General features: G+C 46.4%; 3 protein-coding genes across 3 annotated transcripts; all 3 read right to left on the bottom strand.

Annotated features, from left to right (window-relative positions):
* Positions 1-13183: 13183 nt before the first annotated feature.
* Positions 13184-49950, bottom strand: uacab (uveal autoantigen with coiled-coil domains and ankyrin repeats b). The gene is made up of 19 exons (XM_076995890.1): positions 49743-49950; positions 29274-29404; positions 25858-25946; positions 25338-25402; positions 23734-23791; positions 23293-23363; positions 22917-23023; positions 22621-22802; positions 21219-21256; positions 20384-20437; positions 20119-20226; positions 19917-19949; positions 19715-19807; positions 19565-19595; positions 19387-19436; positions 16081-18777; positions 15626-15778; positions 14851-14916; positions 13184-14737 (listed from the first exon to the last, which is right to left on the bottom strand). Exons 1-19 carry the CDS (start codon positions 49788-49790, stop codon positions 14666-14668), a joined length of 4146 nt encoding a protein of 1381 aa, XP_076852005.1. The 5' UTR covers positions 49791-49950; the 3' UTR covers positions 13184-14665.
* A 4415-nt stretch (positions 49951-54365) lies between these two features.
* Positions 54366-56391, bottom strand: rxfp3.3a1 (relaxin family peptide receptor 3.3a1). The gene has a single exon (XM_076995892.1). It carries the CDS (start codon positions 56281-56283, stop codon positions 55297-55299), a length of 987 nt encoding a protein of 328 aa, XP_076852007.1. The 5' UTR covers positions 56284-56391; the 3' UTR covers positions 54366-55296.
* Positions 56392-57384: 993 nt separating this feature from the next.
* Positions 57385-70065, bottom strand: LOC143504342 (E3 SUMO-protein ligase PIAS1-like). The gene is made up of 12 exons (XM_076995891.1): positions 69911-70065; positions 69240-69287; positions 69027-69117; positions 68732-68866; positions 66396-66501; positions 64054-64127; positions 63462-63622; positions 62666-62796; positions 61635-61818; positions 61365-61504; positions 61163-61203; positions 57385-61051 (listed from the first exon to the last, which is right to left on the bottom strand). Coding segments are annotated over exons 1-12 (1452 nt in total). The 5' UTR covers positions 69913-70065; the 3' UTR covers positions 57385-60712.
* Between the last annotated feature and the right edge of the window lie 2024 nt (positions 70066-72089).

The raw sequence follows: 72089 nt of genomic DNA, 5'->3' as shown, positions 1-72089 counted from the left end.
AGCCCAGGGGTGACCCCCCATATAGAACACAGCACAGGGGTGACCCCTGCAGTCTACTGATGCCCTGAAGAACATGCAGGCAGTGCTAGTGTCACACAGCTAGACTCTGGAGTGGGGTTATTTGGATGAAGCTCTGCTCCTGCTGCCGTCTAAACTGGAGAAGGAAGGTGTGTGATGAACCATAGCGCCTGGTACCCGTGTCACTTGCTGTGGGAAAAAGTGTCAACAATGCTTTGTACAAATAGAGAGGAGTATTTTGCTGTCGAACTTGCAGTTAATTCAAGCGCCTGACCATAACACAACAAGTACAGCTGCTACAGAACCCGTTTAGTTCAGTTTAAAGCATCACACGTATCCTGTGTCACTGGAGGTGCCGTCATGTTTTGGTAGACCACAGTAAATGAAGCTTCAGCTTTCATGGCTGAATGATGGAGGGATGTATGGAAGACACGTGAGCTGTCTGTGGGAATGATGACACGTGAGCTGTCTGTGGGAATGATGGCACGTGAGCTGTCTGTGGGAATGATGGCACGTGAGCTGTCTGTGGGAATGATGGCACGTGAGCTGTCTGTGGGAATGATGGCACGTGAGCTGTCTGTGGGAATGATGACACGTGAGCTGTCTGTGGGAATGATGACACGTGAGCTGTCTGTGGGAATGATGACACGTGAGCGGAAGATAGAAAAGTAACATGCATCACCAGCACGATGACGTCTCAAATGTGGGCCAGCACCCATCACAACCTCCTTATGATGAGAATGAGTCAAACTGCATGGCTGATGCCCACTTATTTATCCTGTGTTTGTGTGATACACACAATAACATACAAATGCAAAACCCATGTCTAGAAAGGAACTGCCTGTGCAGAGTAAGGCTGTCCTTCAGCTCAGCATACACTAATTATGAATATAAAATACTTTAAAACACCAATGCAGTGATAGTTCTTAAATTAGCTAAAGGCAAGGTTTCTGTTCTCCCTCTAATTGCCATTAGTGGAATGAACAGTACTACTATAGCAATAATGAATAATAAGTTAATAGTATTGAGATATCTGAACTAATGTTTGACCAGATCAGCATGGGTAACACAAGCTAATGATTATTTCACTAATAGCCCTTAATGGGGTAGATTCCATAATAATTCCCCCCCTTCCCCCCTCCAGAGTGCTGACTGACGGATTACATTTTAATGCAAAGTAGCCTTACTACAATCTCCTTTCACGGCGGCAAGCAATGTTGAGCCATTTTTCTCCGATACTGTCCAATATCCACACTTATTACAGTGACAAATCTCTTTCATTAAACGTGGTCGGAGACAGATAGGATCTCGGTGTAATCTCGAGGCTTGGCCTAAGCCCAAGTGAAATTGTTTCTTGATAATTCCTCTGTGTTGACATCAAAAGCACTGCCACTGGTCCTGTTTTTATTGCTCCCCGGTCTCCCATCTCACGGAGACATGCACATCAAAACAGCCCTCTCCACACTGGAATATTGCAGCAGGAGTCACCCTACAGCTACATGTTCGTACGGTTGTATAGTCTAGAGCGAAGGTCCTGGTTCATCTCTATTCAAAGCCATGGGAACAGAAGCAATCTGTTGGAGGAATGGGAAATGAAGGACCCAGCCTTCCTGTTTTTCTTGTCTCACTCTTTTTTTCTCATTCCAGTGAGGATCTTATGATGGGAGGATTGTGGCTGGGGAGGCGGGGCGGGGCATGTTAAAAGAATATCTCCCACATAAACCCAGTCTCTGAGGCTTTACACACACACACACACACACACACACACACACACACACACACACACAATCCCTTTCTCTTTCTTTTATATACCAAACATACATAGTCTTTTTCTCCTCTCTCTTACACACACGCACACACACACGCAGAGACACACACACGCAGAGACACACACACACACACATTTCCTCTTTGTACTAGCCACCCTCAGGGGAAAGGGGCTGAGATGGGGGTCAGTCTAATCGTCTGCCTGCTCAGACCAGTCGGCCCGAGGACTCCCACACCAGCCATTACATTAAATCAGACGGTGAGCACCACAGGGGCCCGTCTTTAACCGGCTCCACTCCTTACACACCCATATGCTCGCAGGCACACACACACACACAAACGTGCATGTACCCACGCATACACACACACATACACACAGACACACACAGTGATGCCTACTACCTACCAACCACACAATAAACAAGTAATTTCAGCTATGCACTGTGCCCTTTAATGCAGCAACACTAGAGCCTCACTGACAGTTGATTACTTTACAGGGCATCGATTCCTGGAAACGGCACGGCCACAGAAAGCCACACGGCACCCTCCACAAAACGGCCCCCGCGCGGTTTAAGGGAGCGCCGAGTCTCGGCCATGGCGTTAAGTGCAGCAGAGAGAGCAATGATCGCCGCGGCATTCGGCCCAAGGGAAATGAAGCTGGCGCAATTAGTGTGGCTGTTGCGGCAATCCCGCCCAGGACTACTGACCGGGTGGGGGTGGGGCGCGCGTTTCAGAGACAGGCAGGAAGGAGGATGTCCGTTAATGGACAGGAGGGAACAGACGTCGTGGTCTCAGTAAGGCCTCAGAATGCGTGAGGCTCCACTCACTGTGGTCTCGGAGACGTTAGAGCTGAAGGGAGAATCACACTCTCACTAACCACAGGAGTGACAGCTCTGAAAAATATGGGCCAGTACAAGGAGCACTGGGTTCCTGGGTTCACGGTGTCGAGACACTCCAGCACCGCTCTGAACAAAGCAAACGGACTGCGTTTTAACACCATTTGGGGGGGGGGAAGCTCGTTTAAAGCGGCTATGATGGTCAAGGAAAAGTATGGTGTGGTTATGAGGAAACCTCAGTAATCTCTTTAAAAAATAAACAAACATATTTTAAAATGGCCCCCTAATCTCCAGCAGAGATCTCACAGCGAACATGTTCATGTGAATCTCATCCACCCTTCTACGTCCCTGTAGGAACTCCATACAGTTTGTGTTTCCTGACTTGTCAACCCATTTCCAGGCCAATAATCCTTCCAGTACTCAAAGCTTCTTCCTCCCTATGGCACACAGGGTAATGAGTCCCTCAGGCATCAGTCCTTTAATGCTTTATGGTAAAGCATTAATAATGTTTGTGTTGTATTAGACTACAGCATCATATTAAAACATCTGGTTGTTTTTCCATACAAATACATTTAAAACATTGTGCAAACCACAATCCTAGATGAGGAGGATATGGGTGTGGCCCTGGTATTCCAGAGGACTGGATCAGCAACCCAAAGTCACAATCACATCCTGCTATACTATACTATACTATACTATAACTACAAAGCCATCATTCTACTACTGTAAACGAGATGGAAGGTGAGATATTCTGATAAAAACAAAACATTTATATTTATTTACTGAACTCTAGAACATATTCATAGGACACATTTTGCATATATATATATCCTCAGAGAGAGAGAGAGAGACCCGGTCCCGGGGTTCAGTGGGGGGTGACAAACTGCTGTCATGTCATCCTGTGGAACTGGTCAGTTGGGTCTGTCAGCAGGTCACGGTGGCAGTGGTCCAGAGTGCACGGTAACATTTAGTCACCCCCCCCCCTCCCCAGGAGGAACCTAAGAGAGGGGATGTAGCCAACAGAAAGCACACTAGGAACAACAGATTTATTTTTGAAAGACCATTTCATGCAATGGAAGCATGATATACCATCATTCTCGATGGATTTTAAATTATTCAGTAGGCGCATGTCTCAGATTTGTCTGTCAGCATTATCTGATTGTCAGATGTGTCCTTTGAAATGTGATTCATTTTTGCTTTACACTTCTACAGGTCACAAGTGCTCTCCACTTTTTGTGATTGTCCCTAAACAATTTAAAGAATTTAAAGCTAACCGATAACGCTTACACTTACCTTTATTATTTGTTATTGTTCACAAAAGAGAACTTTAAAACCAACCTATAACAATGGGTATAAAATCCTAGTCTTACTAATCTTTGTAACTTTGTTACTGTGATTAATTAAAAAAAGGGTGTAAAACAGCATTAGGGGAAAAGCAGCCAATAAACCCTCTTTACAGGCCACAAAAACTGCCATCAGCATCAATACGAGCGAGATATATGATTAATAACACTGGCTTGTGTTCTTGCACATCGACTACCTTTAATTTTGTTTATCGCCCTGGTGCGAGGTTTTGCTGAAAGAACCTGGCTGTGTAAGAGTTTCAGGCCTCACAGAACGCTAATTAATCACACATCAGCATTTTCAAAATCTATAAATTCTCATCTCTCTGTCACACTCACACACACATACTCACACACACATACACACAAACCTCTCTCTGAGTCATGTTCAAAGTCCCTCAGGGAAGGAATCAGACTCCTGACAGAAGGGGGGAAATAGTGCCAGGATTGGGAAGGAGCTGAACAACTCTGTCTGCGCTAGTGGGTCGGCCACAGTCCAACTGTGAGAGCACTCTGTGTGTTCATGGTTTGCTAGAACAAATCACACACTGCATTCCCCACAGCGCAGTTGGATTTAACGGTCAGAATATGGGTGTAAACGTTGGTGTTATTATATAACACCAACCAATCACAATACGGCAAATAACTATTGTTATTTAATAACTGTTACATTTTTTTTTATTTAAACCATCATCAAAAAAATAATAATAAATCACCAGCAAATAATTCGTGTGATCTGCGCAGCCAGAGCCAAGTTCTGTGAAGGCGATAAAGCTGTTCGCATGAACCGATGTGGAAACCTGAAAAGGGCGAGGAATGGGAAGAGGGCCGAGTCACGTGACTGGCCCGCATGCCTGCTGCTCTGGTCACCGTTCTGGGCTACTGACAGAGGACGTCTCCGCCAGCTCGCGGCTCCCTCCGATGACTCACACCACTGACAAACAGTGCAGTCTTTCACCCATCACCACAGGGGCCACGTTACTGAGAAGTACACTGTACACTACACACACTCTTCCCACTCAGACGATCCTCAGTAACACACATTGTAAGGAATGTATTCTGAACCATGAACACAGTTGCTTGGTATTTTTAAAGGAACTGGTTAAGAATTCTGGCGGGGTGTCGCTACAAGAGAATTACATCATTTTGAAAGCAATGGGGGAAAAAAAGAGAATTAGTCTTTTCTTGAGTAACGAACAAGGCACAATTTTTTTTAAGCTCCTCGTGTAGCAAGGGCCCCAGTGTGCACTACCATGAAAGCAGACACTATGAAACCCTAAGCACTTGACATGGGTGGCGGATGGTTGGTCGATTCAAGCCCAGAGCATGGAAAAGGCAGACGGGTATAGCTCCAACAACCACACGGGATCCATTTCAGGCTCCATTATGGTTGGGGGCGTTTACTCTTTTCCCAGTCCTTTGAGCCTCTGAAAGGGTGCGAGAGAGCCGAGATCACGTAGCTGCCAAGGCTGCTAACCCACGGGCATTTGTAAAGTTGAGCTGGAGTTGCTTTACTAGCGAAGTGAAATGATCTCTACCAAAGTGGCCGAGACGACGACAGATACGGATTTACGGCCGCTATAAATCCGCCAGGAATCGCGGCTCCTCTAGCGTGCATCATGAAAACTAATAAGTTGTGGGACATGCAGCCAATGGCTCTAATTCATGCAGATTTCGATCGCAGAGCATCTGCCAGAGACAAAAAAAATTTATATCCCACTTTGCACAAAAGGGCCTGGGTGCCTTTTGATACTCACACTCATTCTGCTCAGGGAAAAAAGGCCCGGGCCTCTGGAGCATTTCAGCGCCGGGAACTCAACCTGTCAGACAGGAGTCCCAAGGCATGAGAGCAGGGGCTTCAAACGGGGCCTGATCAGAGGTGCGCAGAGGCCTCCAGCGCTCTCTCCATCCCTTTAATGCACGCTTTCTCCTGGCCTGCTTCTAAGTGCACCCCTGTGGGCCGTGATCAGGCCAGCGGTTCCATTCCTGTTAGAGCTCAGTGTTGGCCATGTGGAGAATGGATGAAGCAAGAATGGAGAATACAAGTTATGCATCTTTTTACAGTAGTTTTACCAAACATTCCAATTATGTTAAATGCAAAATTAAACTGTTTAATTTGATTTTCCTTGATGCAACAAGGATGATCCATCAAGTTAGTAAAGGAGTTCTGAAATAAGTTGAAATAAACGGCTTGAAATCTGCCTGGGTAGGACATTTTGTAACAGAAGAGAGATGATCAAACATCCTGTGGGTGAATCACTTCTTTTACTGCTAACACTACTCCCCAACAGGCAGTTTATAAATCCTTAATGCCCTTTACCCATTTGTGCGCATGCACGCGCGCACACACACACACACACACACACACACACACACACACACACACACACACACACAACTTCCTCCATTGTGAGTTTTTAGTAAATAACTAAATGGTTTGAATAGTATATAAGCATGCACATGAAGCACACACACACACACACACACACACACACACACACACTGCTTTCTTCATTCTAAAATAACCCAGCGTCCCAAAGTCCCAGTGCAATCTCATTGGTCCAGGAGCTTTCCTCAGGAAGAAAGATTGTGCTACGATTGGTTCCGACATCTAAGGGCGACTCCACCCAGCAGCCGCAGTCATACCTAGCCATGTTTACCCTTATAATCAGGTATGGCAGCTGGCCCCGACCACAAACCCCAGCAGAGGACCTGCCACAGTCGTTTCAACAGATGTCACGGCTGCAGTGGCTGGGTAAATAACTGTAGAGGAATTACAGAGAGTTTAAGTCCTGCTGCCCGACTTGGGCAAAATGGGTGCCAGAGAAGCTCCACAGCATTCTGACAATCACCTGGCAATGCCACCGCCAATGAAAACACGCCACTAAATCACACTAAGATCTGACAATAGTCTACTTCAGCTGAGCAAACAAAGACGCCGGGCCAAAACATTCTCTGTTGAGAGAGCTGAACCTGAATCTTCTGCCGAGGTTGCTGAGATTTATCCCAGAGCCGTTTTTAGGGCCTCGGTTAGATAAGAGCCAAGAGCACATTGACATTAGCTGAACTTGTAAGGTTTTCTTAACTGTGACATGTATAATCAGTTGCACATGCTGGGGATATTACACATGTCCCAGAACGATCAGAAAATAAAGAGAGACTGTTGAGAACTTTACTGAGGAAGTAAGAAGTAAGAACAACAACTTACCATATGTGCAGTGGAGGATGAGAGAGAGAGAGAGAGAGAGAGAGAGATGCTTGAAGCAAACAGTAAAAAACGAATTAAAAAAGCAGTGTAAAAACAGTTTAAGTAAGCAACATTTATCTTCCCAGCCATTATTATCATTACTATAGAACTACCTCAGCACCAGACCTTTACAGATGTGCACAGTACAAGTAAAATGCTCGCAATATTAAAAGTAGCAAAAGATTTTTGCTGATCCGTCTTAAGAGGGGATTCTTACCATCCTTTTTGGCACACTACAAGCATCACTGCCTGGTATGAAACCCATTCGCGGTATGGTTATGAAAATATCACAATGCAAGTCTGCCCTCTGCAGGGTGTGAACGAAACTACACCAGAGCCCAACTTCATCAAAAAACATACCAATGCCTCTGCAGTTTGGGCCCTTCAATAGCAGATATTAAAAAACAGGAGGTCGCGCTTATCTCCAATCAAATCTATTCAGACAGAAGTGCCCCAGGCAGTACTTAGGCTTGCGTATGCAGATTACAGTCCATTTCCCTGGCATCTCTTTAGCTATTAGCCTGCAGAAGCTAATGAGGCGTTAGATGGTGAATATCTAATGGAGTGTGTTAGCATGGCAATTAGGAGGGTCTAGCGTCCATGCGGAGGGGCTGTGGAGCATTACAGCCTGTGTGGTTACCCATTTACCTGACTTCTGAGCTGGAACATCTCCCAAGAAGGTGATGTTTATCAAACGGTTAGGTTGTATAGGAGGTTGTCATACGCACTAACATACCCGATTAAACTTGTATTGTGTGCATGCCTATAGGCTTGCTAAATAGCAGCCAGTAGACAAACGCTGAATGTCAGGAATGATAAGTTTGCACATGCAAATCCTAAATCTGACATATTTTGACCAATATCTTCGCATGAATTACTTCTCTTCTCATTTTGCACCGCTTGTACAGGGATGGGTTTGCAGACCTGAACAGATTATGGAACATATCTTGTGCATCAGTAGACATTGCAGCAGCATCACCTGGATTCTGATGTTGAGGTTCTGAGGGCGATTGGCTATTTGTTATGCAGTTGACCTATAAATATTTCTTTTTGCCATTTATAGGAGCCGGGTTTAAAATGTATTGACCGAGGTGCATCTCTGAAATCGAGAGATGAAACCGCGAAACAGCTGGGTTGCCCTGGGGATCTACGGCTCAGCTGCGAAAGCAAGTCAAGATTGTGTAGCCGGGCGCGATCGCACGCCGCTCCCAGTAGGAGACCACCATCTCGCGCAGAGCCAACCGGAAGCGCCTAATCAGGGCATTTGCATTCCGATTCAAAGACAAGTTTAAACTTAAAGGAACAATCAAAGGCAGACAGCGCTCGCAATCACAGGCATGATAACCGGCGACAGCAGCGGATGAAAGAAGCGAGATTAGAGAGATTTAAAGTGACATTAGAAAGAGTGAATCCACTGCGTTGACTAATGAGAGGGGAAAGAGAACGAAATTTAATTAAAATTCAACACAGAAAACTGTGACCTAGGCGTTTTTGTACTGCAGACATATCAAAAGCTGCACTCTGTTGAAGGATAAGGCCCCCCCCCCTCCTAAAAATTGTGCTTCTTTAGACTCTTCATAAGATTTAGTATGACTTTTATGTTTGACTAAATGGTTATTTTTTAAAGTGAAAATAAATATATTTGTAATGTGTGTGAGTGTGTATGTATATATTATAATTTATATATATTATATTTATATATAATTATGGTTTTATAAAACCTCAAACCTCAAAAGGAATTCAGATAGCAAGTGCAACGTACCAGAACTCTGTTCGTCTACACTCAGAAATGTAGATTTACATTTACAAAGTCCCTGGGCGATACTCTTATAATAAAGTCATGTTCAAACCCTTCAGGGCATGTGGTATGTTTTAATCTTTCCTTTAGTCTAAAGTGGTCTTGATTATATGAATGTTTGCTAAAGATTACCAAATGTGGTTGCATTTCACGCAAGAAAAATGAACACAGATGTAGTTTCTCCAGTTTATAACCTGTTTACATCTTACAAGTTCATTCCCAAGAGGAGAAGGGAGCTTTTCATGTCTGTAGTGGGATTGTGGGACTATGTCTATGTATAACAAATGCTCTCTCTCAATGCTAATGACCAGAGGTCACAGCAGTCCAAATGCACCTAAAGCACTTCGCTAAGAACCAGAGGAGTAATGAGTAAACCAATACCGTCAGCCTAGGAGGAGAACGGTCAGGAACACTAAACATCTCCCAGAAACCCTCACTGCTGCCTCCTAGCTCTGATTCTGGCCTCTTGCTGGAAGTATTATTAACAGGAGTTAAAGCCGAGGGTCATGCACAGGGGAAGGGGGATATGACGAGAGAAGAATATGCATGTGAAAAGAACTGCTTGGCTGGGAAGTAGAGGTGATGTGTGTGCTTAAACGCCTTCGAGAATGTCAAAACACCAATAAAGAAGGAGAAACATTTAAGTGAATCTGACAGAGGAGTTACTATGTAACTGAGGGCGGGAAGTTTTTGTTAGGCGTCTGCTACAGCTCCTGTGAACGCTCTTGGTGATTTTGGAATAAGGGAGCTTATGTTTCTCGTAGTGAAAACACAGCAAGACCGTAAACAGGTGTTAAAATGTGACCGGTATCTGCTGTGGTTTGAGAAGTTTCCATTTCTTGAGTTTTATGCCCATTTTGTTGGCAGAACTGTTTGGAACTATTATGGCCAACGACTTCTTACTCGACGAGGCCAGTCACGAATCACGTACGTGTCTTTCAGGTACACTTCAAAAAGAAAATAACCGCAGTTTTTAAATAGTATGAATATAGCATAGTGTAACAAGGCAGCAGTAAGTAGCGCAGCGTGTGAAGGAAGTGTGAGATTAGCACAAAGGCCCGCGCTGATGCTACATTCACAGATATCAGGCGCAGACATGAGCAGGATCGCGCTGGAAAGGTCACGGTGTTGGAGAGCGAGTGACGGATCCGCTGTGCTCCCAACCTTTTCCCTCGCGGTTCCCCCTCTTAACAAGTCCGTAAAGAACCACAAGTCTTTTCCACAGAGCTGAAAACCAGACCGAAGACCATCTCTTTATGGCGATGAAAAACCGACACTGCTCTTCGGCAGCGTTCCCAAGCAACCGGTCAGCGATTCAGCAGGCTTACAACACAAAACCGCGGACACGGCCCCGTGTGTCAGCCTCACGCAGCCGCGGGAAACGCCAGCCATTTTCCGTCCTGGCTCGAGAATTATTGAGAGTTGGGCTCGGAGGGAAGGCTGCCCCATATGGTTTTGCTAAGTCCTTGAGCGGAGAAGAAGGTGGTGGAGGAAGAAAAAATCAAGTACATACACTAGGCATTAGTGGTTAACCAAGAACTAATGAGGGAAGAAGAAAAACACCGGGCTCAGATGAAACCGTTTAGCATGAAGCATATAACGTCCTTATTGCGTTTCAGAAAAGTTCGTGCGCCATTTTAACCTCCCCTAGCGTAATTGTCGTGCGGTTTAAAGGTCTGTTTCGAATCAGCGTCAGCAGATACAGATTGTTTGAACCCCCTTGTCCTAATCAAAGAGCGAGCTCCAAAAATGTGCGGGTTAAGTTTATATAAGCACGTGTTCCAGTTGCTTATTGGGGCAATTTAAAGTGCAAGTTATAAGGGCAGATCTGGGATAGTTTAAAACAACAAACAGTTTTCGCGGGACGCGGCAGTGGTGAAGCGAACACAGATTCGTGGTCTTTGCTGGCACGTAAAAGCAGATCTCCTGATAGAAGGCTGAGGGCTTGGCTTCAGTAATGGACCTTTCCCATGGCCAGCCAATAAATCTTTGCAAATGAAAGGGCCTCTCTGTCTCTCCCTCTCTCTTTAGCCATTTCTCCATCTTCCCCTCCTCCTCACTCCCTCCCTCTTCCCAGGTGTTGGACTGGTGGGGTCAGGCCTGGATCAGAGAGGATCAGAGTGGGAGACATGTTGAATCCATCCAGCCCAAATCAGGTCCATGTGTCCTGAGCCCCATTATCCTGCAAATGAACTTTATTGAGGCAACAGCGTGTTGGGAAGTCTGCAAAAACATTAAAGGGAGCATGCAGAGAGCACCCCTCTCACTCAGGGGAGGGGTCCTTCACCTAGAGGGAGGGGCCCATACGAGAGAGCAGGCTGCTGCTATTGCACAGAAATGACTCCCTGTGCAATAGTCCATTACCACCAGAGACATGTTCAACACAAGCCCAAGCAGCAAGTAGAAACTACAACAGCTTCTTAATTAACCAACCATACTTCACCAAAGGAGTTGGGGGGAGGGGCAGGGGGGGATGGGGTAAGGAGAAAGATTTTTAAAAGGCATTTTTTTCCCTCTCATTAAAACTGTAAACCAAATAAACCCCTATTATAACACCGCACAAAGAAGGGGGGGGGGGGGGGGGTACATTAAAAGAAAATGAACAAACCGAAAGATGAAGAGATTGACGGGAGATTGAAAAGCAGAACAGAATAGCAAGGCAGGGTTAGAGGGCCCAAAAGAGAAAACATTAGAGAGCAAGTGGGCAGAGTCCCAAGAAAGCACCAACAATTTGTACGATGTGGATCAATCCACAGCCGTGGTGAGCCTAATCACGAGCAGGCCTGCTATGAAATGTCGCGCACACACACACACACGCACTGAGGAAACAAAGTGTTCCAGAGCAGTATGAACAGGACCCCCACGCCCACATGTGCCCTCGCCCCTGTGCCCACCAGGAGACCCGTTAAACTGCAGGCTTGCACTGTGATCCTTCCAACAATGATTAATGAGGGTGGCGGAGTGAGGGAGTGAGAGAGAGAGAGAGAGAGAGAGAGAGAGAGAGAGAGAGAGAGTGTGTGTGTGTGTGTGTGTGTCAGTCTGGTTCTGCTTAAGGTCCTGGAAATGAGATTAAAGGAAAATCTCCAAGCAGACTGAATTGTATTTGCCATAATTGCTGTGAACAGCTTATACCAGGCACACCACAAATAACACAGTCATAAAGAAGACAGTGAGAAAGGCGGGGGGGGGGGGGGGGGGGGGGGGCTGCAACGTGAAACTCATCACTCACTGCCTTAAAGCAACCAAACACGGAGGGGGAAAAAAAACCTGTTGGATTCATTAAAGTATAAAGGATGAGGTTAAGGCTCAAGTGCACTCTGAGGATTTCAGTTCAAAGAGTAGGAAGCCACAGATGGAGCCGAGATGCTTTTGTAGCTGATAATACTCTGAGAACACGTGAAAGGAGAAAGCGGGTGAGAGGCGAGCAAACATGATACTGCTTCAGTTCTCGGTGTGACGAGGAGCCGCAGGCCAAACGCTCTGTGAAGGAGGGAAAACACCAGCTAACACGAGGAGACACAGAGTCCTGCTCCACCGCCCAACTGGAATACCCAGCAGTGACTTCAAAAAGGCCCAAACCTTCTAAAGGAAGCCCAATTTTGTTAGACTCTGTGTCCAACCTAGCGGGTGTTTGTAATACACCAAACCAGGTGAAGCAGGAAAGGTACAAATCAAATCAATGCAAGTGATAAGACAGGAGAGGCTGTGTTCCAAAACCCCCATCATTCCTGCCATGATTGGGTTTAAAAGAAAAGCACATGTGCGCAGACTGAGGTGAAATAAAGTGAAGTGAGAGACACATGGACAGGAGAGAGAGAGAGAGAAGAGGGGGGGAGGGGAACGCATTCGCGCACACACACACACACACACACACACACACACACACACACACACACACACAAGATTTGACTAGTGGTTTTCAAAATGCAGGGTGAGGTTATGGGTCAGTAAGAGGTGATCAGTGATGTATACTGTACCTACAAAGTAAAAGCAGTTTGATTGAGTGCCCTATGGCAGGACCTCCAGAATTAAGGTGTCCTTGGTGTTAAGTTGTTTATGAACCCCTGAGTTATACCTCGGCTTCTACACCCAGGAATCTGTTTATATGAGAAGCACCCCCCCCCCCCCAAACACATACACACACACCCAGAATAAGAGCCAGATACATCCTTAGTCTATAGTAGGCACTTTTATTGATGCGAGTTAGACTATTTTTGTAAAACAAAACAAACGAAAAATAAAATGACAAAAAAGAGAGGAGGTTCTTCACCGCATGAGAAATAACAACCTACCTGAAGATAAAGAATGTAGAAATAAACGATGTATAATGATGATGCTATGGACATTTGCAGCGCCAATACAGAACTGACACAAAACTCAGCTCATACAAGTTAATAGTAATCAGGAGCCCTTTTTGCACCAAATTATTACTGACATGGCAAATCAGGGTAGGAGTTTAATGAATGTGTTAATTATGTGCCATGTTTTGTTCATTGCAGTGATCAGGCTTAAACAGCTAACAGCTAACCAAGTTGTTTTTAAATGCAAAAAAACGAAATATTAATCAAATGAAAAGTATGAAAATCTAAATGTTCAGTACCTTGAACAGGTATTGTGCCATTCTAGTCCAGTCCTGCTGAATAGTATTATAAACATGGTGACCATTAATCAATAGTAGTACAAAGCCATGATAAAAATATATATCAGATTTGGGAAGCACCACAGAGAGAGAGAAAAAAAACACCAAAACATCACATCATCTACACAGCCAAATGAACCACCAAAAGCTAAATTCCATCGTCGTCATCAAAAACCCAAACTTGGCCTGCCAAGTCACACCACAAGAGGGCAGTATAGTCCAGGCAAACAGGGGGCTCAGAGCCAAGGAAGGGGAGTCTCCAAATTCTCTGAGGAAGAAAAGGGCCGTGTTCCTTTTCACCCAGCGCCGTTTACACTCACTGACTCCAATCCAGTGTTCACTCCTCCGATACCCTACGCGAGGCTAACAAACGGGGCTCCCTACTGAGATTAAAGCAGCCAAATCCAGTTCAACACATCCACAACGTGACATGAATGGACATGGTGCACGGACTGATACTGACTGGGGTAATATTTCTTTGTGCCCTTTACCCCTTTAAGAGTGGTAGGAGACCTGCTCCCTGACTGCAGCCGAGATTACGCAGAGAAGACCAAGTCAATGGAATAAGTAGCTATATAGAGTACAACGTTAAGGACTACGGAAAATAAGCAGTTTTCTTTTCTGCAACATAAACATACAAACACACGAACGACAGCTGAGGTCAGTGCTCAGGAGAGCCTGCCTGAACCCGTCCAAATCATACGGCACTCTGAATTACACCTGCTCAAGCAAACACACTACAAATCTGTGGACACTGGGAAATATAAATGAGCCCTGGTTCATCATTGCTGGGATTAAAGTGGGCGTAATTATTGCACTTCTTAGTAACAGCTCTTTAACTGCAAAACACCCAAGTAGTTAAACCACTGCAAGGCGTGGATGTTCTTAAAGCACACAGCACCCTGCTAGGGGAGGATCGTGGTGTCTTGCACGCTTTAGAGCTGGACCGCTGTGCGACTTGGTGTGGCTACAGAGGGGATGCTGGATTGAGTCAGTGGGCGATTCACACGCTGGGGTTTAACACACAAACTGCTGCCTCATTCGGATGATCTGCAACAGGGCTGCTTGGACGTCTTCATCCATGTGACCCTGGACAACGCAAGAAGGTTCACAGTCAGCACGGGTGAATGGAACAGAAGCAGATTTTAAAGTGGTGTGGAGGTGACTGACACACACACACACACACACACACACACACGTACCTGTGCAGCACTTAGAAGGTGAGTTCGATAAATTGAAACCACCTCTCTGTGTTGCCTCTCAGCATCCTGTAACAGTGGGGGGGAAATCTAGTCAACCAGAGTTGCTAATTATCTCCATGGTGATGAACAATCAACTGTCTCCTGCATCTCATTTGTAATAGAAAGGGGGAGGGGCATGTTACATTTGACTGATAAACAACTAAACAGATTTTTTTCCAGCCATGGGTCTGGCTCTCAGCAATAACAGCAGATCAAACGACTTCTAACATCCATCCACACGTCAGCGCTTCCCATTAAAAAAAAGGGTTTTGCTTAAAACAGCTCAGGCTCAACAAACAAAATCCAGATTCAGTGTGTGGGGAAAAGTCGGATGTTCGCTTTTCCATCTAATCCGATGTCTGCCGTGGAGGCAGTGCCTCTGGTTCCTCTCTGCCCTCGTTTCACAGCAGCCAATCAGCTTCAGTCACACAATACGAGGCTTAATACACGACTTTGACGCCTGAAGGGTTTCAGCGGCAAGATTATCAAGCATTTTCACTAACATTTTAACGAAGTTTACTTCCTCAGCCTCAGCGTTTCAGATGGCCCAGACCAAAGTCCACCTGGTATCTACCTTTGGTTTCATTTCCTCGTTCTATTGTGGTGTAAATTGTAATAGCTTTTAGCCTAACTCAACACCTCATGCCATGTTCCACCCACGTGGTGGGTGGGTTAGGCTACACTGGGACAGGACACTGGCGGGCGCACGGGAGTTTCGCGGGGCGACAGGACTCACAGCCAGCTGCTGCTGTAGACTCTTGACCTGTGCCTGGAGGGTGTCGATGTGCTGGACGTGTCTCTTGTTGGGCGCAGTGCCCGTGTAGGCCAGCTGGGACAGGCCATTCAGGGCCTGCTTCAGCTTCTCCACGTCAGCCAGCAGCTCCGTGATCTGCACAAACACACACACATGTTTATATAAACGAGTGTGTATTAAAGAAGCATTTGCGGTGGGACCGGGAGAGGGCCTCCATGAGTACATTAATGTCAAAAGCCCTCCGGTTACATATACCAGGCCATGGTGGTCTGAAAATGATCAGGGGACTGATTTATTATTTAAAAAACGTTACTTGACTTGAGACAATAAACTTCAAGTGTAAATGTGCTTTATACAGCCTATCAGCAAATCTGATGGATATATTCTATAGATAAAACCAGCTCGGGTGCAGTAGTGAAAATAAAAATGTTCCCCACCCTTTTGTCTTTCGCCTCGGTCTGCTCCGAGGACGTCTGGATCCTCTTCTGCAAGTCTCCTATGGTGGCGAGTGAGTCGTCGTACCTCTCCTTCAGCTCACGGATCTCCTTCTCGATGGAGGCGCTCTTGTTCAGCAGGGTCTCCGTCTCTGCCCGTGCACTGCACTCGCTCTCTCTGGCCTGCGCCGCCTCCCTGTAGAGGTCGTCGCACTGATCCTCCAGGCCCGAGAGTCGATCGCCGAGCTCATCGACCTCCTCCTCCAGCCTCTGCTTCTCGGCACGAAGCTCGGCCACCTGGCCCTCGTGGGCACGCAGCTCGTCCAGGGCGTGCGTGGCTCTGAGCAGCTCGCCCTGGAGGGTGGCCACGTCCTCCGCCCGCTGGGCGCCGGTCTCCTCCTCCTCCTTCAGGGCCCGGCGCAACTCGGCCACCTCCTTTTCCAGAGCGTCCCGAGCCTGGTCGCGGTGGGCCAGGAGCTCGGCGTGGCCGCTGTGGGTCTGCAGTTCCGCCTGCAGGGCGAGAACGCGTCGTGACTCCACGTCCCGGGTGGCCCGGAGCTGCTCGCACTCGGCCCGCGCCTCCTCCAGCTGGGAGAGGAGCGAGCGCTCAGCGTCCTTGAATTGCCTCTGCTTAACGAGCTCGCTCTCGAGACGCCGCTGGAGCTCGTCGATCTCGGAGGCGCACAAGGCGTTCTGCTCCTCCAACTCGGCTCGCCGCACCGTCACCTCCATGTACTGCTGCTCCAGCTCCACCAGCTTCAGGCTCAGAGCCTCCACCTGGCCCTTGTAGCCCTCCTCCATCTCCCCGTGTTTCTCCCTACACACAAAGTTTGCCTCCAGGTCCCGCTGCATAAACGCGAGCTTCGACTTCACGGCTTCCTTCTCCTGTCGCTCTCGTTCCCCGTCGGCCATCGCACCCGCGTGCTTCTCCCGCGCTTCCGCCAGTTTCTCCGTCAGGTCCTTCAAGGTGGAGCTGAAACTCTGGTCTTTCTCCTCCACGGTAGTCAAGGGAACAAACTTGGAATGAATGGCTTCGTGAATGGTGTCCAGCTCTCTCTTCTGGGCTTCGACTTCTGCGTGAAGTTTTGTGGAACTTTCAAGACCGGCCTGATATTTGGACAAGGCGTCCTCGGCTCTCGCTTCCACCTCCGCCAAGGCCCTGTTCAGCTTGCCCTTCACTTCCTCGTGCTCCACGAGGCTAATGTAGTCCTTCAGTAATTTCGCTTGCACCTTCTCAATCTCCTCCTTCAACATCACATTTCCCTCTTTCACCTTCTTTAGCTCCTCCTCCCGGATTCTTCCATCTTCTTCCAACTTGGCAACTTCGGCCTGGGCTTTCTCCAAGGCCTCGCCCAATACCGCCTGCACTTGCTCATGCTCTTCCTTGGTAACCATCTCACATTCTAAGTTCTCCCTCAGCGACGCCTTCTCAGCCACCACGAGTTCGAGCTCCCTCACCTTCTCCTGGTACTTACGCTGGAGGCTCTCCAGGTCCTTCTCCAGCCCAGCAGCTCGAGCGGACCGGGCCGCCACCTCGCTCTCGAACTTCTCGCTCGGCACCCAGGAGCTCTTCAGCTTGCTCACGCTCTCCGAAAGGGAGGCCTTCTCCTCCTGGAGCTTCTTCATCTGCTCCTCCACCCAAACTTTCCTCTGCGTCACCTCCTCAAGCTGCTCCCTCAGCTCCTCGCCGGCAAGCTCCAGAGACCTCCTCAACTCCTCGTGAACGTCGATGGGGACGAACTGAGTCTGGAGGTTCTCGGTGAGCTCCTGCAGGTCTTCGCGGAGCAGCTCCCGTTCGTCCTCACCCTCCTCCACCTCACGGATCAGTGACTGGCACTTGGACGTCACCTCCGCCAACTTCACCCTCAGCGTGCTGCTCTGCTCCTCCAGAGCGGCCCTCAGTCTCTCGTGCTCCAGCAGGGGGATCACGTCCCGGGCGTCCGTCTCCCGATGGAGCTCGGCCACCTCCTCCAGCACGCGGTCATAGTCCTCCCGCAGCTCCGCCAGCTGCCTCTCCTTCTCGTCCACCGCGTTGGTCAGAAGGTTCTTCATATTGTCAAACTTCTCCCCAGGGACTGTGGTCGACAGGCGGAGCTCCGCTTCCTTCACTCGGGCCTCCGTTTCCAGGAGTGACTTGGCCATCTCGTCCCGCTCTTCCCTCACCACGTTCAGCTCCGCCGTCAGCTTATCGGCGTCTTCCACCAGGACCTTCTCGCTCTTCTTGTACTCCTCCAGAGCCTTCTCGCTTTGCTTCAGGTGGTTCCTGACGCGGCCCACCTCTGCCGAAGCACCTTCATACTTGGCTTTGACCTCGCTGAGCTGGGCTTTTAGATCATCCAACATCTGGCTCCCGAGGTGCTCCTTCACGGCCACCACGTGGGCCTGCAGTTGCTTGACTTTGGCCTCAGAATCCAGCATTCTCTTCTGCACATCCCCCAGTGCTCCTTCCAGCTCCTGAATCTGCCTGTCGGCTTCACGCTTGGCCGACTCTCGGCTCTGGGCCAGCTCCTCGCACTCCTGGGTCTTCCGAACCAGCATCGCCTGGAGGTGCACCAGCTCATCCTGGGCAGCCTCCTGCTGTTTACGGTTGGAGCTCAGCTCCTGACGGAGGGCTTCCATCTCGCCATGAGCCCCCGACGCTGGTTGAGAGAGCTCCAGGGGACGGGACAGGGAACGAGAGGGAACGGTCGGCTGCAAAACCTGCAGTCAGAGAGGGATCGTTACAAATGTATGCGTGTGGTTCTGGGTAGCTCACTGCTAACACCGTGAGCAGCAAAGCCTTAAAGTGAAAACGCACATACCAACTTTTACCATTTTGACAAATTCTCAAATTATACAACAAAGCTCAAAAAGTGATACAGTATACAGTATGATAGTGTAGTAGCTGAAAGAAAAACATATACATCAATGTCATCATGTCCTGCAAAACTGTGTCCACTGCAGTTCGAAAAATCTGGGCCCAAACTGAGAACGCTCTCCATGAAAACAAACAAACAAACCAAAGTCATCTCGTTCACTACAGGCAACGGACATAAAAATAACACAAGGCTCCTCCATGCTGAATACCACAGCACAGGGTTGTATGTAGAAGCAATCTTGGTCTCCCTCACCCAGATCACCCAACTCTCAAGATTGACATTAAATCAGTATTTTTCAGTGGAACATAGATTATAGTGTTTTTATCTCATTGTAAGAAACAAAGCCACAGTGCTTTGGTAATAGGATAAAAATCCAGCTTATATTTAAAAAGATAGTTAAACAAAACCACTATTATCATCACAGCAAGAAGAAAATATTTCAGGGGATTACCTGAGATGAATCCAGGCTATGAGATTGTCTGACAAGGACATTTTCTCTCCCTACATAAACAAGTGAACAAAACTATTAATAACCTTTAATCTTCATTAGTTCGTCTGATATCGATTGCTGGTATTGTTAAGTCTGTATGGCTCATGTCATTGCTAAAATGCACAGAATAAAAACTCACCTTTAATTACAGATTGGCCTGAGTAATCTCCCTGCAAAAAGACACATGCAGGCGTATTAATCTGAATGATCACGTCTAGCGGTAGGGCGTGGTTCTGGTGTGGGCCCGTGGGGGGTCTGTGGACTCCTCCCTGCCCGGCGGGTCACTCACCAGACAGCTCTGGAGCTGGACCTTGACTGTGTCCGAGGGCCTGGTTCCTTCCTCCTTGTCTCTGGCAGACAGCAGCCGTTTCAGTTGTTCCCTCTGGAATTGACAGAGACGTGTGAGATGGGGCAGGTAACCCCGTGCACATCTTGCCATGTGGGCTTTAGTCATGAGACCCGGCGGAGGTCCGGCATGCGTGTGAACGCACCTCTTTGTGAATGTCTTCCACCGTGGACTTCTCCTGCAATAGGGACAAAACAGTACCATCGTATGTTCATCAGCATGTGGTGAATAATGTTCAGAAAACAGTACTGTGCCACCCCAAAGACAGCATCAGAAGACACTGACCATAATGTGTTTCCATAGATTTGTGTGTGTGTGTGTGTGTGTGTGTGTGTGTGTGTGTGTACCTGACTGAGTTGTTTCTGCAACATGCTGACTTTGTCCAGCAGAGCCCTTTGTTCCTGATGATACTTGCGTAAAGTCACCTGTTGGCTCTCGTTCTGTTTCTCCAGATCCTGGAATAAAAAATCACAAACATGCAGAAATGTGGCTGTTAGGTCTCTCATTAATGACACAATCATCAAACGATACAGTAGTAGACTTATATTGCAAACCCAGAATTTGGCCTCTGTAAACTAAGATCAAGGGAAATCTGAAAACAATTCCACGTACCTGAATGACGTGATCCCTATTGAATGAGGTCTCAGAGGAGGAGTCCACAGACAGCTGCAGAGACGGAGAAGAAAATACAGCCTTAGCTCAGCTGGGTGAAGAGACTAGAACACAAAACTTTAAATGAGACTCAAAGGCAACAAATGCACTTTGCGTCTAACAAATAAGGACTGCGGGGCGTTAACTGCTGCGATAATATTCTTCCCTTCTAAATGTCCCAAAAGGGGCATTGTGCTGCCATTTTGTACATTGCCACTAGATGGCAGTGGTGTTGAGCTGAAAAACGGCAGTGGCGAGTCACCAGTGGAGCGCTTGTTGTTGTTTATCGCTTGCTGCCGCCACACTAACATGACATTAAATCCAGAGCCAATTGTTATAATCAACAAGTGACAACAGCAGAGTGGCTCAGGCCATCAGCGTACCGCAACGTGCGGGCGAAATCTAGTCTCTGAGGGGCGGTTTACCGACCAGGAGCGAGGGTGCTGGGAGCAGTTCCCCAAGCCTGTGAGTTTACACAGCTGCTTAAATGAGACACGCGAGTGCAGTAATTAGGCTGGCTCGCAGCATCACAAGCCTCTCATTAAAACATCAGGAGAGGGCATAAGCCGGGTAAAGCCCTCCCCAGACCCTGGAGCTAACTGCCCCTCTGCTGGCCTGGGCTTAGCGGCTAATGCAACAATTGCTGGATAGACTCTGGCTTCCTCCAAAAGGCAACGGTAAATAAAACCAGAGAGCTTCAGCGCAAAGCATTTCAAAGCATCCTGAATTGGGTCTTGATCAGGATGGTGGTGGGAGCGTGCGTGTTTTCGTGGGGAAGGCCGCTGGGTGCTGCTACCTGTCTCTTCTTCTGATCCATCCTGGCAGCTTCTTTCACTGTGAACGCAGAGGAGATGTGACATTAGACATCACGGCGTAGCCTTCACGAACGGCAGACACGAGGCGGGCTGTTCGAGGGCCGAGGGTGGCACGCCCCGGAAAGGGACCGCAAGAGCGGCCAGTACACTACCGCACAGGCAGGGCATGCAACCATAGCAACAGCCTTTCTTCTAATACGCCATTAAAGTTGCTCACTCTCTCTCTCTCTCTCTCTCTCTCTCTCTCTCTCTCTCTCTCTCACAGATGTGTATATCAGAACAATAAACAGAGAGGTGCTGGAAATGTTCATTAGGAAGACACATCAGGCAACTCCATCTTTGCTGATCTCACTTGGTGAAAGCCAGGCTGTTTTAGCAGCGGGGCCTCCGTCCAATCAGTGTGAGGCGAAGCCATGAGGGACCTCAGTGAAGAGGGCAGTTAATATCAGTCTGGGTTCTCGAGCGCACTTGGGACCGGCAAGCATACATGCCTGCACTGAACCGGGGGGAGGAGGGGGGGGGGCAGAAAAGATGGCGAGGGCGCTTCAGCAAACACAGCTAAGATCACGTCTGCTGGCCAAGCTCCATCTCCCTGCACACTCACTTCTCTCCTACGCCTGGACCACCTGGACAGGTGCGGCCGTGGAGACGGAGAGGCGGGAGAGACGAGGTGGGGGGGGGGGGGTGCTTGGGGGTGCTGAGGGCGGCAGGGGAGACGCAGAGGGAGACGTGGAAAACGGGGTGGAGGAGTCGCAGCGTGGTGCAGGGGGAGATGTGTGAAGGACAAGGAGGGAAACTGGAGAGACGCAGGGGAGATGCAGGGGAGAAATGGAGGAGCCAGGGGAGACATGTAGAGGAGACATGTAGAGGAGACACAGGGAGAGGCAGGGGAGAAATGGAGGAGCCAGGGGAGACGTGTAGAGGAGACACAGGGAGAGGCAGGGGAGAAATGGAGGAGCCAGGGGAGACATGTAGAGGAGACATGTAGAGGAGACACAGGGAGAGGCAGGGGAGAAATGGAGGAGCCAGGGGAGACGTGTAGAGGAGACACAGGGAGAGGCAGGGGAGAAATGGAGGAGCCAGGGGAGACGTGTAGAGGAGACACAGGGAGAGGCAGGGGAGAAATGGAGGATGCAGGAGGAGGCACAGGGGACATGTGGACATGTACTGGAGGAGATGGGGTAGACACAGGGAGAGGCAGGGGACGTATATGTCCTTCAGGACAACACCCCCCCATGTCCACCTTCACTCCATTACCACACGGACAGCTGAACAGCTGATAATGTGCCGGTTCCGTCCAACACCACCACTAGCTCACAACACAGGCTGCTTCTCTTCAAGCACTCTCCGGACTCCCGTCTGAAAGCGCTCGCCATGTCGAACCTTTCAGGGCACTGTCCAGGTAGCCCTTGACCAGGTTGACGAGGTCCTGGTTTTTGGTGAACCGAGTGTAGTGGTAGCTGTCATGGCCGAAGCAGTCCACGGCGGTGACGTCTGCACCGTTCCTCAGCAGAACCTCCACCGCATCCTTACACGCGTACTCGCAGCCCAGGATTAGCGCGGTCCTGGGGGGGGGGGGGAGGCAAAGACGCAGAGGCCCCGTGAGTGTGTGTGTGTGTGTGTGTCTGTGTGTGTGTGTGTGTGTGTGTGTGTGTATGGGGGGTGGAGTGAATCTTTACTTGTGCTGCTTGTCTTGCAATCTGATGTCAGCACCGCGCTCCAGCAGGAGCTGACAGATGCGGGGGTGACACATCTGGGTTGCTAGAACCAGGGGAGTTCGGCCATCCTACGCACACACACACACACACACACACACGAAACAGTTCAATCAAATCAGAAAAATGCTTCACAGTTCCTTTACTCTTCATAGACCTTAAAACAAAAAGTAAAACCATAACCATCCCACTGAATGCCACCCGATGATCCTGCGAGTGGCAGAGCAGAGCCCAGAGCCACGCCCGCCATGCTGGCCAGGCCCATACCACGCCCCCTGCCACAAACATGAGCCCTGGGTGGGGCCTCAGGTTTCTGCTCAGCTACAAAGAAATTACTCACAAAGTCCATGGCGTTGACCGAGGCTCCACTATCACACAGGAGCTTCACACTAGAGGAGCAGCCAGCCATGACTGGGGGGGGGGGGGGGGGGGGAGAGAGAGAGAGAGAGAGAGAGAGAGAGAGAGAGAGAGAGAGAGAGAGAGAGAGAGGGGGGGGGGGGGTTGAATCACAAATTAACTACAGAGACAACATCCTGACATCAACCTGAATGATCTGAAATTGTACCTCTAGGTGGGAAGAGAGGAGGTTGGAACCTTTGTAACTGATTATTTTTTTATTGCTTTGGCAATACTGAAACTCAGTGTGTTTGTGTCAACAGTGTGTGTGTGTATGGGTGATTGTGTGTGTGTGTGAGAGAGAGAGAGAGAGAAATCAGCAGGCTAACAGGTAAGTGTGGAAAAACTGGACTGGAACAACAAATTGGTGGAAATTCTCCCTCACCAGCATCATGCAGTGCTGTTCGCCCCTGCAGGTCCACGTTTCCAACAGGGCAGCTGTGCTGTAACACACACCCAGACCCAACACACACACGCACACACACACACACACACACACACAAAAGTTGAAAACATTCTCTTTGCAATACACACCTAGTGTATATATTGTGAGACATCACTCTGTGCTGTGGACCACTGAATGTTGGTTTGCTTGTCTGAAGCTCCAGTGTTTGAGGGGAAGTGAAAGCAGGTCAAGGGGAGGGAATCTGTTGCTATGATACGGGCCAATTGGCCTGGGGGACGAGAGTCTTGCCGAGTCCAGAGCTCTGTCCCTTAGGCCACGCCCCTGAGGCCCCACCCCCAAGACCCCGCCCCCGAATGCTCCCTCGCAATCTATTCCTCGCTTGATCATCAATTCCATGGTTCTCTTTCCCTCCACTTCTGGTCATCTCATTTTCTCTCTCTCTGGCCCCATTTTTCCTCACCCCCTCTCACACTCAAACACACAAATAAATACACCCCCCCCCCCTAAAAAAAACCCTAGACCCTCTTCTCTCTCTAGCAACAGTCTCCCAAAAGGGTGACAAGGTCACATGATCGGGGCATATAACTGTGTTCCAAGTAACTTTATCTGTTGTGAGGGGGATGGTGAGTTCAGATTGCCCCGGTCCCTGTGATGACGGTACACACATTCAGACAGGAGGTACCAGAGCGGGGCTGTGCTGTCAACACTCCCAACACTCAGCTAGATCTCCTGAAAGCTGTTTTCATAAGCAGTGGGCACTGGAAAGGCCGTGCGAGGGGGAGGAGGGGGTCTGCTCAGAGCTAGCCCTCAGCGGGCAGGAATTAGGGTTGTGCGGACCCTAACATGAAAGTGATGCAAGATTAAATGTCTCTCAAAAATTACAGTAAGCATATTTGACAAACATATTCCTAAAGAGCCTTGTTCTAAACTTTATAGATTTTGATTCAGTGTTGGAATGGATCAAAACCAAGACAATTTATTTTTGAGAGATTTGCTTTTCACCCAAACACAACCTGTTTTTTTTTTTTTTACACAATCAACCCCGCCACAGCACATGTGTATTTAATGAAGGAAGACAGCAGATCTATCAGAGCGGCACAGTGCGACCATTGCAATTAGCAGATGTCAACTTGCTGCACTGAAACGCAACTGAAACGGGTGTTGCAGAGCCCGCGTGTTGTTGGGGGCCTTGCAGTGCCCGCGTGTTGTTGGGGGCCTTGCAGTGCCCGCGTGTTGTTGGGGGCCTTGCAGTGCCCGCGTGTTGTTGGGGGCCTTGCAGTGCCCGCGTGTTGTTGGGGGCCTTGCAGTGCCAGTCAGTTGTTGGGGTGGTACAGTGCCAGTCAGTTGTTGGGGTGGTACAGTGCCAGTCAGTTGTTGGGGTGGTACAGTACCCATGAGTCCTGTCATGTGCAGAGTTCACACACATCGGCCCAAATTCGCCAACCTATTTCCTGTTCAGTTTCTCAGAATAGCTTCTAAGAAATAACAACAGGTTGCAGAATTTCTGGAGTTTCTGGTTTACTCAAAGGCCACCATAGACACGGCGGAGGAGAGGCGGAAGCCCACATGTGTGGAGAGCATACCTGCAGGAGCTTCTGCACGCAGAGTGACTGGCCATTCCTGGACGCCAGGTGCAAGGCATTCTTCCCTGAGAAGATTTAAGTAATGAAATCAATTACAACAAATTCAATAACAGCATTCAGGGAGCTTGAAAAGCAAAAGCACACATTTAGCCGTAATAGCTCAATTGTGTATTCAGTCTTAAAAGGCTGTTGCTTAATTAATGCTACTGAAGCATGTTAAATGATTTAGACATGCAATTCCAATAACCCAAAACTGTCGATGTGAGGACATGTCATTTGTTGAACTGAAAGGCAGTGAGCTATTGCCCACAGGGAGGCCCTGGTGAAAGCATTTTTGAGAGAAAGTTTGTTAGTTTATAATATATTTATTCTCTCAAAACACAACACATCACATTAACCTAAATACAACTGCAGACCGCCCTCTTTAATTTTTTAAAAGCCGTATAAATGATTAATTTGCCTCCTGGTTACATACTTTAATGCACATTAATAACTCCGTGGTGAAAAGTGGCTTTGCTACCTGTGGCATCAGCAGCTGTGATATCTACCCCATGGACAAGCATGAGGTTAAGGCAGTCCAGATGGCCTCTGGTGGCAGCAAGATGGAAACTGGGGTGGGGGGGGCAAAACAGAGAAGGATTACTTCATGCTAATGGTCTCATTTAGGTCTCACGAAAACAACAACAGCATCTGGAGGAGCGGTGAGAGACCGAGGCAGCGAGATACATCAGGTACCAGGGTACTGGAAACTGATGCCGGCTGCAAACAGCTAACTCAGCATGCAGGAGGAACAGAGGAGAAACTCAACACCGCTCCTCAAGCAGGGCCGGCTCCACACCACTCACACCTCCACTCCGCAGGGCACAAACATGGGCTTCAGATTTGTTCTTCAAAGAGGGAAATAAATGACCCTGGACATGGTAGTTATTATGACAAGTTAATGGCCATGTATTAAATTCACAGAGGCTTAGCCATAACCCAGATTTAGACTTGGTCTGGATTCAGGTTGCCTCATCCCTACAATGAGAAAGGTTATAAACCAATCAGAATCTCAAGAGTGCAACAGAACCTGTTACAGTATCCCATTTATACACACAACAGCAAATTTCCACGGGATGGTGTTTTGACACCTCACAACAGCCAAGACTGCTAGACGGTCTCAGCTGCAGCTAATCTCAGAGCTCCCGATGTATTGATGCTGAAACGGTAGTTAAATGCTAAAGGCTTGGCAGCTGAACATGACCCAGGTTCCCGTGCTGTAGGGAATGTGCACAGAGACACGCGGACAGCCGCCTCTTTTAGGGGTCCGTCATTAAAAGCTGTGGCGAGCCGGAGCACCCTACGACCGTGTGGCCTTGACCCACGGCTCCGTCAACAAAAGCCGGAGATACATTCCAGCACAGCCTGAAGGACACGCTAGCCGCTCACTAGCACGTGGCTAACTCATGCTCTTTATCCACTGCTGTTGTCATGTCTCGGACGTGAGAGGTATTTTTGTGGCCGTTGTGTACTGCGTGTGACCGTCAGGACCGGTAACGTGACAGAGCGAGAGGACAGACATTCTCCTGACAGACAACATGATGTCATTTATCATGACACACAAAGCTCATGGCACACAGGACAAATGATTCATTATTAATATTAGCTATATGGCTTTGGATATTCTACTGCACTAGTGAAAAACTGAGAAAATTACCCTCGGGAAATGAAGATTAAAAGCACTTTGGTGCAAATAAGAAAAGAGATCTCTTTCACCGTGCATCCAGACGTTAAAACAAAGCACACGTCCTCTGTCAGGCTGCGTGTGCACTCGGGCAGACCACACCAGCAACTTATAACTGAACATAATCCAAAATAAATCACTGTACATAACAGATTCCTCCAGTACTGCCCAGTAAGTATGTGAAAAAAAAACAAAACAACCCCCTCTAAAAAGGTGTGGCTAAGCCCATAAACTGGGTGGACACACGGATGGACCTGCTGCTTAGATACGTCTCTGGCTGATTCACGGGTCAGAGTGGCCACGTCGTTGACAGGCACGGAGACAGACGGTCGGATGCTGGTCAGCACCCAGACGTGTCATTCTAGCTCGGCTCCAGCTCCTTGCGTGACTCTGGATATGTGCTGTATTTTTAGAGGCACTGAAGTGATGTGCGTGCTGGGGGGGTGGGGTGGTTGTGGGGTGCATGATTTTAGAAAATTCTATAAATTTATAACGCTGACCCAGAGTGAGGAACATGTCGACAAGTCGAGTTGTGAATTCAGATTGGAAGAGGGGCTAAAGGTAAAGTCACTTCCAAAGAATATTAAGCAATGTTCACAGTGTTGAACTGCACCTTCTGACCTATGGTGCTTGTGAATCTGGTGCAGAAAGAATAACACTGTATGCGAACAGTGTACATACCCATTCTGTGCTTGTGTATGCGCACATGTTAGGAAAGGCCAACTTTCCTGCTGGTTAATCCTTGATTAGCAATGATTATCATTTTTACACAGATGTACCTTATACAACATACACACACACAGTGCTGAGGGTGTGGTTCAGCAGTCTGCCCAGATAAACCTTTTTTCTGTTAAATGGACACTGCTGACGCTCATCTCTGTATCTAGGTGGGGTCTGTCTCATTCATGCAAAGCTGAAAAAACAAACGTCAAATTATTGGCTGGGCTGGGCTCCATCTTTGCAGGCAGAGATCTGCTCCACACCCACGGACCAGGATGGAACCCTGCGTGCACACTCCCATCTGACCTTTCACCCAGGGGCTCCGTGTGTCTGTGTGGGTGTGTGCGCGCGTGTCCAGCGGCTACGAGCGCACACCAGGCCGGGCCCTGCTGCTGACAGACGGGCTTCATATATCAGCGTGCCGTTTATGACCCGAAGCTCCGTTACTCTGCCTCGCCGCCGTGGCGACTAGCAAGCTGGCGAATGCACTTGATTTAGGTCTGAGAAATTCCGGGGGCCGGCGCCCACCGCGGGCCCCTTCTCCGCCCCGGCTGCGTGGGAGAGCAGGTGGAGGAATGCCCCACCCCCGTGCTCAGATCTCTCACTTCTAGGTGGTGAGTAGAAAAGTGGAGTGAAAATGAAACCACCCGATTGGCGGGGGAGTCCGCCCGGCTCTCGGTCTCTTGGGGACTCACTGCGGGTTTGAAGCAACAGGTGCTCCTCGGACACAGCTGGGCACACCTGGTCAGGTAAAGAGCCCCGCCCCCGAGGCTCCAGGACAGAAGAGCACCAAATCCACTCCCACACATTATTCTCAACGCATTCAGGGGCAGATTAATTTCCTGACTTCCTAGATTTACTACAAAAGGTTCATTACAGGTTGTTCCATACTCATTTACAGACCAACACTTGAACCACTCTTGGTATACATGCCTTGGGTCATCCTCAAGATGCCCAGATTTCTCTCTCTCTCACACACACACACACACACACACACACACACACACACACACACACACACACACACACACACACACACACACACACACACACACACACACACACACACACACACTTCAAACAGCTGACTATAATCACTTCCACATGGCACCAGACAAAACACGCAGTACTCAGTTTGAATTCAGCTATGAACTAAGCTTTCACAGTCATTATTTAAGGAGGCAAAAGCATAACTTAATATCATATCATATCATATTTAACCCACTATTAATGCTATTCTGAACTTCCCTTTTAGGAGAGTGGGCTGTTTTTCCAATCCCATCCTTTGCCCTCCTCTTTTCACTTGTGGTTTTTAGGAGAACGTTTTTAGGACTGTTTATTGTGTTTGGCAGGGGAGCATCAGGAAAGGGCCGTCCGAGCTCTCTCACATGAGCACACTTCACTCAGGACATTCTAGATAAGGCCCAGAATCAGGAGCACCGCAGCACATGGTGTGTGTGTATGTGTGTGTGTGTGTGTGTGTGTGTACTTACGCTGAGCGACCCTCTACATCTAGCTTGGTGGGAATGATGCCCTTCTTGCCGAGTACTGCCGCTACCTTGTCCACCTCTCCCCTTTCCACGGCCTTCATCAGCCGGTCATCATACTTATTCCAGTCTGTGTTCTGAAACAGAGGTGGGGGGGGCAAAAAGGTCACTACACAATCAAAGGACAGACATCAACAATGTGCTCTGCTGACAATACGGAGCAAAGAAGTGTGCATTTTAAAGGCTGTGTGAGGCTGACTGATTTGCTTTGTGAGAAACAGTCAGAAAAGAGCCCTGGTCGGGCATGAAGCTCGCAGCAGAAAATACCAGAAGTCTTTCCAAAGCATCAATATTCAAATTTTAAAACAATTGCAAAGTTAGAGCGTGTGGAAACACTCTGACCTGACAGCAAGTTAAAACAAGCTGTTAAATCCCTGAGGCTCAAAATATCGCCTCAAATCGGGCCTGCATTCCTCCCCAGCACTGTGGTGCATTCCAGGATTCCTAGTAGCTATGAAGAAAGCCGTAAGTCACTCTCCCCTAGTGGGTCAGTCCATCCAACACACACACATTCCAACATGCACTCTCGCACACACACACACACACACACACACACAAACTTTCCAATAAGCTGCTAAAACCTAGCATGTAAAGAGCTAGCCTGCTCCCTGAAGACCGACTGTCTTGTCTTTCTGTCCGCTGCACCACACATTGTGACAGTACTAGCTACTACAAATCTTGCCCATCACACACGCGCTGGAATACCTACGAAGTACATGGAGGTGCATTTCAGCCATCGGCTCATGGTGCTGTTGACGGGCTGTCTGCAGTGGCACTGGAGAAGACGCACAGAAGGAAAAAAAAAAAAAAAAAGTCCCTGTCAAAGGGGAAGCCCACTCTTCCACTCTTCCAGCGAGTGTGTGTACGTGTGTGAGCGCGTGCGTTCTCGTCAGCAGAGTCCCATGCCCGGGTGAGCTGCCTGTGTCTCACGGAGCAGCGGGAGACGTGTGCACGCTCCTCCGGGGCCTGCAGCCGCTCCCCGTGCGCTCATCACGTCTCACGCCCTTCTCACACACACACGTGCGTGCACATCTTCACTCTCAGGTGCGACGGAGCTCCTTCTCCAGGGCCAGGTCCCGCTGGGGTCCCGTTTCTCAGCAGCGTCTCGGCCAGAAGTACAGTCGCTCCACTCCTCCCGCAGGCTCCAGGGCTTTTGCCTCTCCTCTGCTACGTTGGCCCCCCACTCTCTCTCTCTCTCTCTCTCTCTCTCTCTCCCTCGTTCTTTCCCTCTTTCTGTCTGTATCTCCCTCTCGTTGGCGCTGGTCCGCCTCTGCTTCCTCCTTTCCTCTTTGTGCCAAATGGGGAGGACGTCCAGCCCCTGGTGGTAAATATGTGTTCTCTTCAGGGTCTAAAATATCCCAGTAAACAGCTTACATGCAGCCCTGCCACTGCTTACCTCTTTATTTTTTGACCCTCCAACCTTTCTCCAATGACTGACCGGGGAGTAGGGAGGTGGGTGGAGAGCAGGGGGGCAGTGTGGGTGGAGGTGGGCCGGTGGGGGGTGCTAAGAATAACCTATCCCAGCATGCCCGGCCCATGACTAACTGTTACGGTGGCAGAGAGAAACAAGGCTAGCCAAGCGGGATGTACTTCACACCAATGTGCCCACACACACACACAAACAGAAATATTAACCTGGGGGGGATTAAAGGGTTGACCCTAAAGCAGGCTTTTGGCTGGTGGCCCTCGGAGAGGTGTCGAGCCACACTAGCTCCGACCCCCCCACCCCGGAGCTGGGAGATAGCAGGGCAACGAGCCAAGCGCACAGTAGCTGGATTAGATGTCTGCATTACAATCAGCTGTCTGGGAGCGGCAGTCTGAGCCCCTCACCACCATCGTCATCGTCTCTCCCCTCTCCCGTTCTGCACCTTCGTGGCAAACAGCACACGTAAGATCTATTTCTGCGAGGGAGACGTCAGCTTTCGATTTGGGAGGTGAAAAATAAGAGGGAGGGGAAGCGGTAGGGGGGAAGACATGTTTAATTTACACAGACTGCATCATTGAGGTGAGGTGGGGAGTGTCTGGTTACACCCCTCCTCGAAGTTCTGAGTGGACCTCCCCATGTGACAGCAATATACAGCACACATGAGAGAATCTCTTCAGACATACAGAATGGACCATCTGATGGGCACGAGGGATTTAGGGGGGGGGGGGTTACTCTCCTGTCTGCTCTGCAACATGGAGACAAAGGTTCAGAAATGGACACATGCATGTATGTGTGCACTAAAATATATAAAATATACGAGCGTGTGCGAGTGTATGTGTATTTTTGTTTTGTCTTCCTCCGAGGACAGAGAGTGATGGCCGAGAGGTGTTTATAGCCGATCCACTCAAAGTCACTTTAAATCTCTCACCCTTTGTAGATAGCCAATGTTACTCAGAAAGCTATCAGTAGCGTGTATGAATCATGTGTCAATTGTTTTGCGTACACTATTGAAATACCCACCCCATATTCAGGCTCAAAAACACATCAAATAAACTATTCATAATGTAACTTGTTCCTCATAAAATGGATGATACATGTCAAATTCTCTTCAATTTCTCTTTCAGCAACAGGAACATTTATAAATAATTCACCTACCAGCAATATCTATCGGTCAGTCTCATTTCTTATATGAAGGGTTACCCTCCCCCCCATTACCAATAAAACTAAACCACCAATGTGCTCCACCTGAGGGTAAAACCTTGTTATTAAAAAGAATTCTGGAAGTTTAAAAGCACAATTTCCCACATAAGTCATAAAGGCACTGAAACGTCCTGAGTGATGACCTGCAGACAGCAGTTATGCCTTCTGTCTAAAAGCACCACAGGTGTCTGGGTGAGATCACAGCTTGTCTGGCTGCTTAAAAGCTGCACAAAGGCTGCATCCAAAATGCCAGGCTACTCCAGAACTACACAGAACACAAAAGCAGCATGTCACGGTTCGAAAAACACAGCATTCAGCACACAGTACATTCAAAATTCAAAAATGACATTCGTGACTGGTATAGAGTTGGAAGTATGCGATTACAGTTACACCGCGCTATCCCATGATTCCCCTGGAGCACAAGAGCCGCTTGACGTGAAGAAAGAGAAATGGCTGAAAGAGGAATGTCAGCTGTTGACAAGCTGTTGCTGAGCCACAACAAAACAGGTTTTACGTACACCTCCACACATGAAGTTTGCACTGAACCACAAACCCGGTCATTCAAAGCGATGAGAAGCCAAGCAGCAACCTTTCCACCCCCTTTTCTAGAAGCTTTTTAAAGCTTTTTTTTTTGTCCACAGGTTGTCCAGGTCTCATGGCACAGGACACGGGCTACTGAGCGATGGCAGGGCAGACGTGTTCAAGAGTGTGTGGCAGGTACAGACAAGCCCCGGGGAAGGAGGCACGCTGATGTTCATGGGTTGGGCTGAAGTCAGGTGTGCAAGACAGGGCCTGGGCCCAGGAGTGTCTGTGGGGCGGGGGGTTAGGAACCGTCTCATGACTAATGGCACATGAATCTCTGCTGGCCTAACCGAGACCAAGTTTACATTCTTTCTGATAACGAGATGTCAATATCAGTTAGCATAAAATAGAGGATGTCCTTGAGTATGTGAATTTTCTTCTGTTTTCATTGCTCTTGTGTGTGTGTGTGTGTGTGTGTGTGTGTGTGTGTGTGTGTTCACACTTAAAGGAATTAAACAATTGATCAGCTTTCAAAGGCAATCCGTTTTCATTTAGAGCCCTTAGTGTTGACGGTAGAAGTGAATCACCTGTAAGACATGCAGCTGTGTATTTGTGCAAACACGTCCCATCATTAACTAAGATGCTAATAATTGGACCAAAGTGATTACAAGTGAAGGCTCAGACATTCAGTACAGTGTCGTAAGATGAATGAATATTGTTCAGTAAGTGCTGACTGTAGTGTCGTTTATGGTGAACATGTGTGTTCAGTTGGGGCCCATGTGACTGTTTCTGTCTCTAGTTGCTAACTGTGTGTTCTTGGCTGCCTGGCAGTCTGGGTCAACCAGCATGCAGGAGATCAGTTCAACATCTTCAGAACCAATAACTGCAATCAGTCATCAACACACACACACACACACACACACACACACACACACACACACACACACACACACACACACACACACCCTCCCTCGGCAACTGAACAACCTATATAGCCTTACAAACTTGAGACTAGTGCAGATACCTAAAACCAATCTATGCAGAATATCATATTATGGTACACATGTGGTTGAAAGAAAGAGACTTTACATGCAAGAGAGAGTCGTGCCTAACCGCGCGTGTTTCATTCTGTTAGCCAACATGTGCCTTAAGGATATTCATGGTGACAACCATGACTTACACACGACACAGAAAGCAGATGATATGATCTGAGATCATCTCCCCGTTAAGCTTCACTCAACAGGTGTCTCAGATTCAATCCCACATTCAATCCCACAATGCACACACAACCTGCTGTCATAAAACAGGTCTTAACAGGAGGCTAATTATCTTTCCGCTTTCGTTCCTCCAAATAAGTCACACCAAGCAGTAGAACTAGAAACACCCCCCAAATCACACACAGGGACGGGGATGTAACACCCGCAAAAGCCCCGGGGTGGAGAGACACTCACAGCCCAAGTTCTGGAAGAACACATCACATCCTCTAGTGACGAAAGAGCATGAGATACTCATGGTGCAAAAACAGTGAGTGAGTGAGACTGCACACCACACAAATTAGGAAACGTTAGATGAAGGAAGAACGTCATCTGATAGATGATGATAGATCATCTCTAGAGCAAACCATTAATTACTGACGCTGAAAAGCACAAAAGGGATTAAAAGCACTGAATAAGAAGGAAATGCTGACTCATGGCCTTTAAGACTCCAAGATCTTAGACGAACTACAGACACTGGCTAAGTGACCTGTTTATTCAGACACAGTTTAACAGCACCATGTTTATATTCAAAAGGTAGATAATCAATAATGTTTCTCCTGCAGGCCAAATGTTCTACACGTGCATTCAGTGGCAATTACAGATTACACACATTATGAATTAGCCTACATTATAACATTTCTCTAGTCCAGTACCATGCTGGCTCTCCAGGCTAGACAACAGCCACTGATAACCCTGCTAGCGTCAGCAGCCGTGGCTGTGGCTTAGTTATTGATGCTAGCCATTAATGTGCCACGCTCAATTACATGGCAGGGCTGAGGGGCTAACCTGTGATTAGCGACTGTACTCCTGTAATTGAAGGCTATTTACAGGGTCACTGCTACACTGGGACTACGGCCCTGTTGTTATGCAGCAGGCTAAATGGACGCTTTAATTAGCCATGTCCTCCCCCGCGGACCCAAGAGGGGGTATCTGCTGACGGTCCTCGTCAAGTGTGCCAACCCAGACGCCTGTGTGCTGGAATGCTAAAGAAAGCCTGTGAGGAACTATGGGAAGTCCGTGTTGGTATGTAAACTAGCTAAAGAAAGGTTGCTGTAGGCTACACACCGTCTTCAGTCAGCGATATCTCTGCTAACAACCTGACTGATAGGATAAATGAGCCAGCCCATTTGTTGACACGTGCTGCCATGGCAACAATGCCACTGAATTGCCAAGCACAGGATGGATGCACCCATGTTGTTTTGCAATTATCCTGTGGTTTTATATTGTATTTATCCAATATATGCAACACAAGTTCCCCCTGGCTCCATTAGTGCTCTGAATCCTTAACATTAGCATGTAGCTGGGAAAGGAACTGAGGTTAGGGTTAGGGTGGACTCATCCGTGACTGTATGGAACCGGGTTAAGAAATGCCCAGATGGACACTCCCGAGACAGCTCCTGTCTGCTTCAATAAACGTCAGAGTCAAATATCCATTAGTGCAGTGATCTCCAACTGCCCATGGTTGGCCTATTGGTGTGCACACACACACACACACACACACACACACACACACACACAGAGAGAGAGACACAGAGACACACACACACACACACACACACACACAAGTTGCCTGGTCATCTATTTTGTGGAGCGCACGTACACACCCACAAATATGCAGTGCTTTCCAAAGTCTAGAGACCAGTTAAATCACAGCGGCCGAATATGACCTCTGAGGTGAAGTTCGGTCTATTTCCCTGCCATTTTCCCTCCGATTTCCTGAAGTCATAAAAAGGAAGGTCCCCTTTCACAGTAACCCATACAGACTCAGCCCACTGTGCCAGTACTGGCTACACCCAGGCTACCGGATATATTCAGAACGGATGAGGACATCCTCATCAGAAATGTTCTTCAGCAGAAGGTCCATCAATCTCCACTCTGCAGAACTGGGTTCCTGAGCTTCAGTTGCAGGGCTGAAGAAAGCAGAGAGGAGCATCTAAATTCTGGAGGTAAACATGTCAGCACTTTGCTTTAAAAGATAAAGAGCACAATGTACTAGCTACTTGGTTTATTATTCTAAGTGTCTTTGAATGTGTTGCTATGTTCAGAAAGTCAGTACTCCAGAGAAGTGTAGATAGATGACAAAGCCAGCAAAGGAAGATAAGGAAAACAGTGGTTATTCACCAAGATATGGAACCACACACACACACACACACACACACACACACACACACACACACACAATGTGTGAGAAGACGCATCGTCTCAAGCGGACAAGAATGATTGGATTCATGAATTGGTGGATCCGATCTAGACAAGATTTGCTCAGCCCTGACGGCCGGTGCCCAGGGTTGGATCAAAGGATGCCATGGATGTGAAAGAACACCTTGTACAGTGTGCTTAACTCTACACTCCAAACATACAGCAGTAGTGTGGTGCATGTGGCTAGCCAGGGAGAGTGACTTCAAGGTGGAAAGCAGACATAAAATCCAGAAGCTGACATTTAAAAGCAGTCTGGCTCAAGAGTATCTTGAATTCTGACCGATCTGTGCTACTGTCTAGGATGCATTCTGTGAACAGAGGCAAAGCATTTTGTAAGTTGCTCTAGATAAGAGCGTCTGCTAAATGCCCTAAATGTAAATGTAAAAGCCTGAATAAAAAGAGTGAATTAACACAAAATTGAGAAAGAAAAAGTTTTTAAAAGTTCAGTGTTTTTAAAAGGTAAAACCTGCATAGTTTTTAGCTGTGAATATGGGATAAAAAAAAGAAAGACTGCGGTATGAAGTTCATCATGTATGGCAGTACATCACACTTCATAGGGGGTGTCTCAGAATCACAAGCTAGGAGCTGCAGATGGTGCTAGTCTGATTTCAGTACTACCGTGCACCCCTCCTACTGCAGAACACAGGGCAAAGACCACACCAGATCCTGACCATGAACCCATGGAGAGGCCAGTACAGTGAACACCAAGGTGAACACCAAGAGTAGTCGCAGCAGGAAAGGGCAAAGGCCAGGTGAGGAAGAGGAGGCTAGGGGCTTCCTTTAAAGAGATCTGATGGTTCACCATCTGACCATGGTCGAAGTGTACAGTCACAGCCCTCATTGGTTCTGTCACAAAGGGGCGGGATGGAGAGCTTAGCATAGTAGCAAGAACAGGAAGTCAGATATTTTGAATTAGCCGTGATGAAGAATTCCTCGGATTCCTGAGATTTGGGTGCAGTGACCTTGCACATTGCTGAGTGAGACGGGGAACAGTAATGGACAAGAAGGGAGGGGTTTGCCTACAGGACGAGGACACAGGACTGCTCGTTTATAAATCATAGATGAGACACGGACACACAGATAGACAGAGAGAGAGAGAGAGAGAGAGAGAGAGAGAGAGAGAGAGAGAGAGAGAGAGAGAGACAGGCAAACAGCTTGCTGAGAGAGAGCAAACTCACAGAGCACAGCCCAAAGGTGTACGAGTGTACAGAAAGAACCATTAAAGCTAATCAACAATAAAATAATCCTTTAATCAAAAAGTGATTTTAATGAAGCCCCATAAGAAAGTGGCTGAGAGGAAGCAATGTGACCACACACACACACACACACACACGACATCCGACACTGCCCTGAAGGCAGAAATCATCATAAACAGCTGAATCTAAATACGAAATCTGATCCAAAGCACAACGGACTAAACTGAAAGTGTGTGTACAGTACAGTGGATGGTGCTGCAAACCAACAGAGAAAAGTTTTGCTTGTAAAGAAAAGTGCACAGCAGATTTTTGCATGAAAATGTTGCATCTCTCCTCCCTTTGCAACCTGAATAATCCCATGAACTTTAGTTTTTCTCTCTACTTAGTTGGGAAAATTGTTGGATTATGTATTGTCCCATAATGGTTTCTGTTGGTAAAACCATTGCTTGGTGTGAGGGGATACTGCTGAGTTTAGGACCAGAGTTTTACCTTGCCTCACCTCTAGAGGGCGGCATTATGCCCAAAACGCACCTTCATCACTTTACAAAATGGCATTCCACAACTGATGTCACGTTTGATTAAGATAAGATTAAGATGCCTCAATCTATAAATTTAGTGTTGATATTTGAAAAGATAAAGAAAATTCTGATTTCAGTACCTGGCATCAGGACACCTAACTTGATTTCACCAAATGGTCCACATTTTTATGTCAAACAGTAGAGCTACTAACAGTAGAGGTAAAATAAATTAGCAAAATGGAATGATTCAGATTCTGTTAGCTGTTCTTAAAATCTACTTGCTTCCTACAGTTTTTGGTTGTTCTTTTATCAGCAATACCATCACCTGAATGCCACCACTGTTGCTGTGGTTGGGCATTCTGTGTGTGTCAGTGCGTGTGTGTATATATGCGAGCATGTGCTTAGGTCAGCAGCGTGAGATTTGAACAGACATAAGCTGCAGCCCCCCCCCCCCCCCCCCCGTACACTCACAATTCAGCTTCTATGTAATTTCAGTCATACAACCAAATTGCACAAACCCAACCCCCATGCATCCTTACACAATCACACCCCTGCAGTAATCCGCTTCTCTGACAGACAATGGCTTAAGCTAAAACCACCACACACACCAGCTTTGTTTGGTCAATTTACCGGTAAAGGGGGCAGCAAAGGGGGCAGATCCATTCTTGAGTGAAGTGTCATGTTACACAGAAGTTTCATGTTACACAGAAGTGTCATGTTACAGTTTAATATATGGTGGTAAGGGAAACTTTTCACTTGCTGGTCCATGATTAAGTGCCAAAATGTGCTTAGATCCATTGTGCAAGTCATAATAAATACCATTTACATTTAACAAATGGTGCACACATTTCTCAGTGACAGATTTACTGAATAAATGGCTTATTGGTAAACCTCCAGTGAAAACAAACTCGAAGTGTAACAGTAGATGTTTGTCCAGCCATGCCATTAAATACATAAAAATATACTACAATAAAACACATTTCAATGGGAAGAGGGGAAAATGTGATCAAATCTCTTAATGCTACAATTTGATTTGATTTGAGGAATCTCTGGGCTTCCATGGGACCAGGGTCAGGCAGATTAGCAACGGAAGGAGGCCAGCACCACCGTGGTTCTCCTGGGGAGGGAGGAGGGTAATGGACCACCACAGAACCCTCACGCAAACCACAGAGAAGCCTTAGGTGACTAGCTGAGCATCTGGAGGTGTTTGGTACACCAGCCTCTGTGTTCATGTGTCTGCCACACAAAAAACACAACGAAGAGACAATGGCACGTTATTGTCTACCTAAACCAAAACTCTGTGGACAGGTAAGACTCGAAATCAGCACATATGCATAATTGGAGACATGGAAACACCAATCCTCAAACACCAAACAGATCAAGAACCAATGAACTTTACGCTGTTCCAGGAAATTCTACAGTTGAGTTTGAAAGTGATCGCACAATGCGTCAAGTGATCCGTGATGTGAACACTGGTGTACACCAACAAAAGAGTCTGATCCCTGGAGTGTTTGGCCAGAGCACTGGTGCCAGTCCTGCCGAAATGCACTGTTATCAGATCCCACACCCCACCATATAAACGCACCTTGAAGCAGTTTTCTACAAAGGAAAGGGCCAAAATCCATCAGACCTGCTGTGCTCAGACAGACAGCGTTTGGCTGAGATTAGTGCCAACAAAGAAGGCCCTAATAATTAATAAATCTAAGAGTTTAAGAGCTTATCGCCTGAATTCGGCATCTGCTCGGAAAAATATGACATTTTTTCAAACTGACACCACCATACTACATTATTCTGAAATGAGATGCATACGATGCATTCTGATGGGCTGTCAAAAACCCATAATGAATTTCATGTCTTTCAAATCCATGTCCAGTACAAAGAATAATGAGACACTAATGTTGTCGACCAGCCTGAATTCTCCAGACTAGAGATTTCACAATGGATGTCACTGCTGAGAGGGAAGTATACCATCCCTCTCCAACTCTCCAACTCCAACAAACAAACACACCATCAGACATCCTTCCATAGCACAACAATTTACCAAATAATTCTCTCGGCCTCCTGTAAAGAGACAAAAACCTAGGCTACATACGCACAAAATCTATGCATGTATACAGATTTCCTGAAATGCGATTCGAATCCATTATAATCTCATCTCTTTAGGCACGTCATGGCTGAGAAAGCAATTAAATTAAATTACAACCCCGTTTCTGATTAAATGAGACACAACCTAGCAAACCCCAAAAAAGGAATCTGAGATTTCCATCATAGGCTATGAGCAAAGTTCTCAATATCTCAAAAGTCAATTTATCAAACCAGAGACTATATTTAAAAATCACACAACTCTTATGGCAACCTTCAAATTCATTACATAATCGTCGGACTTTCCAAGCCATCCGAAAAAGTCCGGGAGTCCCTACGAACATCTGTGCACCCCGAGAGACATATCTGGCTATGGTGATGAGCAGGGGGCAGCTAGCCCGTCCACGCAGCTCACGCTTAGTCCACACGTGTGTGTCTTTATTCAGCTCTGGGCTCGATTCAAACCCCTTGCTAACCGATGCACTGCTGCTCTGCCTTAAAGAACCACTCACTAATGTGCTGTTGCCATACTTGCATTCCTGTCATTATTTCCACATTAACTATGACAGATTTATTATTTTTTTAAACAAATCCAAGCCCTGGTGTCAAAACCTAATCTTAAACAGATACTTAGGAAACCACCCACTGACTCTGATAGTAGACGCACCTATCAGAGCTCACATCATACATCAGACGATTTCTGAAAGTTTCCCCCCCCCAAGCTCAGTTCAGCCTGTGCTTACATTGTGCATTTTCCTTATTGTTAAAGCCCCTTTCACCTGCATCAAACAAATAGGGCCGGAGCCCATCAGGACTCTCTTTTGAACCATACTTCTGAAAGATTCTTCTGGAAAAAAGGCTATCGATCGAAGGCCTGAAGACAGCGGGGAGACGAGACTGGACACACGACTGCTCGTCAAGACACCGGAGGACAGTCTCCGTGATTGGACACGGTGAAAAGAAAACCTCTAGTGACTGATAAAGCATTTGCCTTGTTATTTCACAGAAAAACAAAGTGAAAAAAGCAAGAATGGTGTGTCTGGAACAGGAATGAGTGCTTAGATCCCTGATGTGTAGACAGAGAGAGAGAGAGACAGAGATAGAGGGGGGGAGAGAGAGAGAGAGAGACGGACAGAGGGAAAGCACCCATAAGAGTGTGAGAGAAATTGAAAATAAGAAAAAAGTTCACAAGGACAAAAAGAAGAGAAACAATCCCGAGATGGAGAGATAGAGAGGGAGGGCGTCAGACGTGGTGCCAGGATGCAAGTCTCTGACCTCACAATGTTTCAGCTTGAGGTTTCACTTTGCTTAGATTTTTCTGGAAACTTTCAGTGTGTGTGTGTTTGTTTGAGTGGTGGGACGTGTGTGGGCAGGCAAGGAAGGATGACTCCCCCACCCGGAACAACAGGACTTTAAAATGTTGCAACAGTGCTACAAAAAGGCCTCACCAAATGGAACTCTTCCAAGGGGTCAAAAACATTCAAGTACAAATTGCTATTGAATCCAAAGTAAACATTATCAGTATCTTTAGTATAATCTGCTATAATAAATGACTTCAGAACCTGGCTTCAGGACACCTAACTTGATTGTGTACAAATGTATTTACACCACACTACACACAAATTCCAGTGACAAATCCACACATGCTCTGATTAACTCAAACGAGCGTGAGACTAGCAGAAGGAGAATAAGGGCTGCTCAGTTCTCTGGACACAGCGCTGAAAATATCGTCCATGTGAAAATGCTCTCTCAGGTACCACTGGCTGGGTAAGAGGACCTGGTCTGGGAGACGAGGCAGGATCACACACTCCATCCTCCCAGGCAGAGGGATAGGGGGTCTCATGACAGAGTAGAGTAGCCAAGATTGTGTGTGTGTGTGTGTGTGTGTGTGTGTGTGCGGATGTGAGAGATATAGAGAAAAAGAGAAAGATAGAGAGAGAGAAGCCCACAGGCCCAGTAGAACAGTCCAACATCTGGAGAGCACGTCAGGACACACTTGTGTCTCAGTCTGTATGTATTCTGTGGACGACTTGGGAGTAGGAAAGTGTGTTCACAGGGAACCTGAACTAAAGTTTATATGTAATCAAAGGGTCTATTTAGAAGCAGCAGTATGAATCCTCATTGACAGACATAACCGCAGTTATAACAGTAGATTAACTGTATTAATAACGGTACATTTTTTATATCCCGTTCTTCCAAACTTTGGTCGCCATGTCGGTTCCTGTCCACTGCCTAGCTAGCCCTCCCATCAGATGCCAGATACAACAGAGGGTGTTGTGAGAACATTCTTTAGGAAACTCGAAGAAAGGAGAGTGCCACATATTTGTGAGCAGTCACCCATGCAGTGACACCGGGCAACTGAACACCTTTGCCAAAGAGTGACGTCGTCTTGCACTCCCAATCTTCAACATGGGAGGAATTTATGAAGAAAAAAAAGCAGTGCACACACGGGTTCTGCACCACGCTGAACACACCTATCCGTGTTCTCATAGCAATACAGCATTTTACATACAGGATTTTGAAAGCCTTTAAAAGCATCATCATTTACTCTGGGAGGAGGAGGTGCTTTCATAAGGACAGACATAAACCAAATAAGCTTGAAGACGATTCCAAGGAGTAAGTGCATGGTGTGCTGGCTGAAGATGCGGAGGCAGTAAAAACTGCCCTGAAGTACACAAGGTTTCCAGAGAAACAGGACACACTGGGCGAGTGCTTCCTCCTAAAATCCTGGTTTGGTTTTAGAACCATGCGTGCTGCTACAGCGAAAGCATTGCTATCCACTCATGCACATTTCATTCAACATCCCCCCCCCCCCCCAATATATTCAGAGTTTATTCCATGATTGAAGCATTTATTTTGGTTATTTATTTTTTACCTCCCGTTTCCAGTCTGGCCTGGTGGCCTCAGGGACACTTCACGCCATCGGCCGAGGAACGTCTCCGAGGAACGTCTCCCTCTGCCACACGGCCGAGGAACGTCTCCCTCTGGTTTACAGCTGTGGAACTTCTCCCTCTGGTTTACAGGCCAGCTTCCAGGTCCACACTGGACCACAAAGGAGTCCATTTAAACCTGCTGTTTGATGTTGGCCTTGAAACCACATGTCTGACAGGCCGCCTTCAGCCTGTTCAAACTACACCATTACATTATTAACACCTAGCACCCTTGGCCATAGACAAATGTCAGAAGACCGAACATCGTGGGGGTATGTTTACTGTACGACCCCTGTATTATGGTACAGAGGCAGACAAAGACAAGTGCACGCAGTGGTAGATAAGTCAATATGTCAGCGCACCATGACGCACATAGCTGAAATGTTGTAGATGCATGTGTACTGTATAAATGAGAGAACACCTAATCCTAGCACTGCCCATCCTTGATGTTCTGAAATGTTTGTGCTAATAAAACACAGAGTGGGAATGTGTTGTACATGAAAGCCCCTTCCATGGTCTGTTAGGATATAAAACTCTTTAGTTAACAATATCCTAATAATGCATAAACTTTTATGCAGGAACTTAAACAGCATGTGACTTACTATGCAACACAAGTCATTTTTTCCATAAACTAAGGCGTACATCACAAGGATTGGGAAAACACTTGGGACTCATTAGCTGCAAATGCAATTGAACACATCTGTCTCAAATGACCTGCCACAGCTGTCATTAACCGTCAACTCAGTAATATTATCAAAAGTGACATTCTTCACTGAGGTTCAATTTTGTAATTCTTACCTATTTTCAAGCCTCTACTTACTTGAACTACTGACGCATCTCCATCACAGCAAATTTGCCAGTTCCACTGCACCAAAGCGATATCAAAGCTTTCTTACCCTAATACATCCCTTCAAGCCTCTCCATGCTCAATATCAAAGTAAAAATTAATCCTATTCAGAAGTAATCCTGAAATAATCCTATAGACGAGAGTGCAGGGAGGCCAGAATCAACTGGTAGTTCCCAAAATCAGAAGTGTAAGCTAACACTGCACTCTACAGAACAATACACTAAATTCCATGGGGCTCTGATGACAGACATTTGTGCTCCAGGATGAGGTGAGTTTTCATGTACAACACATTCCCATTGACAGGAATCCCCAGCTAGGATAACCTTCAATCCCGTTAGCAGTCTGAAAAGCACCCTGGAGCCTCTCTGCTCAGTGCAAGACCTTCAGAGAGAGGCACGAAGGCCCACGAACACAAATGGCAGGACAGTCACAGAAGTTGCCAAGCCTGTCCACTCCAACACAGCCGACTCCAAATACTATGAATTTACCCAAAACTAGGGGTGGGAATCGTTTACTATCTCACGATTCGATTCGATTCCGATTTTGGGGGCCACAATTCAATTCAAAATCGATTTTCGATGCAAAACTATTTTCGATTCAAAAAACGATTTGATTTATAAAAATTTCTGCTTAAGTCTATAAAATCTGCATAATCTACTACAGTCTGCTTTGCAAGACAGAATGACAAATACAGAAAACAAAGTCTTTCACATTTAATTAACAAAAACAATGTGCTTTGGTCAAATAAAATGCTTTTTGTTGTTACCAAAATTCTTGAGCTTCATTTTACAAGCCGTCAGGGGTGGCTCGGATGCTGTTCCCCCAGCCGTGGCTAGGGGCACCAGAGTCAGGCCCAGACTATAGGTGGCGTAACCATACGTTCTCAACCAGTCTCTGCTTTCTCTGTGGTTGCTTCTCGTTTGAAGGTGTCTCGCCACCTCTCTGTTATGCTTTCTCTTTACTTATTCGAGTATCTATCTCCTGCGTCGCTTCCTGACCCATCTCAAGTTTTCCCAATCCTGCATTTCTTCCTATCTGCGGCGTTTTTTGCCAATTACTTCTTCTGGTGTCCTTGGTTTCGTTTTCGCGTTGCATTTATCCGCGCTGTTTTTTAGTTACTGTTGTTATTTTGTTTCTTTCTCCCGTCTCACTACGGTTAACTGATAGTTTTCCCGCGTTGTATTTTGCGCGTTGTTTTTTGTTTCTATTTGCTCCATGCCCTCACGGTTTTGGGTTCTATTCGCTTGCGCGTTGAGTCTCCCGTATGGTTTTGTTTGTTCGTTCTGGGTCGCTGTGCGCGTTTCCCTCTCGCTAATACTTGTGACGAGTGTCAAACGTATTGCTTTTGCGAACAGGTGTTACACCGAATTCTGCGACCGTCGAATTTTGTGACCGCAGAGGGCGCTATTTCGCAGTTTCAGTTCACAGGCACGAGCGCTTTACGAATGCTGCGTAAGCTACGCCGACGCGCTTTCTTTTCTCGTTTTGCTGCTGTCCACGAGCCAAAATATGAGAGATGCGTGTATTTACATTTTATGTCGTCTGTTAACAAGAATGTTTCATTACAACATTTTTACACGTGACGACTGAAGTAAAGTCAGCCAATACATACGCCTGACAATAGCAAACTTTTCATAAGTAAGTTATGTAAGCTGCTGTCAAAAGTGCACTTGTCCATTCCATTCATAATTTTTTTTTCTGTCTAATAAGGTGAAGGGATGGTAGGTCACCAGGAAAGACATGGCTGTTTTCAAAATGATTGTAGGTGGAAATTCAGTGGGGTCACATATTAAGAACTGGTGACCCCATGCCAAGGTACATCTGTCACATCTACCATGGAAACACATCACCCACTGTGACTCCACAATAGCAGAAAACAGTGATAGCAAAAACGTTTTAGTAGACTATATTTAAACATTTTATTCAGAAGTGTATAATTACCATTCGGAATGAGGTCCAAATGACAGCAGCTTTACGCAGCATTCGTAAAGCGCTCGTGCCTGTGAACTGAAACTGCGAAATAGCGCCCTCTGCGGTCACAAAATTCGACGGTCGCAGAATTCGGTGTAACACCGGCACTCGTGTCCACCCTTCTCTATATTATTTCACGGTGTGTACGTTCCCGTGCTCACCGCGTTACACGCGCCTTGCACACGAGCTACATTGTGTCAAGTTCGGTCTTCCCTGGCATTCGTAAATACCAAAACGAACCCATATTTTTGCCTTAAATGAAGACGGAACAGGTTGAATATCTCTTTCCTCCATCTGTCTTGAAACCTTTCCGCACACGAGTGTGTCCCAGAACCTGCTGCGTAAAGTCTCGCGTAATTTTGTAATTACGTAACGCGACTTAGAATCGATTTTGGGACATTTAAAATCGATTCTGAATCGTAGTAAATGAGAATCGATTTTTGATATATGAATCGATTTTTTGGCACACCTCTACCAAAAACGTTAGCAAAATATTTCAGAGGTAGCTCGAACTGAACTGTAGCTACTTGGAATAAAGCAAAGCAAATGTTTGTGGACAGATTTACTGGTCATGAACTGGTTTGGACATGAGCGACCTTCACTCACCCATCATCCATGTTCCTGTCAGTGATATGTCCATTAATGAGAACACAGAGCTTTGTGCAGTTTCTTTCTTCATTAAATGATGATGCCTTTAAGGATTGTAATATAGAGGTTAATTATTAAAATTACTTTACATCAAACCATGTCTGTGTGGTTCTTCAAAGTCCTTCACAGTTACCTCAATGGAATGCTTTGACCATATTTGTCCTAATGAAAAACAAATGAATGAATGCATAATAGGTTGAGTGACTGCTTCATAGCACTAAACACACACACACACACTGCAGCTCCTGGCTTACAGTCTGCTTATGTCGGTGGCACTGCATATTGTGGTCATACGTTTCCCAAGAGCCAGTGTTGAAAACGCATCACTGCCACACCTGTACGTTATACCACCATGACTCGGCCTACTACCAGAAATTACAGCCATGTGCTCATGAATCACAAGCTTCATAAATCATATCATGGTCATATTGTTAGGAGAACGCTTAATGTTCTGTTTGACAATGTTTAGCAGCAGGCATTCGTACATTTAAAAGTTGCTAAAGGATAAAAAAAAAAAATACCCTGAAGATGAGACAATATTTTGAGTTACTCAGACTAGCCAAAACCTCACTACCATTTCACACAAAAGACACACTGCCATTTCCGGGAAACTCACAATCGTGTCATTATCAGAGTTTTGAGGGTAAGAGAGGTTAGGCTGGGTTACACAATGCTTAGGGTCACTTCAGCCTATTGAGATGCAGAGCACCATACAGTAAACAAGTTCCGCCCTCAGACCACCGCCGAGGCCTCGTAATGTAACAACAGCACGTGTGGCCCATTAGGACCTGTTTTTAACGCTGTCAAGCAAACGAGGAGCAGCTGAAAACAAACTGCTGAGGACCAGTGTTGGACCGCTCACTGACTGGAAAACAACAGATTACCAGTATGAACTGCTTACATGGCTTCGCCAGGTTGACAAAGTGCATGACAAGTCGTAATGTTTTATCAAATCTCAGGAGTAACGTACAAATATGAAGATCCTACCCTGCATTCGATACGCAGTGCTACCGTGAGCACAACATATAAAGACGTTTGATTAGGAACAACGATCTCGCAGACAATATCAGTAATCTTATTGCCATAATTCTCGAGGTCTAATGCAAACGTAGCCTTGTGTGTTTCAATTGTTCGGCTGTTCCCTCATTATAAAGCCTGCCCTTCAGAGGGAACGGTGGTGAGGCCAGACGGTGCGTTCAATTAGGCCCGTGAAAACAGATTTTGAAAATGGTGACATTCCATTAAACCCTTAAAATATTAACCAGTCAAATTATTCATCTGAAGATTAGAATTCATCAGTGTCCAAGAAATTGTGTGCCAACTATGTAGGTTTCTAAGAAGGCAGAAAAGGCAGAAGATGCACAGGTAGACAACAAATCTCAATCTGGCCTACAAAGTACAGTTTGAATACACGCAGCTCTCTCGTTACTGCCCGACCCCCAGCTGCCAAGCCGAGAAACACTGCACGCACAGAGCGCATTCATTAATGGACGCCTCGGGCGTGCTTAAAAAGGTCTCGACTTCTGGGAGATGCACTTGGGACAAAACAAAACCCCCTTCAAATATCAAATGAGACATGCACTCAACCCGAACGCTCCCCTGGGGAGATCTGCTCCAATTCAGACCTGCTTCCGAAGAACACACAGCTCCTCGTCCCACGGCGGAACGCAGGTCTGGGGATGGGTGCCACTCCGACCTCCCCTCGCCGGGCCACCACATGCCCTCCGCAATCTGAATCAGCTTCATTCGGCCCACACACAGGGAATAATTGAGGATTCAGGGGACGGAGGGCCAGACTCCTGCTAAGGCGCAGGGTGTGTGCTATGGAGCCCTTTGTGCACTGTTAAATGATAGGGTTGTCACTAATAGCAGATTCTTCTAGAGCGCCTTTTGGCAGGGTGTGGAGACTCCTCACCCAACCACGTTAGGTACACAGGGGGAAAAAAACACCTGATCTTATTTTAGTCAATCAAATGCATTAAAGTAAATCAATCCCTTGTTACGTTTCTGTAATCAGGTTCCTTAGCTGGAGAACATTAAACTTTGAATTAGAAACGCTTTATTGACAGGTATGACAAGTATAGTAGGAATTATTTTGGCACATTGTGGCCTGTCTGTCACCTCCAAGCAAGAATGAAGGCCCGGCCCTCATACGAAGCGAACACAGAAGGCCACGTGAACCCAGAACTGATTAAACATGGCAGGATTTGTCCTCTTCAATTGACTTCCATTTGGCCTCTGACTTTACTTGTGAGCTTTTGGTCAGTTTTTTCAATCAAAAAAATCATGCATCCATTTTTCCCCACATCATGTTCTTTTCAACAAGCACTCCCAAAGATTATGATACCACACAACACCATTTATTTGGGATTAGGTATCGGACGTTGTATAAAAGAAGAGAGTGAATGGAAAACCTACCATGCCATGATATTCAATACAATACACACCCAGCGAGGAATTCGAGTGCTTTAGGAGAGCTCCCTCCCCTCCGGAGCAGAACTCTTACACAAGCCCCTTCAGTAACTGGCCTTCTCTCAGAAACACAAAGCATGAGGCAGAGTTTCTTTCACATGTAAATTCTAGAGGGTAGCAGGCAGCAGGCATCTAATGGGGAACTGGGCTTGAATCTCAATAACGCGACCCATCTCTACGCACCACTTGAATATTATCCAAGTATTCCAAGTATGATCTTAAGTCGAATGACTGGTTTTCCCAGAGCCAAGATTAAGTTGGAACCACGGACGTAGTTTTGGGGGGGGACGGGGGGGACATGTCCCCCCCACTTTTTCAAAAGCCGGTTTTGGTCCCCCCCAGTTTTTACAGTTAAAACCAAATATTTAAGTAGTGACGAAGTCATGTCCCCCCCACTTTTTAACGGTAAAAAAACCAATATGCAAATAGCGACAAATCTAGCACTAGGATCATGCAGCACCCCCCCCCCCCCCCCCGCTTAACAGTTCGCCACCCCAGGTTGTGTCCCCCCCACTTATGAAATCAAAACTACGTCCATGGTTGGAACCTTAAACTAATTTAACGATGACTCCATGGGAAATAATATATAATGCATAAAACACGAGGTTAAAGCTATATCTATATATGTATATCTATAGAATGGAAATCAATCCTGTAAAATAGATATTTATAGTCTTGTTGGCAAAAATTTAACAAAGAGTTTATAGGCTCACTGACAAACTAAACAAGTCTTTTGGAATGTTATCAGAAACATTAAAAACAGGTACTCTCGTGTCTAAACATAACACTCTCTTGACTAAACATACGATAAGACTTTAAACGGAAATACAAGCATCCATGCATTTCAAATGTACAAATTCCGCCCATGTGTCCTGGTCACACCTCGGATGGGAGAAGCGGTCACGACCCGTGTGGTTATTCCCACAGTGGGCAACACAGGACGGGTTCGTACACATGGACGTACTGTAGGACTCGCTGAACTGAGCGGGCAAACCTTGGACCTCAGTTGTTTCATACTGAATCGATAACAGAAACGTGTGGTATAAAACACGAATCCAGATCTCCATACAGACACAACCACACCACAAATGCAGACAACACGGAATCATGAGTAGAACGGGCAACTTAGAAATGCAACTTAAACTTACTGTTATATTAACTTCATATTTTTTCAGGCGGTTCTTCAGACTCTTCATTGTTGCTCTTTGGTGAAATAAGTGTTCCTGTGCCCGTGTAATAGACTAATCCAGTAAAGGAGAACTAAGTCGTTTTACGTTTAACTGTTAAACTGAGAAAACTACTTTCCCCTTAAACAAGAAACTGCGATTTTCACCTGACGCGTTAACCACATATTCCGAACCTGTCGCGGTACAGACAAAGCCCTAAGCCAATCGTTGACAAACTTTGTGCGAAACAAAATACTTTGACCAATCAGATCTGACAAGGGGAGGGACTTCCTTGTTAGTTTCAATGTGGCTTGGATTTTGCTGCAGGCAACAACCCCAGTTTTGGTGGCGTCATCTTTACCTGAGAAAGGGTTGGACTGTTGACTTACATGGCGGGGTATTCTCACCTAAGGGCATTTCAGGCTCGAATGGGCTACTCCGTGTCAGTGTGCAAAGTAAAATAATAAATGTCCAGTCCTACTCATCACTGCTATTCCTCTTCATTTAAAATTTCAAAAATTTTGTAAATCATGTATCCAATTTTCACATGATGTCCTTTCCAAGACTTTTTCTTGGGATTTTTCTTGGGATTAGGTATTGGACAAACTTTGGATAAACGCAGAGGAAGAATGGAAAACTTTGCAACGATATTCAATACATGTGCAATTTCCTTGCACATAAATCATAATTTCATATTACTGTAGCCTATGCAGTTGAAAGGGGTTGACACTTCTTAAATGAATCACACAACAATACTTGATCTTTTTGGAATAATTTTATTTTATTTATTGATTTTTATAGTGTTCCAACAGTACGTCCCTACACTGTAAGTTATAAACTATTACACTATTGTGCCTCAAGTATAGAAACTATTACATTATTTGTACATACCTCAAGTATAGAAACTATTACACTATTGTATGTGCCTCGAGCCTTATGTAACACTGCCAGCAACATTCAACAAACAAAGCATAAGCTGACACCTGTTGGTATTCTTAGGTTTTCCAGGTAAGCGCAGTTGTTGACGAATGCAGGAGAATTGTTGTTGCATTGTGCCCTCAGTGAAAACAAACGAGGAGTTAAATAACTTTCACTTGAGCCTTTAAACGTTCAGAGGCACAAAGCACAGCAAGAACACCAGAGAAAAGGTTGCCTTTTTCTTATCTATGAACTATGAAATGTGCTGTTTAGGGGAATATACTTCCAAAATAAAAGCAGAAATCTCAGCAGTGTAACATGTTGTTCGTAAGTATCTGGACAGGGGCCCCTGTTTATTTTGTTTTTATTTATTTATTTTTTTGTCTTTATTTATTTTGTCTGAGTTTGTCTTCATACTCCATAACAACGGAAATCACATAAATCAATGACAAGAAGGATAAGGTGCCGACGGTCAGCTTTAATCTGAGGGTATGCACACCTGTGACCATGCAGCGCTTCCGTTTAGGATGAGCAAAGGTCACTGAGCTATTCACTGCTGGGCTGATAGTTTATTTCCTCTCCTTTGTTGGACATAGTTCATGCACAAGGAAGCTATATTCAGCTCTGGAGATCATTCTAGATGATTTAGCATCTCATCTACTGCTCCTACCTGGCAATATGACAACCAGAGAAGATTCGGTACCATGAGCTAAAAACAGGGAATGTATATGTTTCGTACAATTTTGGTACAATACTAGCAAGTTTATACAAAGACCACGAAGACCACAACAATGGGTGACCAAAGAATGTTTTTAGTCATATTGAAAAACTGTTGCACTTATCAAGAACATTTTTTGAAACATCACACAGACCTGCCAAAAACTAATAGAGAGAAGAATACATTTGCATGTCATAAGAGTGTTTTCACACACCATGAAGATAAGATAAGATAAGATAATCCTTTATTAAACCCTCAGAGGGGAAAATTGCAGATCACCACTGAGCCTCAGGTATAAGAGTAGGTGCAGTGTACTGAAATTAAACCAATCAAATGAGACAAAACTGAATCTGATTATTGGAAAGAGGACAAAGTGGAGAAAAAAGGCACAGTTCATCTGTTAATCTGTTATATCAGTTCTACAGGTACACCACACTGAATTCTCATATGCAATCAAATGAATCAACAAGTCCACTTTATCAGAAAGTGAGTGATCTAAAATGTGATCAGAATGTTCTAGACTGGCAAAACTGTTCCCCTCAGCTGAACCCAACTTAGCACACACTTCACTTACTGAAAAAAGCCCCCAGACCATTTAGAGCACAGCAGGGAAGATTTGTAGCACCTCTCCATATCTGTGCCCTATAGAATTCATACAGTGACTGATTGCAAAGGATTTATATATATATATATATATATATATATATATATATATATATATATATATATATATATATATATATATATATATATAGAGAGAGAGAGAGAGAGAGAGAGAGAGAGAGATAGAGAGAGATCTGTGATTTGCTTAATATGTTTTACTAATCTTGATGTATGCATCGTAATCATTGAGTTGCTTTTCAATTTATTCATTTGATTGTTTGTTGGCAAATGCAGTGTGCAAAACACCAGCTGTAATTGTTCAAAAGACATTATTACACAGGAAACATCCAGATGTCACATTTACAGTAGAAATATCATGTTTTTTGCTGCTGCCCTGCTGCACCAATTTAATTTAATCATAAATCTTAGGAAGCCAGACATGATGCTATTGTTGTTATGCTATTCTGATTAAGTATGTTGCTAATATGATTAAGTGGTAGTGTGAAAAAACTTTCATACAGCAAAAACCCAGTTTTTTTTTATTTTTTATTACAGGTCATGTTTATGAGTCACTTATTTATTTCTGTAAGCTCCCAAAAGAATTAAAACCTATAATTTTGCCTTGCTTTACAGAGTGGTGAATGAATTTCTGTAGCAAACACGTTTAATTCTGCAAAACAACAGAAATAGATACTTAAACACTGAGATCATATTTTTTGCTTACAAAATTATACTGTTTCTTCACTAAAATGTTTACCAAAGGTACACAATGCAGTTACTTAAAAGAAATCTCAAGCCATCCAATAAACTATTTTACACTTCAGTGGTTTTCATGGTTTCCATGGGAATCATGGTTGCCATGGATTTCTTTGATGTCAAATCCTGAGAGGGTGTCATGAAGAAGAAAAGATTTGATTATCGTGTCACAGTCAGTCGGGTCATCACCAGTGACGAGCTCTGACTGCCCTCAAACTCAGCAGCTCAGACCAGAATGACAGTTTCTGTGGGTTGCTACCATGTCTAATCCCATAAAACATGACATACTCATTCTTTGGTTATGTAAGTCAAACATCTGTGAGAATTATCCAAAGGAAGCCTCGTTCAAAATGAGACAGTATTAGTCTACATGTCTTTTCGCCCCACAATATCAAATATTCTCAGAATACTCCATCACAGTTTTTTAGGATGAGACAGAGCTATTTAATTATTCACTGTCTTAGACCAGATTCTGAAGAACATCATAATTAACGGAGCATTTGTCTGTGTCTCATGAAGACATGGAAGAGGAGCTTCATAGCAGGCCAAGCTGTATCATACCAGCTAAACATATGTTCCTCAATATTAGCATTGTGTTGTGGTGCTACAGGTACATTGTGGATTTATTTAATATTCACTTACATGGTTTATCAGGAAAGTGTGAACACATAACATAACTGAACAGTGAAGTGATAGACCATTTTAAGAGCACCACAGAATGTAAAGCAAGGTGGTAGAATAGCCTAAACTCAAGAATCAAAGAAGTATCACCTATTTAATCCCATGGTCGAAGCTAATGTGATGTTATTGAAATCATGCACATTACAGCCGATGATACGTCCCTTCACGTCAACGCTCATCACACCCGGAATACGCATGCTGTGTCACCGTCACCACGATATCTTAGCACAACATGGATGTATCATTTATTCAGGAAGATACAGATGTTCAAGTGACTAATTTGGTTGAAAACTCCCAATGTTGAGGACTACACAATGTTTTATGATGTAACAGGAGCCAGAATAATAAGAGCTGATACTGCTACATTCTTTCAGTGGTTCTTTAATGATTTTCTGTGTGTGACTACAGGATTGAGGTGTGGTTGTCTCGCTTGTCTGTTCTCACACGGTGCCGGGAGTCTTCTGTCCTCCTTTCCTTCCACCACAATCAACAGCCTAACAGCATAAAATTATAACTATCAAACAAACGTTTTCACTGTCTTTTTAAACACTGCTTTTTGACTTCAGTCATCTTTAGATTACCACTGTTAGAGCTCTTTTTTGTGATCTGCTATAATAGTATTCTTTAGATGTAACTGTGTGGTTTCAGAGCTTGTGTTTAGATTCAGATTGTGCATGAGATGCATCTCCTCCTTTAGTGACAAGTTTGCAATTAACCAGATGCCATGAAAATAGATAGAAGTTGCGGGATTGCTATATTGTCTATATTCTATAGACAATATTGTGTATATAGACTGTATTGGTCTATAAGCTGTGAGTGCTTGGCAGAAGCTGTGGTACAGCCAGAAATTAAATCTTTTTAATTTCTACCTGCTTTTGCTAGGCGTCCCCCCCCCCCCCTACAGATAGTTATTCGGGGGATCTGTGGGGGTATCAGTAGGGGAGTCGTTTAATCTCTCACTGGGCACAGCTGAAAATGAGACAGATATGACAGGCTTTGAGAGAACAACAGCGGGGAGATCTTCCACTGAGAGGATGTCTTTATTTATAACTGAAATGCTGCAGTTTCTTTCAGAGACTAAGAGAGAAACAATGGAAGCCTTTAAACGGCTCACCCAGGCTCATGCGCAGATGTAAAAAAAAGACCTTGACACATTTTCAGTGATTTTGACATATTTTGACACAACATACTTTATATTAGATAGCACTGTGTATCCCCCCGAGGGATAGCAGCATGGCATTCAATGCAACAATGCATCATCAAGCAAGCAAATGTCCCTACAGAAGCAACGTAATCTCATCTGCCAAAACCACTGTACCATGCTGATGTATGTTATTGGCTTGTTTAAGAATTGTCACTGCACGGTTTACAACACACGCTTGAGTAAACATATCTGTGGCACTAAAAACCTGTCTTACATGAATGAGCACAATCACATTTGATGCTTAGAACAGCTGTTTAAACAATGAGGTTAGGATGAATTGTATTTTGTACTAAGAAGTACAAGACATTACACTAACCAACAGACTGACATGAAACACCACACATTGAATGAAGCTAGGTGCGTAAAACCTAATTTTACCACCACCGCACATCTTTTGTCCCGCAGTGATTGAGATAAAGATGAAACACCACACTAGTGTTGGCTACACATCATAATATAATGATCATGTAAATGTTATATTTTTGTGACTCGGATATTACTGCAAGCACATTTCTTAGTATTGTCCAAAGTCATGTTTTTTTTATACAGTGTTGTTTCAGAATAGACCAAGAAACAAAGACTCGCGCGCGAGAAATGTGCCACTACAAGTGTCAGAGTACAGACGGGTGTCCCGCGCGCACGGCAACTGCGCGCGCTCAGTCCCGGAGAAACAGTTCCCTCAATTTCTTCCTAAACTCCTTGCGCATCAGACAGTAAATGAATGGATTCAAACAGCTATTTGCATGAGCAAGACACACTGTCAGGGGGAATACATAGGTGTGAATGATGTAGTACGACTTATCCCAGTACACCGCGTTGAATTTGACCAAGACCCCCCAGAACGTTATGGCATGGTTGGGCATCCAGCAGAGGAAGAAAGATAAAACCACAATGGTTATAGACCTCGTGACTTGCGTTTTGCGCTTGGAGTTATTTTTCATGCCACGGTGGCGCACGAGTCTTAAAAGCAGCAGATAACTCGCAGAAACTATTGCCATGGGTAAAACAAAGGCAACCAGTATTTTTTGAAGGTGGTACACCGCTAGCCAGTACTGTCCGTCTGGGAACCTTAACAAGCAAAGTTTTTCCCCCGCCACGTTTGTGACCGTTGAGAATATCGACGTTGGCGCGGTAGCCAGAGTGGCCAGGAGCCACAGGACGACGCAGACCGACCTGACGGAGCAGACCGTCTGTCTGGTGCGGTCTTTCAGCGCAGAGGCCACTGACCAGTACCGGGTGATGCTCATGGAGGTGAGGAAGAACACGCTGGCGTACATGTTCATCACCGTCACCGACAGGATGATCTTGCACATGGCGTCTCCAAACGGCCAGCTGAAGTCCAGAGCCGTGTCCACGGCCCAAAAAGGTAAAGTCAAGACAAACTGAAAATCCGTTACGGCCAGATTAAGGATGAACACGTTTATGTTTGATTGTCTTCTCTCTTGTCTCACTCGAATAAAGAACAGCACCAACAGGTTCCCAACTAAACCAACGGCACACACTACTGAATATGTAACAGAGATGAATAACCTCAAAATCGGACTCCCGTCGGCGGAGACGTCGATGTCCTCCAAGCTTTTGAAAAGTAACTGGTCACCTCTCGATTTGTTCATAATATCACTCTGATTAGTTTTTTCCATCATCTAAGACAAGTTGCACGTTAAATGTTACCCATGGCACCATAACTGGTAAATCATGGTCTCCGGATAAGACTGACAAGGCGGCATCGTTTAAATGGTCCTTGGCGCAGCGCAGAGAAATGCGCACCAACTGTAAGTTGCGGCGCGTATAAGTGGTGCGCGTCCCGGACACCCCCCACCCCCCCCGGACCACTGCCATTGGTGACTCCATCTGACATCTGATGAAGTCCGAATTAAAAAACATTCTCAGCCCAATTGGCATACGTAGTCAGACGACCTGAGAGGACGGGATCTTCGACATTTATATCGATATTTCATTTTACTACATGGCTGACAAGTTCGCCTTAAGACTGAAACACTGTCAGTTATTGCGATTGCGATTAAGGACACGATTTAGCCTAAATATGTGGATATTATTTCTCTATCGATTGTTCTGAATTAAAGCATTTATATGCCACTGACGGAATGACTTAGTTATAATACAGTATAAAATTGTCGTTACGTCTGTATTCTAGCATGAGAGGGAGTCAGAGTTTGACGCGTAAGGCTGAGTTTGCTGCCATCTGCTGTTTTTACACACGGACAGCAACAAGTTAACGGAGAATATTTACGCAATCATATCCACACAACGCATCTGGTCTACCTGTCATGGGTGTACAGGCAGGTGATGGGTGTATGAATGGGTGAGTGATGGATGTATGAATGTTTCTGTACGGTCACCTGACCTCTTCGGTTACATCCCTGACCTTAGTGAGAATTCCTCGAGTAATTGGCTTGAATTCCTGAAGTTTTAAAGGTTTAAAATGAGACATGCTATACACAATTGAGGTGACATCTTCCATTATAGTGGATACATTTCCGTAATTCCTTGAGGTTTTAGGGGCAAGCTGGCGGTCTACTGGAGGACGTTTCTTTGACTGATTCACATTTTTTTGTAGCATAAGGGCATATTCTACACGACTACACAAGAACTTCAACCCATGGCATGTTTGGATGTATATTTGCCTACAGTGTCATTCTTAACAAGGCTAACCGCTCATTATAAAATACATTTCGATAATAGTCATAAATAAATGTGTTTTACTAGAATAAAAGAACAGGTCATTCAAAGTTAACTCAATGCATTTATTACATCTAAACGTCTCTAAATAAACAGGTAACATTCATTAAGTAAACAATTTCTTCCAATGCATGTAATAAATATTTTTCCCTTAGTACTTTATACAAACTGACATTGTTCTACTGTACAATATTTCTTCCACATCTCCTTAAAAAGACATTTCTCTCACAGGGCATGCGAGACAGAGGAGGTGTAATTAAGGCAGTGAGCGCAGATGTCAGCTTATTTGAAATGGAAAATAATAAAATAAAATTTGACTTAGACACCAAGTCCACTTGTAGCACAGTTTTTGCATTTAAAAATATAGAAATCATTTTAATGACGTTTCAGATCCCACTTCAGAACACGAATGCACATCACGGAAATATCCATGTTCACACAATATACCCTTATGATAAAGCACACGTTCTCACTCTCACTCAGTCATACACTCACACACACACACACAGACACACATACACTTTAGCCGTCATGGCAATCAATGACAAAACTTGACAAAAGTCACAAAATTTTGTTGTTGCCTCTGTCCAACAAACACATCTTTCGTATGCTCAGGAATAAATAACTCCAGCTATGTTTTTACATACAACGTTGGGAACCAGGAGGAGCTCTCCTTAAATACTGCTAAATGACTATTCTTCATTCAAAAGCAGACATGCTTATCCTGGGCTTTGCAGTGCCCCCCACAAGAAAGAGACAGATGAAAGAGACACGCTGTGGCATTAGCGGTACACCGTATCGACACAAACGCGTTCTTTTCAGCAACTTAAGGTCGGCTGTGGAGCACTCTGGTTGCCGTCCGTTCTCATAGCAACAGCTCAAGGCAAGTCCGTTACTGGGGGTGTGATCCACTGCACTGAGGTGACAAGGCAACCAGATGTTCACAATGTCGGACACACACGAGACCAACGGCAGCCATTAGAACGCGAGACTGGCAGCGGCCACTGGAGTGGAAAAACTCCACAAGGAGCTGCAACTATGAGTCCACGGGGCTTTGAACACTGCCGAGATCCCAGCTGGCTCTGCTGAGATTGGGTGTAAGAGAATGAATCATTAAAAAGCAGAACGCCGGGCCACGATCACATACAAGTCGCTGGTCCGTGGTGGCTGCAACATGTTGGACTTCAGGCTGATTTAATCAGTGTTTTCGCTTTAAGAAACATCTTTGTTTAGGTTTGTCTACTGGGCGACAAACAAATGTTATAACCAGTGGGGGAAAACAACACACTTTGAAAACATTGCTAGACCATACACTGCATGAGATGTCAACCAACCAAAAGGTTTTAAATACTATTTTATGTACTCTCAAGGTTGCGGGAAAAAAAATATGTAAATACTGAAATGTGGACCAGAGAGGACGGACATGGAGAATGACGTAACGTAATAAAATTCAGTTTGAGGGGATAAGCCTATCATAATTATCTCAGTCAGTGAGGATTTAGGAGACAAGATATGAGCATTGCTTAGACCCTGAAACACTCAAGTGACACAGTAAAGACTGCATGAGCAGGCGCACGCGCACACGTGTGCACACACACACACGCCCCATTCTGCCCCTTAGCACACACACGTGCACACAATCACACAAGCAAACAGGAGCCTTTAAATATCCCAAATCCTCTCAAGCAAACAAAAAGATGTTTTTTTTTTCCTTCACCATTAAATTATAGTACTTATTAAATAAATAGGTTTTTCAACACAGTAAGTGTTGAGCCGTAAAAGATAAATGTTATGCAGATCCAGATCAGGACAGCTGTCATTGAATATGCTCAGAAAACCTCTCTCTGCCACCAACTAAAGTGAAGTCAATTTTAATGCTTAAAATATTCATTGTTGATCTGCTTTTATCCATGACTTTTATTTTGAAATATTAAAAACTCAATATCCACAATCAGTTTTTTAACACTGGAAGCACTATAAATAGAGAGGGATTCTAAATATTAATCCATGCATGGAGGGGAGTGGCTGTGAGGTCACGAGTGACTTTCAAAATGACTACAAGACTAAAAGGTCAAAGTCTGCTAACTCATATATAAATCACACCAGAATGAAGAGTGGCTTTAGGAGACGAGTGCGTGTTGTCGAAAAGATGCATCATACCAAACACAGATGACTCAAACTCAGACAAATCACCAGCTTGTCAGGACACTGGCATGGATCAAATGGCAGGGCTACCTACCTACAAGTGGAGTTCAAACACAACTTACTCCAGCATGGATCGAGCTCAAACAGCTCTGTCCAGATTCTTGCTTACTTTCACGTTAACTTAGACTGCAAACTTTCTTTCCACCAGAAATCTTATAACGGCTTGGGCTGAAATACTAGAACCTCCCTGCTCATCTCTCCGTGGTAACACAAAGGAACAACTGGCAGCAATACACAATGTGACAGAAAGGAAGAGAGAAAGAAGGACAGGAAGAAGGAGGAAGAATTCTCTGTGGCGTCAGTTTTGGCATTGTACAAAAAAGAAAAGAAAAGAAAGAACAAGTGGAGAGACTGCGCACAAGGTCTTGGTGAAGAGGGCAACGTGACACTGCGGACAGCACACAGGCCTGCGAGCTCGAGAGTATAAATACGTGAAGAAACAAACACAAACAAAAGCTCAGAAACGGCGGTCAGTCGTGGATGTGCTCTCCGTAGCATGTTCCTGAAGGGGGAGGAATGCTTCTCGACAGTTCGTTATACTTCATATCATTTAAAAGTGTTCTAAAAGAATCTGCACGTTGAGAAAACCACAAAGACGGCCCGTGCTGGACAGAGCGTGTGCGGCCCAGCGCGGGGTCGTGAACGGAGTCCGTGTGTCGGCGCGGGCAAGAGCACGGGCAGGCGCGGCTCGGAGGCTCGGCGTGGGAATCTCGCGCCTTCGCTACGGATGCAGAAATGTACTGAATGTAACACAGCGACGAGAAAGGAAAAAATAAACAACTAAAAAGATACAAAATATTACAACATCAGTATAATCAAGGACAGAACGAAATGAGGACTTTAAACAAAGGAACGGTCCCCCCCATGGAAGAAAACGAATGAACGAAGGACAAAACCCTCAGTTATTCGTAGAGTAGGAAAACAAAAAACTGTTTTTGAGTTTATATATACAAAAGGTAAAACTGAAAATATATTTGTTCTCTGTACACGGCAACGTTCATCTTCGTTTATGAAAACAACAACAACGACAACAACAAAAAGACCTTGCGTTCCTTATTCGCTTTTTTCGTTAGTTTTTTTTTCTCTTTTCTCCCATCAACGTAGATCGTCTATCCTGTCTTTGTAAGTATTATTATTTTTGGGGCGCCGATGTTCGCGGGTCCCGCGTCAGTCTAGCGAAATGACGTCCGGGATGGCGCCGTAGAGTGCGGAGGCGATGGCGGCGTCGGGGCCGGACCGGGCGGAGGGCGGCAGGCCGTGGGCGTCCCGCAGGCTGCCCGCCGACCCCAGGCTGCCCGCCGAGCTGCTGCCGGTGCTGGTGCTGCGGTGGGTGGAGCTGTGGTGGGTGGTGCCGGCAGGGACGTGCACGCCTCCACCGCCACCGCTGACCGGAGTGCCCGGCGGGTCCAGGAAGAGCTGCGGAGAGCCGTAGGGCAGGAAACGGTTCAGGAGGAGGTCATGGTCGTCAGTCGCTGAGGCTGCGGCCGCCATCACCATGTTGTAGTGCTGAAAGGGAGAGGGGGGGTGTGGAGAGAATAATTAGAAGAGAATGTGTACTGTGTTAGTAGTAGCTGTTAATTGCAGTGTTAACTTCAGTTCTCCTTTGAGCCGTCTTACCTGATGATTCTCTCCTTGTAAAAAGGAGAAAAAGTTGAGATCTGTTAAAAGCAGAAAGAACACACACACACACACACACACACACACACGTTCATAAGTCATATCTGTAATTGATATTTAACATTCAATATTCCAACAGCTATGACAGTTTTGTATTCGATGACACTTCATTGATGGTGTGTGTGTGTGTGTGTGTGTGTACCTGTGAGTTCATTGGGCGTAGGATAGTAGTGGCGATAGTCCTGTATGAGGGGTGGTGGAGGGGGGATGTAGTTGGGCTCCACTTGAGGCATGCTGGGTGTTCGACTCACAGGAGATGCCTGTGTACACAGATTCAACACTCTACACACACACACACACACACACACACACACACACACACACACACACACACACACACACACACACTTTATTGATCCTGAGGGGGAATTACAGGAAAAGCCAGGAGTATAGTGAACTCCACCATACTCACCCCTTGTTCATTTGAGGTGAGGTGGGAGAGAGGGAGGGGCAGCTCCTCTTGGGCAGGGGCTCTTCCTCCTCCTCCTCCTCCTCCGAGGAGCTGTCCAGGGTCAGGTCGATCACCTCCACCTTCTTGCTGCCGCCGCTCGTCTGGGAGCTGGACTTCTGCTCGGGCGCCGACGTCCGGCACGCGCCTGTCCGCACGGGGAGGGGAAAGAGCAGGTTGAACCGCAGCTAAAGAGAGGGACAGAGTGGGGAACCAACACCCCCCCCCCTCCCCCTCCCCCCCGCGCTCGAGGGCGCAAGTGTGTCCCTCCCTTCCAACTGGACTCGCGGCCCAGACGGACTCTGGTATGGGTGGTATGTCTTCACTGAGCAGCGCGAGGATTAGCACACGCTTCACTTCTACGGGGAGGGATTATTCTCTTCTTCACGTCTGAGGGAAACAATTCTTTCATGTTGGTTTGAAATATGTATGAAGGCTGCGAACAGACGCTGATTCTTCCCCCACTCAGACTGTAACAGTGCAACAAATTCCTTTGATATAAATAAACTGTGCCGAGTCAACATGTCCGTGGCAGCTATTGCAAAACTTCAAAAACTCGTAAATGATTTGATTAACTGTTAAAACTGAACAGAGACACCTTTCAGATATAATTACACATCCACCAGCTCTGTCGTTCCTTCAAGAGCTCAGTTTGTTTGGCATCTACGTGCCGTGTTTACCTGCTGTGCTATTAGCAATGCTAACAAGCCCCAGCCAACCACATACACACGAACAAACACACATACACACACAAATGTAACAAGACTTTTTTCTAAATGAAAAAATAGCCAGTTACATGATATTCAGCAAAGCCAATTATCATGCATGATTAGAATGTGTGTTTCAGATAAACAAAATTGAAAGACAGTTTAAAGTTAATTCCATCATTACATTTCATTAGCAAGCAGGTAATACAGTACAAGAAGTCATTATTCCTCATCTGCTGGTGCACAGCTATTGCAGACCAAACACAAGGGGCAGAAACAGGAAGTTACCGTCAACGCCGTTGCATGAAGCGGACACCTCCTGAACTTCCTTTTTCGACCTCATGGGGGCCCAACTCCCATCCTCCTTAAACTGAATCTCATCACAGTCTACACAACTGTTTAAAATCTCCATAAACAGCCTGCAGAGAACGAGGGAGGGAAAAGGGAGAGAGAGGGAAAATATCAGTACACACATCAAACTGAAGTACTTGTTGAAGAATTGTTATATTTTTTTTCCTCCAAGATCTTTTCTGCTTATATATTCCTTTTTCCCCCTCTATATTTTCCTCTATATTTCTTTTCTCTTACAGCTGCACTTGCCATCCCCTTTCTATTTCTTATACACCCAGCATATGTGCTGAAGACTACCGACCCTCAGCTGCCTGTGAACAGCTTGTGTTAGTCATCCTCCAACCCTGCCTCAGTCACCAGTTTCTGACCACAGGACCAACAAGGAACGGGTTTTTTTTTTTTTTTTAATGGCAGACCTCTCTCAAACCAGCGAAACCAGCAGCGAGGGCGACATCTAAACATCCCAGCAGCAATGCTGACAAACCTACATCAGCATGACACCCAACGCTGGGCCCTGTGGTCAGTGTGGCGGGCGGACAGCTGCTGACCTGCGCTAGGCAACAGATGGGCTCCGGTAACTGTAAACCCACTAAATGCGTCTAGGAGACAGGTGGACCTAATGAGGTCAGTGAGTGGGGGTGCGAGTTAGGCGCAAGGTAAGTTTCTAACACAGCTGTTGATGAGTGAGTGTGAGGTGTTGGGGGGCGAATGTGTTGCGGGGGGAGGGGCGTACCCGTCGATGATGAGGTGCTCGTAAGGCGCCTTCTTGTCGCAGACCGGACACACCCAGGTGGGTTTCTTCTCATTCATCTGGACGTAGAGTGTGGCATCAAAGCACTGCAGGTGGGAGCATGTCACCGCCCTGCATGGAATCATCAACCGCATCTTCCCCAGCTGTGCACACACACACACACACACACACACACACACACACACACACACACACACACACACACACACAGAGTCATAACACATGCAAGTAAACAGAGGCATAGCATGCACACACACACACATGCACACAGAGAAACACACAAGTTAGAGGCAGGGAGACAGATTCAGACAGACTCTTATCGTAAAATATGACTGACAAAACAGTTATATTCGACATATGAAGATTAACAAGAGCATTAGCATGTATTAATCACAATTCCAAACAGCAAGTTATCATGAAAACATTTCAAAACTGCACCATGAACTCTTAACACTTTAACTGAAGTAAGACTTAGGGCCATCAGGCTGCAAGCCCATGCTTGTCCAGCACTTCTACCAATGCTGCGTACGGGTGGGTGTGTGTGTGTGTGTGTGTGTGCGCGCTCAGCACGTACCGGACACAGCAACGACACCCGCAGACTGGTGGTGGCGATCTCGCTGTCCGGGTCTGCCGTTAGCTTCTCTTTGACTGGAGGAGGAAGAGAGCAACAGCGTGTGCTCGTGAGGGACAGAGCGTTCCACAGAGGCAAGAACAAATAAAACCCACAGGAAACGTCTCCACCCAACAAATGCACAAGGACCCTCACGTCACCCTCACGTCACACCGGCCGCAACGTGACCCGCTGGTACCGGCACCAGCGGAGGTCTCCGTGGAGAACAGCCCGCGCTCCCTGAGCGGGCGAAGGCGATGCCCACCCTCGCCCACCGGCGACGCGCTTAGTGACTACTGGCTCGCGTGCAACTGGGCCCGGTCTCCAGACAGCTCAGCGATAAATCAGCAGTGCACGCCGGTGCGGCCGCCTTGAGCCCGGGTGCCATTAGAGCAGAATTTACAACCTGCTGTGGCAATTACCCTGGCATTCCTTCAGCATTAACAAGCTAGAGCACACAGTTTATAGGCTGCTGTACGCAATATGTGGCCATTCAAGCATCACGGATACTCTGTGAGGCTGACTTCTGCATCGCATCAGAGTTGTTCATGCAAAATAGGGCAATGTCAGATCTGTCTGTGATTATATCAGGGATGCGATATCATTTTCTACAGAGCACGTGTTCCATCTTATGAAAAAAATTTTTTGTAGTGCTTTACATTATAATTGTTACAGTGCAAATAGACCATTAAATACAGTGTAATATTTAGATTGACAGTGTGTACCAATGCACGCTCTCTGTATGTACAGAGAAACACAGAGTATGAATGAATCAGAGTGATCACAGGGCATCAGTGCAGTCATTACCCTTTCACCGTTTTAACAAGTTCTTATGTAGGGACATCTGCATGCATTATAAGAGCTCTCCATGCTTAGAGGAGAGAGAATAGCTGGTGAAAGCCCCTAGGGCAGAGAGAGTAGATGGTGAAGGCCCCTAGGGCAGAGAGTGTAGCTGGTGAAGGCCCCTAGGGCAGAGGGAGTAGATGGTGAAGGCCCCTAGGGCAGAGGGAGTAGATGGTGAAGGCCCCTAGGGCAGAGGGAGTAGATGGTGAAGGCCCCTAGGGCAGAGAGAGTAGATGGTGAAGGCCCCTAGGGCAGAGGGAGTAGATGGTGAAAGCCCCTAGGGCAGAGGGAGTAGATGGTGAAAGCCCCTAGGGCAGAGGGAGTAGATGGTGAAGGCCCCTAGGGCAGAGAGAGTAGATGGTGAAGGCCCCTAGGGCAGAGAGAGTAGATGGTGAAGGCCCCTAGGGCAGAGGGAGTAGATGGTGAAAGCCCCTAGGGCAGAGAGAGTAGATGGTGAAGGCCCCTAGGGCAGAGAGTGTAGCTGGTGAAGGCCCCTAGGGCAGAGGGAGTAGATGGTGAAGGCCCCTAGGGCAGAGGGAGTAGATGGTGAAGGCCCCTAGGGCAGAGGGAGTAGATGGTGAAGGCCCCTAGGGCAGAGAGAGTAGATGGTGAAGGCCCCTAGGGCAGAGAGAGTAGATGGTGAAGGCCCCTAGGGCAGAGGGAGTAGATGGTGAAAGCCCCTAGGGCAGAGAGAGTAGATGGTGAAGGCCTCTAGGGCAGAGAGAGTAGATGGTGAAGGCCTCTAGGGCCGAGAGAGTAGATGGTGAAGGCCCCTAGGGCAGAGAGAGTAGATGGTGAAGGCCCCTAGGGCAGAGAGTGTAGCTGGTGAAGGCCCCTAGGGCAGAGGGAGTAGATGGTGAAGGCCCCTAGGGCAGAGGGAGTAGATGGTGAAGGCCCCTAGGGCAGAGAGAGTAGATGGTGAAGGCCCCTAGGGCAGAGAGAGTAGATGGTGAAGGCCCCTAGGGCAGAGAGAGTAGATGGTGAAGGCCCCTAGGGCAGAGGGAGTAGATGGTGAAAGCCCCTAGGGCAGAGAGAGTAGATGGTGAAGGCCTCTAGGGCAGAGAGAGTAGATGGTGAAGGCCTCTAGGGCCGAGAGAGTAGATGGTGAAGGCCCCTAGGGCAGAGAGAGTAGATAGATGGTGAAGGCCCCTAGGGCAGAGAGAGTAGATGGTGAAGGCCCCTAGGGCAGAGGGAGTAGATGGTGAAGGCCCCTAGGGCAGAGAGAGTAGATGGTGAAGGCCCCTAGGGCAGAGAGAGTAGATGGTGAAGGCCCCTAGGGCAGAGAGAGTAGATGGTGAAGGCCCCTAGGGCAGAGAGAGTAGATGGTGAAGGCCCCTAGGGCAGAGAGAGTAGATGGTGAAGGCCTCTAGGGCAGAGAGAGTAGATGGTGAAGGCCTCTAGGGCAGAGAGAGTAGCTGGTGAAGGCCCCTTGGGCAGAGAGTGTAGCTGGTGAAGGCTCTTACTGAGGGCACGCGAGTGGTCTGGGTTCCTGATGCCCTTGGCACGAAGTCTCTGTAACAGGGCTGTGGATGACTGCTGCTTCACCAGATATACTGCCATTGAGTAACTCTGAGGGACACACAAACACACACACAGACAAAAATAATATTCTGAATAGCTTATTATGTCAGCAAAGTTATGTCTCATGATGACATCAGCAGGGTGGTTATAGCTTTTCACAATCCAAATCATACAACGCAGTCATGCGTGTAGTCGGTCCTGATTAAAACAACGAAACCCGCCATCTAAATACTTCATAACTCATCCCCCCCACACGGAGGTGAATTACCAGTGATGAGAGGATCTGTATTTACTGGGATAAAAATAAGCTCTTGACCTTAGAACTCTGTAAGGCTTTGACATATTGACATCATTACATTCACACTATTACACTCTCGGAGTTCAGCGCTCAAACATATGGCCTCTGCCAGCAATGCAAGCACAATTCACCACTGGCTGAACATGAAACGGCTGCCTGTCTAACACCAGGCTAATTATATGGTGCATGAGCTAATGGCTTTTACACCCTAGCTAGGGCACTATAGGTCAAACAAGGTGCTAGATGGGACACAGCCTCTGTCTCCAAACTCTCTACCTTCAGATTATAGAAAAAATAAATGGTGAGGAATTTGCCTCACTTCGTAGTCACGCCACAAGCAAGTACAGACTCGTGCTACGATGATAAGTGATGTCACAGGAAGAAGGACCCCGCTCTTGAGCATGTGGGTGAGGACCCGCATGAAGAACAGGGAACTGCACGGAGAGCAGGATATTAATCAGGAACCTAAGGTATTGTTTTAATAGCCAAGTCTTCCTCAGGTTTCATTTTCATTTAGTGATTATGGGCTAGATGATGCGTTCAAAAAGGATTCGTCGCTGGCCTAAACAAAATTGGTTTTCGAGCTGTGTCTCTTGGACACTTGTCAGCTATGGTTAACATTCCTAAAATAAGCACATATATTACAGGATTTCATTTATATTGCATGTCAGACATCTGCATGTGTATTTGTTGAGCTGTAACAATATACCACTGGAATATACCATGTGATATTCATTACAGGAACCTGGCGTGCAGTCTACAGATCTATAGTGCAGTCTGTAAAGAAGAGGCAGACCGTTTTTGGCACTGTACTACAGTACAATGAGCTTCAAACTAAATAAACCATGATGAAGTGAACGTGCAGAGAGTCAGCGTGAACACAAGGGTATTTACATCTGTGTAGGTGCAACCAAATATGAAATCAGAGCCATTTTTATAGACACTCCCCTCACCACTGACAAACTGGATACAAACACAACACATTTAGTTTAGTTCATGACTGCAAGTTCTCGATGTCTGAAGCGTGTGACCCAGAGACATAACCCAGAATCCCCAGGGACACACTGGCGTCTGGCATGTTTGAAGACGCAGGAATTCAAAAAGGTCGCAAAGGGCTACAAGGAGAAGTGACATGCATGCTCAGTGCGATTCTGGTTGAGTGACGGAGGAGTCCAGAACGTCACACTGCTGAGGCCCTCACAACCCATATGCAGCATTTCTGGTCAGCACCCAACTGCGGGCCCCACTGCTGACTGAGGCGTTGGGTTGGACCAGCACGTTAAATGCTCCTTTGTGTAAGGATTAATGGTCCACCAGAACACGGTTTACAGAGAAACCACAAAGCAGCCGACTGTCCCTAAAGTAAGAGGAGGACTACGTGTAAAAAAGGCTGAAATTCAAACAATAGACTTGGGATTGCTCAGATTACAGCTAATTCTCTGCCAGTTGAGTTTACAATGAAGGCATCACTGGCTGGTTTTCTCCAAACGGTGGTGTATATGTAAAACAACCACAGGTGCAAGTCTTCAGTGGAGCATTCTTGTGTAAGCATGGCCTTGTGAATGGATATCTAGGATCAAACCTAAGGAGAGCTGTCTGCTATCAGTGAAGAACAGAGGTGCATTCACAAAGTGACGGACGTGACCAATCCATGGTGCACGCTACGTCTCCTGGACTACACTGTGTGTGTGTGTGTGTGTGTGTGTGTGTGTGTGTGTGTGTGTGGGGGGGTTTCAGCCAGCATTCCCAGAAGGCCACTGCACTGCACGGAAGTCCCATCAGGCAGCATTGCTCTTGAAGGAGTCACTTAGCTAATCGTCACGCTCTGAATCAAGGGTGTTAGAGCAGGAATAAAGGTTAGACCCTACGAGGAGCTGTGTGTGTGTGTGTGTGTGGGGGGGGGGGGGGGGGGGGGGGGGGGGACTGGCTCCCTACGAGGAGCTGGCTCCATGAAGCCATGGTGCTCAGATGAAGGCTCACCCTGCCAATCTCGGACGTCCAAGACACCACGATGGTGTTGGGAACAGTGGTGGACAGCCGGACCAGTGAGGTAATGTTGATGGGTCTGCTGGGACGCTTTGGTTCGACTCCATTTTTGGTAGGAGGAAGGTAGCCCTGAGGGGACAAAAATACGAAAATCACACAAGCTCCCATAACGCTTACAACACTTATTGTAAAGCTGAACTCCGTGCTTCCTTTCTGGCCTTATGGAATTTGAGTCTTTCCAGGTTATTAAATGACGGGTGAATTGCGGGACTCTTTGCCTCTTTCTCACCGGAAGATTACACGGTTTCCCATTGACTTTTACACAGAGGTTAGGAGGAAAGTGGTCTTCCTGCGGACAGCTGGTTTCTGATAAGCAAAACCTAGGTGGCATTCAGACAAAACATAAAACATTACACATTACTTGGCCGGCCATTAAGAGATGCAAAATTGTTTGAAGTTCCCAGCAAAAATGTTCCACTTCATAAACATGCATACTTCTTACCGTAACTGCACTTGTACTGTGAAGTCACATTTGGTCCCAGAGATGTCCCTTAACACAAAACCAAATGTCATAAAAAACTAATTCCAACATTAAAGGTAACATTGAACTAATCCCAACATTCCAGCCAAAAAGCCAATAGGTCTGCATTCTTTTTCAGCAAAAAAATAAATAAACAAATGAAAGAAAAAATATTTTGAACTAGACTAGACTTTTGAGTTACAGCCTTCCTAAGACACATATCCACTGCTGGGGGGGGTTCTGGATTTATTTTATCAGGAAACAGTCCGGGTTTTAGAGATGAAAATCAGTAAAGAAGAGACATTTTGTGCCTTGGCAGTATAACACTTCACACTCAACATGCTGATGTAGTGGTGACAGACAAAGCATGAAAGTGTTCTCATGGAAGCCTGACTGAGGAGAGTGTCTGGCCTGTATCCACGTTATAAGTGCAGCGTACTTATAAACACACTATGTTATCAGGAAACAAAGGAATGAAGAAGGAGGGAGTGGGGGCATTTCTTTAACCCTGGCTAGGAGATATAATGGTAGCGCTGACCCACAGATGGGACACATGTTCAAACTGAAGGTGCTGTGGGAGGGCCGGTCCCTCCAGTCCTGCGTCAGTGTGTGAGCACTCTCAACACGCCCACGGAGTGGCCAGAGACACTTACATCGAGCTGCTGATCTGTTGGACTTGCTGTGGCGTTAGCGCGAAAGCGAAGCACGTTTCTTGAAAGCGCTGGCTGTTGTCTGAAGCTGGGAATTCAAAGGGGGAGGGGGGGGGGGGGGGTACAGAGACGTCAGCATCTGCAACCAATCAACATCAGGTCACGTAACACTTCCTTTTTTCTGGCTTGTTTTGCTATCACACACACACACACACACACACACACACACACACACACACACACACACACACACGTGACTATGATGACCAATAAAACAAGAGGAAATGTAAACCCAAGCGTGTGACAAAAAAAATCCTCGCAGTGACACCTGATGAGAAATCGTAGCACGGCTGAAAACCACAAGCCTTATTTTACAGGGCTAAACTGGGACCGGGTTCCTTCTCTGTTTATGGTGATTCTCATCAGATGAGCCACTACCATCATCTCCGAGATGGTCTCCATTTTCTAATCAAAAACATGCATTTGGTTTAAAAAAACAAAAGAAATGGAAGGAAGAAAGATGGTCTTCTACAGAAATGTAAGCAGGTTTCCAGGAGAAAGCACCTCCAAGCACATGTCTGTGAAAAGCTGAGAATACGACGTGTCTGTTCCGAGAAGACGACGTGGACAGAATGGCTAGAACAAAATGTCACGCTTGGCTCGAATTTGTTATTGTGGTACTAAATGCAAATGAAAGTGCACTTATTCCGACCACAGAGCAGGGGCGTGTTCACAGAGCAGGGGGGGGGGGGCGTGTTCACAGAGCAGGGGGGGGGCGTGTTCACAGAGCAGGGGGGGCGTGTTCACAGAGCAGGGGGGGCGTGTTCACAGAGCAGGGGGGGGGCGTGTTCACAGAGCAGGGAGGCAGAGCGTTGGTTTCGGGGGAAACTCTGACCTCTTCTGAGGATCAGAGAGCACTGTGAGGAAGACTAGCTTCAATGCCTATGAGTGTGAATCAGAAATACAAAAATTAAAGACCTGTATGATTCTGAAACCGCGTATGCGCAATCCGGCCATATTACAATGCGGCCAATTGGTTTTGTAGCTGCAATTTTGATTCTGCACTACATGTTAATTATTTATATTTCATATAAAGAGTAGTCAAAGCGGGCCCCCGGGATAGAATACTGTCAAAAAGATGTTTGGCTTCGATAAAGGGCAGATTGCTATAGCAGTCTCGTATGCAAGCAGTGGAGGGAACATTCTGGAAAAGCAGAAAATGGAAGGCAGGGCAGTGAAATCCCTTAAGCCATGCATACGCTGTGTGTATCTGAGCTGGTCACTTGCATCAGCTGAGCAACAGAACAAAACGTCTGAAAACCGAGAGAGACGGCAAGAGAACAAGAGAGTGAGAGCAAAAAGATTAAATGTGAGTGAGGAACCGGGAGATTGTGAAAGACACGGGCAGAGAAACAAATGAGAGTCTCTGTGGAAAAACTGGTCATACTAACAGGTCCTACATGTCCTTTTCCTGAAATCATGTTCACGTGATCACATTTTACCACTCAGACCGTCACCACTAATGAAACCGCTCGCCCATCCCACCCACACGCCCACATCCACCCGCATGCCTAAACCTACATGCCCACATCCACAGCCTCACATCTCTGCCCCTTCCACACACACACACCTGGTATAGGGTATAGCCAGTCTACCTTAGGTATACAAGGACAGTGTGTCGACCTATGCCCAGTAATCTCGGAGGGAGCCTAAAATAACCTGGACTGCTGCAACTCAATCTCTCTGCTTCATCTCTGTCTGTCTGTCTCACACACACACACACACACACACACACACACACACACACACACACACACACACACAACACACACACACACACACACACACACACACATTACCTGCCTCAGTGCACTGCAGTGCAGTCAGAAAGCCAAATAATGAAGCCCCTGTCTCTCTTTCTCTCTCCCCTTATGATTCCAAGCGCACAAACACACACACAATGTAATTCTGACAACAGTGAAGGACACTGAAAAGAGCTTATCTCTCAATACAAGGCGTGTGCATACGGGGGGTGTAGTGTGGGGGATGGGGGGGGGGGGGGGGGGTGAGAGACCTAAAGGGAGAGGGGAGGAGGGGAAGTGAGAGAAAGGGGTGGAGAGGAAGGGGGTGGAGTAAGAGTGAGAGTGAGAGAGAGGGAGGGGAGGTAGAGGGAAAGGGAAGT

Source organism: Brachyhypopomus gauderio, unplaced genomic scaffold (genome assembly GCF_052324685.1).
Source record: "Brachyhypopomus gauderio isolate BG-103 unplaced genomic scaffold, BGAUD_0.2 sc266, whole genome shotgun sequence".
Classification (NCBI taxonomy): Eukaryota; Metazoa; Chordata; class Actinopteri; order Gymnotiformes; family Hypopomidae; genus Brachyhypopomus; species Brachyhypopomus gauderio.
This window is presented reverse-complemented; position numbering and strand designations above follow the sequence as displayed.

Bases quoted from the DNA above. Each gene is read 5' to 3' on its own strand.
- rxfp3.3a1 (XM_076995892.1), bottom strand. From the start codon at position 56,283: ATGATGGAAAAAACTAATCAGAGTGATATTATGAACAAATCGAGAGGT.
- LOC143504342 (XM_076995891.1), bottom strand. The intron at 69,118-69,239 runs GTAAGAAGTATG...AATGCCACCTAG, and splicing joins ACAGTACAAGTGCAGTTACG to GTTTTGCTTATCAGAAACCA. The intron at 61,052-61,162 runs GTAAGACGGCTC...TCTCCCTTTCAG, and splicing joins TACAAGGAGAGAATCATCAG to CACTACAACATGGTGATGGC.
- uacab (XM_076995890.1), bottom strand. From the start codon at position 49,790: ATGAAGAGTCTGAAGAACCGCCTGAAAAAATATGAAGTTAATATAACA. The intron at 29,405-49,742 runs GTAAGTTTAAGT...CCTCTGTTTCAG, and splicing joins AATATGAAGTTAATATAACA to AACACAGACTGGAATAAGTA. The intron at 15,779-16,080 runs GTGGGGAACATT...GTGTTTGTGCAG, and splicing joins CCGAGGCGAAAGACAAAAGG to ATCACGGAGCTGCTGGCTGA.